Below are 72089 nucleotides of genomic sequence, written 5' to 3' on the forward strand. Positions count from 1 at the left end.
ACAGTGCAGAGAATGGGATTTTGTGCATCATAGTGATGTTTCATGCAAGGAGTCCCTTCTTCCCAGCAAAACAGCAGTACATACATTGTACAGATTATGATTGTCAAAAAAATAGAATCCTATCCATGAAATCTGTCCAATACACGGTCCATGATTAATGGACCAGCGGTGGTTGTGTGCTGCTGACCTGAGCCCAGTTTGCTATACTTTATACTTTCCAGGCTTTCTATCATAGAGCCTTCTGGACTGCAGTTCACTTGACATTGAGCTCCAATTCAGCACTGATGCACATCAACAGAATGGTAGTCTTACGCTTTTTTTAATTTAATAATTTAAAAATGAACTTACAACCACACATATTGCAATTTTACATAAGATATCTTTATTGTGCATAACAGAGCCTTTATAAATGTATAACACAGACAATCACACTCTAAAGAAATTTGATGCACAAGTAAAAGTACAAGGAAAAAACAAGAGCAAATCTGGCATTTGTTTATGTATAGTTCACTATGAAGTAAATTAAAGTGATGCCAAATATACATATTCTTTTTGTTTTATAACTCATGCTTAATAAACATTTGGAGAAAATAAAAGTTTTTTATGTCATTATATTTTAAGAGCCATAACTTTGTATTACTGTAAAAGAGATGGTTTGCAGCATTATGCAGTATAAATGAAATTTCAGAATTATATGTCCAGTCAGTACAAATATACCAAATTTATATTAAAGAGGTTTTCCCAGAGGTTTTCCCTCTGCCTGTACAGAGGGGGTCAGTGCTGAGACCCCCCCCCCCCCAGATTGCGAGAACGAGGGGTCCAACGGACTTCAGACTAATGGAGCAGATGGCCGCACATGACCGTACTGCTCCATTAATCTCTATGGAGCTGATGGAAATTGCCGGGACCCCCACTGATCAGCAAGTTAGGCCCTATCCCGTGGATATGGCCTAACTTTAGTTCGTGGGAAAACCCCTTTAATTGTAATAAACATTATATTTTGTGTAGCCATGTGGGACAACATGTTTTTTTTGTAACAGTTTTAATTTTTTATCTTATTTAAAGGACACCAGTCATCAGGTCTGTGTCACTAGTCCTGTCACTACTACCTGTTGGAGCAGCTCACAAGGATCCCATCCCAGCCTTTATCTAGTTATTTCATACATTATTCATTGTAAAATCATCTATTCTTTATCATGTAAATGAGGCTGGTCACATGGTCACAGGCAGTGATGTCACTCCCGTTCCCCCTCCCCTCTCCCCCCCTGCTCATGTCTGTGTGTAATGCATAATAAAGCATGGCTAATGTGTTTGCTGCATCTGCTGACATGCTGCATCCTCCTAATATACAGGTGAGAGACACAGACATCAGCTACACATGAATCTGACATGTTCTGCTGTAACATGGCTGCCTGGAGCTGCTGTATTTCTCCTAAACACACACACATGCACACACAGGCTGCAGGGGGTGTGGCCACCAGCACCAGGAATCACATCATTATACAGCCTCACATCATTATACAGGCTGTCAGTCATGCACTGGGGGTGTGGCTTTGCCTCCCACTCATGAATAGAGTGGACAGCTTGAATATGCTAATGCTTCATTGGACATTTCACAGGTCATTTGCATACAGCTTTAGGACCTCATTGCTTAGGTTTACAGGCATGTAGAGGGACAATGAAGGGATAGAGGCAATGCTCTCTAATGGCAGTTTATGAAAATATATTTAGTTTAGGGGGGTTATTTTGCATGACGGGTTCTCTTTAATTAGAGAAGGGATGAACAAAAACAGCAATTATCTCAGTTATATATTTTTTTTACAACATTTATCCCTGCACGGAAATAAGTGACAGTTTCCTTTTTCTGGTCCTTATGATGTAAGTATCTATAGCTACATTATACCCTTACACCACACAGTTATATACTTTCTATTTGCACATACCCCGTGCAGATATCACATATATAAATGTATATAAATAAATATATCTTTTTTTTTTTTAAAAAGACAGTGTACTATAAAAACCCTTACCAATGTGTAAACTATTTTTTATGAGGACATGGGGGGGGGGGGGCAGAAAAAGGGTTTCCTTTAAGGGGATATGACTGTTTAAAGTGAGCCACCCTCCATCCTGTCAGCTGAAGGCAGAAAGCATAAGTGCATGCACCCATCTCTGGAAAATGTTGATGGATTGACATTGTATATATTTATAAGATATTTTGTTAAGGGTCTATAAAATTTTACTGCTTATTACAAACATTTTTAATGAAAAATAAAAAGCATATAATTTTATAAGTAGCTGCTTATTCTATTGCGAAAGTGTTATTCGATTCTAATTTACTAACTTACATGTCATGAAGAAAATAGCGATTCCATAGATATCATTTAAAGAAGAGCAAAGTAGAATTTCAAAAATTGACCTGGCACCAATGACCCTCGGTCACGAAGGGGTTAAGGAAGGCGGTTGTCCTGTTATTTGAATGTGTATATTAAGAAAATTGTTTTCCTTCTCAAGTTTTTGTGATATATCTATAGGACATGTACAAAGTACCTTGAGAACCTTGGTCTATTGACATAAGGGTTAACCATAGGCCACTGTTCTCAAGATGGCGGGACCCACATGTCTCAAGCATTTATGTTATGGACATGTCAGAACAACCTCTTTAATGTTTTAATAATCATGGTTTAATTCATCAGTAAGGAGGATGGCAATGAATTGGAGTGTACATTCATAATCATATATGAAGTAACAAGTGGTTTGTCGTAAGTAATCCGAGATTTATATGAATGTATGGATTCACGGATTTTATTGCTGATCCAGGAAATTAAATCCACCATAGGACCAACAACGTATCCTGCAAAAAATCTTACAGGAACTCCGACCAAGACACTCAAACCTGGTAAGTATTGTGTAAAAACTTGATCAATGGCAAAATCAACTGTTAAACGAACATATACTTTAATATTGTCTTTCAAAGACAATCCTAAGGTATGGTTTTCTATCTGATCTATTGCCCTTTTAATCACAAAAAATAGGGCGGCTTCACCCAACTTTTTTATTGATTCCCAGGGATGGCAGAAAATATTTACTATTTTTTGCGGGAGAGATTTTATAAAATCGACAAACCTTTTTTTCATGGGCTTTTTGCCAGGTTCTCCTAGTTTGTAAATATCTTGATTAATTGGTTGATTGAATAATTCAGATCTTGGGAGGTCTCTGTAGCTGGAACGTTCATATGTGTTCATATTGGTCATCGTCATAAGTATTTGAGGTTTCATATAACTTGGAGTTGTAAAACAGAGCAATACTACAAAATACATAAAAATTGTGCTTGATTAAAATAATAAATAAAATCAGGAAAAATTAAATGAACACAATTTAAAGGGGTTGTCCGAGAGTTGTGAAAAAAAACTAAAGGTGGCCGTAGGGGGCTGCTTAAAAAAATAAAGTCCTACTTACCTTCCGGCGCCCCCCGGTGTCCCGCGCTGCTTTCGCTCCAGTCCGGGTGCCATGTAAACAAACATGTCCGCCGGAGCAGTGCTGGATTCAGCTTCTGGCCAGCCGTGGCCGGCCACTCCTATCCGTTCCTATTCACAGCATTGTGTATGGGGGCCAGAAGGTTGTCGGGTCCGGCCGGAAGCTTAATACTGCACTGCTCCGCTGGCCATGTTTGTTTACATGGCGCCCGGCCCGGAGCGACTGTAGCGCGGGACATCGGGGGGCGCCGGAAGGTAAGTAGATCTTTATTTTTTTAAGCAGCCGCCTCCAGCCACTTTTAGTTTATTTTTCACAACTCTCGGACAACCCCTTTAATGGTAGCAATTAGAGATAAGCAAAACTAATTTTGGTTTATAGATTTAGAACGAGTTAGGCGTTTCTCAGGCATCAAATCGAATTTGGATGTTTTTGTTTTGCTGTGGATGAATCTTTGTAAATGGTGCCTCACCAATTCTGTCATTCCTCCAAGAAATTGGGGGGGAAATTTAAAAAATCATAAAAGATTAAAGGGGTTGTCCACTCTTAGAAAATAATTGATATTGTTTGTGTAAGGAAAAGTTAGACAATTTTCCACAATACTTTCTGTATCAACTCTAGAACTTTTCTAGAATTCTGCTTTTTGTCCTTCTATAGAAAGATATTTACCTCCAGTGAATAGAAATCAGTCCATGGTGATGTGACAGACAAGCAGGTGCCTTAGCTGTTCTTATCACACGGCATTGATTCTTCTCTGTGATAATAACCGCTCGTGCACCAGGGTGTCCATCACATGACATGACAGATTTCTATCCACTGGAAGTAAACTTAGAAGCTTTCTATAGAGGGACAGCAAGCAGAGATCTAGAAAACCGTGAGGAATTGATACAGGACGTATATTGGAAAACTGCATAAATTTTCATTACACAAACAATATCAATTATTTGTTGAAAGGGGACAACCCCTTTAACTAAATAAGATAAGGGTGTTTTATGAAAAATCACTGTTTTTGAGAACTAGTGGGGTATTTTTCAATTGAGGCAATATCGGTTTGAACTGATTTGATTCAGACCAAAACTAAATCTTTTAAAGAATTCAACAAAGCTTCTGCAGATCAATTTTGGATAATTTGCTCATCTCCAGTACCAACCAAGGCCAGTCATACTCCTGTCACTCTGGTCACACAACTTAATCATGTTATTACAAAGACTAAGACTATAACAGTTCTAATAGTCAATGCTGTGGCATCTGTGAGAGCGAAAGCTAAAGCAGTGTTCCAAGAGGTGCCCATACCTAGAATTACTCTGGGAGAGACCCAATAGTGATTTGCAGAGAAAAAGTGACATTATGTCCAGTGTTTTTGTCTGCAGTTTGGGAAAATACAACCAATACATTTCCTGATTTGAACCTAGGCTTAAAAGGAATCTGTCAGCACATTTTTTACAAATACAGCTAGTGGCAGGTTACCATTGAACCCTACTATTTAACTGCTACTCTTCTTTTAGCTAAAAATGGTTTCTCTCATATCCCCATAAAATCAACTTTGTAATCTTGCCGTTCATATAGCCAGATCTATAGCGAGTCGAGGGAGGCGTGGCCTTCTCAGGCTGAATCCAGCAGCTCCTCCTCATGCCTTCTCAGCAGTCTGTAATTAATGTCATGTGACATTATCTAAGGTCCTTTTACCTAACATTTGCAAACTGTACCACATAAATATATCACATGAAATCACAGCATACCTTCATGAACTTCTACTCCTCCCCATGCCTCTATGGAGGCTGCTGTGATTGCATGTGATCAAATACATTCTTGGGATTTGGTTTTAAATGTTAGGAGGCAAAAGGTCGCATGACATTAATTGCTGAATATGAAGGCTTCGGGAGGAGATACTGGATTCAGCCTAAAGAGGTCACGCCCTCATGGTCCCCTTAAAAGATAATAAAGTTGATTTTATGGGGGTTCGAGGGAAACAATTTTTAGCTAAAAGAAGGGTGGCACTTAGTTAATAGGGCTCTATTGGAACCTGACACTAACTGTATTTGTGAAAAATGTGGGGACAGGTTCCCTCTAATCCTAGTAGAAGAACATGGTCTATGTAATCAAATGAATTTATGTTGTTTATTTCTAGACAAATAGATTCACTGCAACATTCACAACCAACTTGGCAACAAATCCAACCACTTTGCCAAAATATTTTATATGTAATTTATCATAGGATATACAAATTATATTTCGTAAATATTTTACAAAAGAAATCTACTTCTGGTTTATGGCTGTATTCATCCTTAAAGGAAATATACAATCCAGAATCTAGTTACTAAGGCTCCGTGTACATGTCCATGTGAATAGATGTGTGCCATGAGCTGCAAGCCGGGGAGAGAAGGAGGGTGCTGCTCACCCCCCTCCCCTCTCCAGACGCAGAGCAAATACGGGCAGGAATAGGACCTGCCCTGTCTTTTGTGGGGTGGGCGCCCGACTCAGACATGCACAATTCATCTCTATGACGGGCGTGAACTAGCTGTTGTTTGTGTGGCTTGCTCATAGCCATCATTTGTGGACATGTGCATTGTGCCTTAGTGGATCCAGAAGTTAGATTCCCTAAATCTAAATCAGCAATACTCAGCATTTACTATTTTCGGAAATGAAGCCTAAATGTTTTAATACTTTATTTTATTTATATACCAATGAACTGCAGAGACATGGAGTAGCCTCTGTGACCACCCAGGGGTAAGGCTACTCCAGGGGCCAAGTAGCCTCGGCAGAGCTGCCCCCTGTCTGTCCATGCCACTTGTGAATGTACCATGTACACAGGCGACATGGATGCAGGAGGGGGGCTCTGCAGAGGTTACTTTGGCCATGGTGTAGTCTTAGCCCTTTACAGGGCCTGTAGATACAGCTATAATTTGTCTCAGTCTCCTCTCCTCCACACTTATCCATATTCCTCCCCCCTTCTTGTCATATTAGTTTAGCAGGCAGGGGAGGTAGTAGGGTGGTGTGATGTAGAGGAAGAATGCATGTAGAGACTGAGACACAGACACACAGGTTGCTGCCACTCCTCCACCGGGACCCAGTACTTTTGTAAAGTACTGAAATAATTCAGAATGCTGGTATTTTTAAAAGCATACAACAGGCTATTAGAACCTGTCACCAGCTAAAAATTACAATTCTGGTGACAGGTTCGCTTTATGGTGAATACAGCTATATACCAGCGGTAGATTTCCTTTAGTACTGTCTTTCAGAGACAATCATTCAGAATTGTAATTGTAAATTTTTGTCTTTGTCTCTTTGATACCTTGTGCAGCAGCAGTTAAAACATCAGGGTTAATGTCTTTCATCTTGCTGATCCTTTGTAGTTAGAACGATATAATGCTATAAAATATATAAAATATGTGCTTGGTTATAAAGATTTTATCTATATATCATAACATATTTAAAATACATCTTATCTTTAAAAGATCTTAACATAGGGTAATACACAGGTAGCATATACCCCTGTACAAGAATATTAGACGCTTGTACAGGCAATTTTACTCCTTTAAAAAAGGTTCATGTGAGTAAATTCACACAGGGTCTTTCTTTTCTTTCCCCTCAGACTTGGTCGCAAGCTGCAGACACTTTAATGTCCCTTTATTGCTGCAGCTCGTGGTCCCTGATGAAAAGTCATATGACCGAAGCCCAGTAATCCTGTACACACCACTGAGGCTCCGGTCACATGACCAAACTCCATAGCTGCCAATCAGAAGGTATACACACTGCTGGAGAGGAAAGCTCCGCCTTTCCTGCAGCCATAGATATATACAGCCAGTAAACCCCCCCATAAATAGTATTTACAGCCAGTATACCCCCCACAGATACTATATACAGTCAGTACCTCCATAGGTAGTATATACAGCCCCCCCCCCCCTTCTTAGAGCTCATAGGTTTACAGGTATTCCTCCCCCTACATTCATATTATATACATCCCCCCCCCCCCTTAAATTTAAATAAAACACAATGTAAATCAAAGACACTAACATACTGGTGTGCTCCCCTTCTAACAGGATCATCTCTTCTTTTAGCTTCTTATGCCGTGGTTTTTACAAACAAGGCTTTTAAAATTACTCAAATGAGCCTAATGGGCCTTTTTTTTCTTAAAAACAAGGGCATAAGAAGCTTAAGGAAGAGCAGATCCTGCCAGAGGGGTCACACACCAGTATCTCAGTGTGCTGGGTTTACAAGCCTTCATCCTGGTGGTAAATGTCTTTTAAATGAGTTCAGTAGATGCCAGGACACACCACCTGTCACTTGAAACTACAGTGCAGCCAAATTAATCAGGGACAGTCTCTGTGGATCTGTTGGCATGTATGGTGTAGGTGTAACTAAAGCTGCAGGACCCCAATGAGAAATCTGTACCAGGCCCCCAATGATAAGAATGGGGCACGTTTACTTACCCGTCCCATTGACGCTGCCGATCCGGAATGTCCAACGAGGATTCAGAGCTGCCGCGATTCACTAAGGTCGTGTGTCCAATTTCCTGCATGTGTCGCTTCCCTCGCTGAGGTCTGCCGGAGTTCACCTTCTTCTTCCCAGTGCATGTGAGTGCTGATCTTGCGACACAATTTGATTTTTAAATTCCGCAGTTTGTCCGAATCAGTCGGGTTGTCAGACGGCCACGCCCCCTGATTTGTGTAACATGAAAGCTGGCGCCGAGGCGCCACAGTCGATCGCGTGCACCAAAAAACCGGGGCAATTCAGGGCAAAACTGAAAAATTCGGGAAACCCGACGGAAATGCGTCCGACGGACCCTTGTGCCCCATTGTATTTTTTTTCAGTCCTGGTATAATCTTGTCACATACAGAATAGGAACTTTATGTATTCCCCTGCAGAGCCTTTATCCCCATCTATTGATGATAATTGTCTTCATGAGACAATTTTGCTTTGAATGTCTAGTTTTTCTTACAGTTATACAAGGTTTAGAACCCAACTTGGGCTGTGTAGTTTGAATTGGATTTATATAATTGAGATTTGTCATCAGTGTCAGATATGAAAAAATGGCAACATTAAAGGACATCTATTATCAGATCTAGGATTGTGAAGCAAGCACACCAACATACTGGTATGTGCGCCCTCTGGCAGGATCTGTTCTTCTTTTAGCTTCTTAGGTTCTTTTTTATAAGAAAAAATGGGCTTTAGAAATTATGCAAATAAGCCCAGGGCCAGGTTCTATTAACTCCAATGGGGCGCACACCAGTATGTCATTGTGCTTGCTTTACAATCCTTCATCCTGGTGGTAGATTACCTTTAACTCCATACTTTTACAACACAATGCAAACTCTTTAGTTCTCTGTATTAGAAGCATCTTTAATAGAGACAAATCTTATTTTTTTTTATTTATATGCAAATATGCATTTTAGTGCAACATGGGTGTGGCCACAAGGTCTATTGCTCCTTCTTGTGACCAATTTCAGAAACCAAAGCTGAGTAGGAGACGCACCTGGAGCACCAAAATGATCATTGCATATAAATATAAATAAAATTAAAATGTTTACTATAATAAAGATATATAAATGCTTTCATTTCTATGAAAACTTTTTTGGTTACCTTCAAAAGTAACGTTATTTCAAGACGATTCCAGCTTTCTGAATGGAAATCCTGAAATCCAAAACAGAAAAAACAAATGAATCAATACTATATAATTTAAGCTTTGTATCCCCATCTGGGTCATGATACTTACGTTCCACTCAAATTTTCTGCTAATTGCGAGTTGTCACTGATAGATGCAGCTCTTCTCCTGTTCAGCCTTGGATACAGTAACAATGATCACAAAACTGAGGATTTTGACTGCAATGCCCTGCCTTCTGTAAACAGATTTGGGAGAGTTTCACTTTCACTTGTTTTTATAGATGATGGGAAAATCCACGGAGGTGGTTTTATAAGAATACAATGGGCACCGCTCTATTGAGAAATATGTTTATCCTTATGTCTGTAATTCACAAAACATTGTGTGAGTCAGCCCTAATCTCAAATAGGGAACAATTTGTGCTCTGTAGAAAATGGGGCAGATTTATCACGCTGTCTGAAAGTCAGAATATTCTAAGTTGCCCATGGCAACCAATTACAGCTCAGCTTTCATTTTACCAGTTAAAGGGGAACTGTGATTGGTTGCCATGGGAAACTTAGAATATTCTGACTTTCAGACAGCTTGATAAATCTGCCCCAATATCTCAAAACTAGCACGAGCGTAATACAGCAGACACCTCCCTGCATAGAGGCAGAAACTGAAGAAGAGGGAAGTTATTTGCATTCTTCCTCACGACGTAGAGGAAACCAACCATCAGGAATATACTAAAGTAGGAATTCCTGATGGTAAATTCCTCTCTTCTAAGTTCAGGCTTAGGAGGAGATGGTGGCTAACAGGCAGAGGCCAGAAATTGCTGAAAGTGCTGAAGAGCTTTAAACATGTGTGGCCCCCAGACATAACTTCACTTGAGGCCCCAGAAATTCTGAATCCTCCCCAGATAATGTCCATGAAGCAACTGTAAAAGATATCTGTACAAGCTACTAAGGCAAGATGGTTCCCCACTAGTACAGACAATTATATAGTAGAGATGTGTCATAATTAAATAAAAATAAATAAATAATAATCGTCACTACTGACTTAAAGCACATCTACCATCAGGCTCAAGGATTGTAAACCAAGTACATTGACATACTGGTGTGTGCCCCCTCTGGCAGGATCTGCTCTTCTTTTAGCTTCTAATGTCCTGTTTTTTTACACAGATGTTAATGGATGCTGGAACCCCCAGACTCATTTGCATAATTTTAAGTTTCCTTGCATAATTTTAAGATTACTTGCATAATTCCTAAAGCCTTTTTTTCTTACAAACAAGGCCCTTAGTGACCACCCATATGGATTTCTCCGTCTGTCACTAATGGGCCTTAGGCTAGGCCGACGGGTTTCTCCTTCAGCCTAACCTAAGATCTGCACGCATGGCCAGCTCCAGGTTTAAGTAGGCCCCTGGGCGACAGAGCCTTAGTGGGCCTCCCCCCAGTAGAAAGACTGTCCCTCCCCGCCACCCCCCCCCCCAATAGCCACACAGTCCCCCTTACATAGCCACACTGTCTCCCCTACGTGGCCACACTTTTCTCCCCATATATAGTCGCACTGTCCCCCCACACGGCCACACTGTCAACCCCTACGTAGCCACACTTTACCCCATAAGCCCCATTCCATAAGCCACACTGCCCCCTCCAAATAGCCACACTGTCCCCCCTAGGTAGTCATACTGTCCCCCTACATAGCCACACTGTCTCCCCCTACACTGTCTTCCCCCACACTGCCCTTTCCTCTCTCGTAGCCCCACTCCGACCCCCCCCCCCACTATGGGAAAGAAAAAACTCTTTCTTTGGCATGTGCCCCCTGTACCCACTAGCTCTGAAGCGGGCTTCAGAGCTGTCGCATACAGTGCAGAGCGCCGCTTTGTGGGATACAAGCTTTTTATTTGGAGCCCGACGAGTGAGCCCCAGCACTTGCCCAGGTAAGCCAGGTGCTGGCGCCAGGACTGTCTGCATGGGCTGGGAAGAGTAGGGCCCGGCAGTCTTAACCCATTTGATCCCGCGGTCAATGTTGTGACCGTGGAGATCTGTGTACCTTCAGAGTGGTACAGAGTGGTGGTAGATATCCTATAACCTATTTAAGACATAAAACCATGTCAACAGGTTAAAGGGCACCTGTTAGCACCAAGGTCAGATGCATTAGTGGATTATAATACAGGTGGTTTGGTAGCCTGATGCCTATGGGTGATTGTGGCCGCTCAAACCACTCACCAAATTTTATACTCAGAAGGGCCTTCACCCATGAAATCCTTACATCTGTTCCTGGTCTCAATACGAACCCACAAATTAAAAGCGGGCAGTAGGGACACATCCTCCATTCCCCAAGAAGCTGATTCTCGTACCACAAGTAGGAAGTAATTCCAGAGCTGTAGGGGCTATAGTGTTCATACAGCCCAGGGCCCATGGCACTCTTAATCTGCCCTGATCACATATAATGAAATATTCTGGCTGGAAAGCTTCAGCCTCCTCATATATCTCATAAGTCTGCACTGTTGTACGACTCTACACCAGGCCCTGCCCTGGCTTAACGGGTGGCTGCTATAGCTAGTGTGCAGAAACCTGGTGTGCCACCCCTGATCTCCCCAAGTGATTTCTTTTAAAGCTTTATTGGTTACCTTCAAAAGTGATGTTATTTCCAGACTATTCCAGTTTCTTGGTTTTCTCCTGTAAAAATCTAGGACAAAAGAGACTCAAAATAAACGACATAATTTAAGCTTTATCCCCCTATCTGGGGTATAATGCTTACTTTCCCCGTTAGATGCCGCTCTGCCCTTGTTTAGCCTTGGACACGGGGACAATGATCACACAATTGCTGTTATATGAGGATTTTGACTGCAGTGCCCTGCCTCCGCTACACAGATTTTGGATAGTTTCACTTTTACATAGCAAATCTTTTAGATGATGGGAAATTCCAGGGAGGTGGATTTATAAATATACAATGGGCAGTGATCAAATAAGAGCTACATTACAAACCATGTCAATAATTCACCAAGCATTGTAGAAATCAGCCTTAACATCAAATAGGGGGTCATTTTTGATATGTGGAAAACATCTTAAAATTAGTATCAAAAAGCTATGATTAAAGTGCAGCTTCTGTCACAGATTTGCAGGGGGTTTTAGTACTTTTTATCATCTGTAAGTAGTAAACAGTGTCCTCCATTCACAATAAATGATGTTCATAGAAAGACCACACACAGTAATCTGTACATAGAGAAAACTGTTCCATAGACCACAATACACAAGTTTCTGTGTAACTTGAACAGGTCCGGTGTTGCTGATCTACAGAACATATTTACAGTGCAGGTTGTGCTGGGGTAAACCTAAACTCTCTGCTGCCTGAGGCATCCTATAGAACGGTGCGCTCCCCTCTGGCCCATCCTGTAGTAATATATTAGGTTATTTTTTTAGTGGGGTCTCCATGCAGTGTCTCACACCCATGCTGGCATTAGGTGTGAAGAGAAAATAAGTAGTAGGTCTCTCTTTGAAGCAAATAACTCTGCCCCTGAAGTTGCTCCCCATCTTGCTGCAGGTGGTGCTGCCTGAGGCAAGAGGCTCAACTCGCATCATGGCCGGTACACCCCTGGGGTTGTGTCATCTTCTTGTGCTTATCAAACTGGTAGGGGAGCTGAGGATAAGGGTAGCTAATTTACGTGCCACTGTTAAATCCTTTGCCCCAATAATATCAAATCCAAACAGTAAAAATGGTCACTACATTCAAAACATTTCTTATAAATCAAATAAATTTAGTTAAAAATAGTGCACAACCACATAGTAGAAAGGCAGAATACCGAGGAAAAGGAAACTCAGTATGGGATCCATGATAGAGTCACTTGGACTAGAGAGCAATAGAATACAAGCCTCAGCTTTAGAGGAAGCAGTCTCAGTGAATACTAAAGGTCATTACCATACCGGGATAAGTGGTGTGCACTGTACAGCCCCGACACGTGTTTCGCCAACTGGCTTTCTCAAGGGGAGTGTCAGGTGAAAGTGAGTTGTGGGTAATATATCGCTATCGACCAATAAGAATTGAGGAATGATTGAGAAGGGGAGTACCTAATGGGGTGACGACAACGGAAGGAAAATTAAGATACCTGACAGCTGGTTACGCCTATGTGGCGGTCGCGACTGTGGATGCATGCAGATACATTGAGTGCGAACTCCCGGGTATCGCGAGAGTGAAAGGCAATCGCGCATGCGCAGGTAAAATAGAAAAAAGGTGCACAAGGTAACTGAAAAGGGAAACTATATAGGGACCGCTGCTGTGAATAATAAACCGTTCTGCAGAGCCTCTCATAAATTAGCCACATGAATATAAATTAAAGCATATCAATTTCATATATATACACAAGCATAAAATATATATTTATATATATATGTATATATATATATATATATATATATATATATATATATAAATATAGAAAATATGAATCCCTGTGAATAAGAATTAATATATACAAAAGCCTTAAAAATACATCTATATCTAACCGAAATATCCGATGTGATATGAAGTACAATCATAATAGATATAGGTAACCTACATAATAAATGTTGGATAATATCACAAGAGCAATGGAGTGACATAGAGCCACCGTTGGGTGGTCCAACATTTCTGTGCAAAATATGCAAATAAGTGTCAGTCTATACAAAAGGACCATAGAGATACATGTGTAAATATCAAAGGCGTGATCAGGGGCGTCGCTAGGTCAAAAGGCACGAGCACCGGATCTTTTGGCCAGTGCCCCGAATCTCCTCGGTTCAGAAGATCATCTGCCCCGCTGCCCGGGAGATTCCTTCCCTCTCGTTCTCATCACGATCTGTGTCCTCAGATCGTAATGAGAAGGAGTGCAGGCGCTGCTTTGCCCTGCAAGGACCTAGCCTCCGGGAGTTCCAGAGGCTGAAAGACCTGTGATGATGTCATGATCACATGACCTGCAGGGGAAAGCAGCGCACAGAAAGAGAGAGAGAGCTGCATCTGTGAGGTGAGAAACATGATAGGGACTAGGGAAGGGGGAGAACATTGTGGGGCACATTGTTTCCTGGGGGGCTGTGTGAGGCACATTATTTCCTGGGTGGCTGTGTGAGGCACATTACTTACTGGGGGTCTGTGTGAGGCACATTATTTCCTGGGGGGCTGTGTGAGGCACATTATTTACTGGGGGGCTGTGTGAGGTACATTATTTCCTGGGGAGCTGTGTGAGGCACATTATTTACTGGGGGGCTGTGTGAGGTACATTATTTCCTGGGGGGCTGTGTGAGGCACATTATTTCCTGGGGAGCTGTGTGAGGCACATTATTTACTGGGGGGCTGTGTGAGGCACATTATTTACTGGGGGGACTGTGTGAGGCGCATTATTTCCTGGGGGGACTGTGTGAGGCACATTATTTCCTGGGGGGCTGTGTGAGGCACATTATTTACTGGGGGGCTGTGTGAGGCACATTATTTACTGGGGGGCTGTGTGTGAGGCACATTATTTACTGGGGAGCTGTGTGTGAGGCACTTTATTTACTGGGGGGACTGTGTGAGGCACATTATTTCCTGGGGAGCTGTGTGAGGCACATTATTTACTGGGGAGCTGTGTGAGGCACATTATTTCCTGGGGAGCTGTGTGAGGCACATTATTTACTGGGGGGCTGTGTGAGGCACATTATTTACTGGGGGGACTGTGTGAGGCGCATTATTTCCTGGGGGGACTGTGTGAGGCACATTATTTCCTGGGGGGCTGTGTGAGGCACATTATTTACTGGGGGGCTGTGTGAGGCACATTATTTACTGGGGGGCTGTGTGTGAGGCACATTATTTACTGGGGAGCTGTGTGTGAGGCACTTTATTTACTGGGGGGACTGTGTGAGGCACATTATTTCCTGGGAAGCTGTGTGAGGCACATTATTTACTGGGGGGACTGTGTGAGGCACATTATTTCCTGGGGAGCTGTGTGAGGCACATTATTTACTGGGGAGCTGTATGAGGCACATTATTTACTGGGGAGCTGTGTGAGGCACATTATTTCCTGGGGGGCTGTGTGGGGCACATTATTTACTGGGGGGCTGTGTGAGGCACATTATTTACTGGGGGGCTGTGTGAGGCACATTATTTACTGGGGGGCTGTGTGGGGCACATTACTTAGTGGGGGGCTGTGTGTGAGGCACATTATTTACTGGGGGACTGTGTGAGGCACATTACTTACTGGGGGACTGTGTGAGGCACATTACTTACTGGGGGACTGTGTGAGGCACATTATTTACTGGGGGGCTGTGTGAGGCACATTACTTACTGGGGGGACTGTGTAAGGCACATTATTTACTGGGAAGACTGTGTGAGGCACATTACTTACTGGGGGGCTGTGTGAGGCACATTATTTACTGGGAAGACTGTGTGAGGCACATTATTTCCTGGGTAGCTGTGTGAGGCACATTATTTCCTGGGGGTCTGTGTGAGGCACATTATTTACTGGGGGGACTGTGTGAGGCACATTATTTACTGGGGGGACTGTGTGAGGCACATTATTTACTGGGAAGACTGTGTGAGGCACATTATTTCCTGGGGGGGCTGTGTGAGGCACATTATTTCCTGGGGGACTGTGTGAGGCACATTATTTACTGGGAAGACTGTGTGAGGCACATTATTTCCTGGGGGGGCTGTGTGAGGCACATTATTTCCTGGGGGGCTGTGTGAGGCACATTACTTCCTGGGGGGCTGTGTGAGGCACATTATTTACTGGGAAGACTGTGTGAGGCACATTATTTCCTGGGGGGGCTGGTGAGGCACATTATTTCCTGGGGGGCTGTGTGAGGCACATTACTTCCTGGGGGGCTGTGTGAGGCACATTATTTACTGGGGGGCTGTGTGAGGCACATTATTTACTGGGGGGCTGTGTGTGAGGCACATTATTTCCTGGGGAGCTGTGTGAGGCACATTATTTACTGGGGAGCTGTGTGAGGCACATTATTTCCTGGGGAGCTGTGTGAGGCACATTATTTACTGGGGGGCTGTGTGAGGCACATTATTTACTGGGGGGACTGTGTGAGGCGCATTATTTCCTGGGGGGACTGTGTGAGGCACATTATTTCCTGGGGGGCTGTGTGAGGCACATTATTTACTGGGGGGCTGTGTGAGGCACATTATTTACTGGGGGGCTGTGTGTGAGGCACATTATTTACTGGGGAGCTGTGTGTGAGGCACTTTATTTACTGGGGGGACTGTGTGAGGCACATTATTTCCTGGGAAGCTGTGTGAGGCACATTATTTACTGGGGGGACTGTGTGAGGCACATTATTTCCTGGGGAGCTGTGTGAGGCACATTATTTACTGGGGAGCTGTATGAGGCACATTATTTACTGGGGAGCTGTGTGAGGCACATTATTTCCTGGGGGGCTGTGTGGGGCACATTATTTACTGGGGGGCTGTGTGAGGCACATTATTTACTGGGGGGCTGTGTGAGGCACATTATTTACTGGGGGGCTGTGTGGGGCACATTACTTAGTGGGGGGCTGTGTGTGAGGCACATTATTTACTGGGGGACTGTGTGAGGCACATTACTTACTGGGGGACTGTGTGAGGCACATTACTTACTGGGGGACTGTGTGAGGCACATTATTTACTGGGGGGCTGTGTGAGGCACATTACTTACTGGGGGGACTGTGTAAGGCACATTATTTACTGGGAAGACTGTGTGAGGCACATTACTTACTGGGGGGCTGTGTGAGGCACATTATTTACTGGGAAGACTGTGTGAGGCACATTATTTCCTGGGTAGCTGTGTGAGGCACATTATTTCCTGGGGGTCTGTGTGAGGCACATTATTTACTGGGGGGACTGTGTGAGGCACATTATTTACTGGGGGGACTGTGTGAGGCACATTATTTACTGGGAAGACTGTGTGAGGCACATTATTTCCTGGGGGGGCTGTGTGAGGCACATTATTTCCTGGGGGACTGTGTGAGGCACATTATTTACTGGGAAGACTGTGTGAGGCACATTATTTCCTGGGGGGGCTGTGTGAGGCACATTATTTCCTGGGGGGCTGTGTGAGGCACATTACTTCCTGGGGGGCTGTGTGAGGCACATTATTTACTGGGAAGACTGTGTGAGGCACATTATTTCCTGGGGGGGCTGGTGAGGCACATTATTTCCTGGGGGGCTGTGTGAGGCACATTACTTCCTGGGGGGCTGTGTGAGGCACATTATTTACTGGGGGGACTGTGTGAGGCGCATTATTTACTGGGGGGGCTGTGTGGGGCACATTACTTAGTGGGGGCTGTGTGTGAGGCACATTATTTACTGGGGGACTGTGTGAGGCACATTACTTACTGGGGGACTGTGTGAGGCACATTACTTACTGGGGGACTGTGTGAGGCGCATTATTTACTGGGGAGCTGTGTGTGAGGCACTTTATTTACTGGGGGGACTGTGTGAGGCACATTATTTCCTGGGGAGCTGTGTGAGGCACATTATTTACTGGGGAGCTGTGTGAGGCACATTATTTCCTGGGGAGCTGTGTGAGGCACATTATTTACTGGGGGGCTGTGTGAGGCACATTATTTACTGGGGGGACTGTGTGAGGCGCATTATTTCCTGGGGGGACTGTGTGAGGCACATTATTTACTGGGGGGCTGTGTGAGGCACATTATTTACTGGGGGGCTGTGTGTGAGGCACATTATTTACTGGGGAGCTGTGTGTGAGGCACTTTATTTACTGGGGGGACTGTGTGAGGCACATTATTTCCTGGGGAGCTGTGTGAGGCACATTATTTACTGGGGGGACTGTGTGAGGCACATTATTTCCTGGGGAGCTGTGTGAGGCACATTATTTACTGGGGAGCTGTATGAGGCACATTATTTACTGGGGAGCTGTGTGAGGCACATTATTTCCTGGGGGGCTGTGTGGGGCACATTATTTACTGGGGGGCTGTGTGAGGCACATTATTTACTGGGGGGCTGTGTGAGGCACATTATTTACTGGGGGGCTGTGTGGGGCACATTACTTAGTGGGGGGCTGTGTGTGAGGCACATTATTTACTGGGGGACTGTGTGAGGCACATTACTTACTGGGGGACTGTGTGAGGCACATTACTTACTGGGGGACTGTGTGAGGCACATTATTTACTGGGGGGCTGTGTGAGGCACATTACTTACTGGGGGGACTGTGTAAGGCACATTATTTACTGGGAAGACTGTGTGAGGCACATTACTTACTGGGGGGCTGTGTGAGGCACATTATTTACTGGGAAGACTGTGTGAGGCACATTATTTCCTGGGTAGCTGTGTGAGGCACATTATTTCCTGGGGGTCTGTGTGAGGCACATTATTTACTGGGGGGACTGTGTGAGGCACATTATTTACTGGGGGGACTGTGTGAGGCACATTATTTACTGGGAAGACTGTGTGAGGCACATTATTTCCTGGGGGGGCTGTGTGAGGCACATTATTTCCTGGGGGACTGTGTGAGGCACATTATTTACTGGGAAGACTGTGTGAGGCACATTATTTCCTGGGGGGGCTGTGTGAGGCACATTATTTCCTGGGGGGCTGTGTGAGGCACATTACTTCCTGGGGGGCTGTGTGAGGCACATTATTTACTGGGAAGACTGTGTGAGGCACATTATTTCCTGGGGGGGCTGGTGAGGCACATTATTTCCTGGGGGGCTGTGTGAGGCACATTACTTCCTGGGGGGCTGTGTGAGGCACATTATTTACTGGGGGGACTGTGTGAGGCGCATTATTTACTGGGGGGCTGTGTGGGGCACATTACTTAGTGGGGGCTGTGTGTGAGGCACATTATTTACTGGGGGACTGTGTGAGGCACATTACTTACTGGGGGACTGTGTGAGGCACATTACTTACTGGGGGACTGTGTGAGGCACATTATTTACTAGGGGGCTGTGTAAGGCACATTATTTACTGGGGGGACTGTGTGAGGCGCATTATTTCCTGGGGGGACTGTGTGAGGCACATTATTTCCTGGGGGGCTGTGTGAGGCACATTATTTACTGGGGAGACTGTGTGAGGCACATTATTTCCTGGGGAGCTGTGTGAGGCACATTATTTACTGGGGGGCTGTGTGAGGCACATTATTTACTGGGGGGACTGTGTGAGGCGCATTATTTCCTGGGGGGACTGTGTGAGGCACATTATTTCCTGGGGGGCTGTGTGAGGCACATTATTTACTGGGGGGACTGTGTGAGGCACATTATTTCCTGGGGAGCTGTGTGAGGCACATTATTTCCTGGGGAGCTGTGTGAGGCACATTATTTCCTGGGGGGCTGTGTGAGGCACATTACTTACTGGGTAGCTGTGTGAGGCACATTATTTACTGGGAAGACTGTGTGAGGCACATTATTTCCTGGGTAGCTGTGTGAGGCACATTATTTCCTGGGGGTCTGTGTGAGGCACATTATTTACTTGGGGGACTGTGTGAGGCACATTATTTCCTGGGGGGCTGTGTGGGGCACATTATTTCCTGGGGGGCTGTGTGAGGCACATTACTTCCTGGGGGGCTGTGTGAGGCACATTATTTACTGGGGGGACTGTGTGAGGCACATTATTTACTGGGGGGCTGTGTGGGGCACATTATTTCCTGGGGGCTGTGTGAGGCACATTACTTACTGGGGGGCTGTGTGAGGCACATTATTGCCTGGGGGGCTGTGTGAGGCACATTATTTCCTGGGGGGCTGTGTGAGGCACATTATTTCCTGGGGGGCTGTGTGAGGCACATTATTTCCTGGGGGGCTGTGTGAGGCACATTATTTCCTGGGGAGCTGTGTGAGGCACATTATTGCCTGGGGGGCTGTGTGAGGCACATTATTTCCTGGGGGGCTGTGTGAGGCACATTACTTACTGGGGGGCTGTGTGAGGCACATTATTGCCTGGGGGGCTGTGTGAGGCACATTATTTCCTGGGGGGCTGTGTGAGGCACATTACTTACTGGGGGGCTGTGTGAGGCACATTATTTCCTGGGGAGCTGTGTGAGGCACATTATTGCCTGGGGGGCTGTGTGAGGCACATTATTTCCTGGGGGGCTGTGTGAGGCACATTACTTACTGGGGGGCTGTGTGAGGCACATTACTTACTTGGTGGCTGTGTGAGGCACATTACTTACTGGGGGGCTGTGTGAGGCACATTACTTACTGGGGGGCTGTGTGAGGCACATTACTTACTGGGGGGCTGTGTGGGGCTCATTACTTACTGGGGGGCTGTGTGAGGCACATTACTTACTGGGGATCTGTGTGAGGCACATTACTTCCTGGGGGGCTGTGTGAGGCACATTATTTACTGGGGGGACTGTGTGAGGCACATTACTTCCTGGGGGGCTGTGTGAGGCACATTACTTACTGGGGGGCTGTGTGAGGCACATTATTTACTGGGGGGCTGTGTGAGGCACATTACTTACTGGGGGGACTGTGTGGGGCACATTATTTACTGGGGGGCTGTGTGGGGCACATTATTTCCTGGGGGCTGTGTGAGGCACATTATTTACTGGGGAGCTGTGTGAGGCACATTATTTCCTGGGGGGCTGTGTGAGGCACATTATTTCCTGGGGGGCTGTGTGAGGCACATTATTTCCTGGGGAGCTGTGTGAGGCACATTATTGCCTGGGGGGCTGTGTGAGGCACATTATTTCCTGGGGGGCTGTGTGAGGCACATTATTTCCTGGGGAGCTGTGTGAGGCACATTATTTCCTGGGGAGCTGTGTGAGGCACATTACTTACTGGGGGGCTGTGTGTGAGGCACATTACTTACTGGGGGGCTGTGTGAGGCACATTACTTACTGGGGGGCTGTGTGAGGCACATTATTTACTGGGGGGCTGTGTGAGGCACATTACTTACTGGGGGGCTGTGTGAGGCACATTACTTACTTGGTGGCTGTGTGAGGCACATTATTTACTGGGGGCTGTGTGGGGCACATTACTTACTGGGGGGCTGTGTGAGGCACATTATTTACTGGGGGGCTGTGTGGGGCACATTACTTACTGGGGGGCTGTGTGAGGCACATTACTTACTTGGTGGCTGTGTGAGGCACATTACTTACTGGGGGGCTGTGTGAGGCACATAACTTAAGGCTGTGTGGGTGCATTACTTACTGGGGGGCTGTGTGAGGCACATTACTTACTGGGGGGCTGTGTGAGGCACATTACTTACTGCGGGGCTGTGTGGGGCTCATTACTTACTGGGGGTCTGTGTGAGGCACATTATTTACTGGGGGGCTGTCTGAGGCACATTATTTACTGGGAGGCTGTGTGGGGCACATTATTTACTGGGGGGCTGTGTGAGGCACATTACTTACTGGGGGTCTGTGTGAGGCACCTTACTTACTGGGGGGCTGTGTGAGGCACATTACTGGGGAGCTGTGTGAGGCACATTACTTACTGGGGGGTTGTGTGGGCACATTACTTACTGGGGGTCTGTGTGAGGCACATTACTTACTGGGGGGCTGTGTGAGGCACATTACTTACTTGGTGGCTGTGTGAGGCACATTACTTACTGGGGGGCTGTGTGAGGCACATAACTTAAGGCTGTGTGGGTGCATTACTTACTGGGGGGCTGTGTGAGGCACATTACTTACTGGGGGGCTGTGTGAGGCACATTACTTACTGCGGGGCTGTGTGGGGCTCATTACTTACTGGGGGTCTGTGTGAGGCACATTATTTACTGGGGGGCTGTCTGAGGCACATTATTTACTGGGGGGCTGTGTGGGGCACATTACTTACTGGGGGGCTGTGTGTGGCACATTACTTACTGGGGGGCTGTGTGAGGCACATTACTTACTGCAGGGCTGTGTGGGGCTCATTACTTACTGGGGGTCTGTGTGAGGCACATTATTTACTGGGGGACTGTGTGAGGACATTATTTACTGGGGGGCTGTGTGAGGCACATTACTTACTGGGGGTCTGTGTGAGGCACCTTACTTACTGGGGGGCTGTGTGAGGCACATTACTGGGGAGCTGTGTGAGGCACATTACTTACTGGGGGTCTGTGTGAGGCACATTACTTACTGGGGGGCTGTGTGAGGCACATTACTTACTGGGGGGCTGTGTGAGGCACATTACTTACTGGGGGGCTGTGTGAGGCACATTATTTAATGGGGAGGGGGGACTGTGTGGTCACATTACATACTGGGGGGGCTGTGTGGGGCACATTACTTACTGGGGGGCTGTGTGTGGCACATTACTTACTGGGGGGCTGTGTGTGGCACATTACTTACTGGGGGGACTGTGTGGGGCACATTACTTACTGGGGGGCTGTGTGAGGCACATTACTTACTGGGGGGGCTGTGTGAGGACATTTCTTGGAGCGTGTTCACACATGGCACTAGGACTGGCCTCGGTTTGATCTCATATATTTTCCAGTAATACACATGTGATGGGTAACACGCACCTGGTTTTGTTTAAATGCAAGACAAAGTGTGAGCGCAGCCTTACAGTATTTGGGGAGATTGTTAGGGGCGGCAGCAGGATAACACTGCCCGGGAACCAAGATGTAGGGACAATGAGGAACATAAGATGTGGTGATGGGGATTTCTCCTTTGTTCTCTGTAGCTGTATATACCAGAAGTAACCTTGTTATTGGCACAACCACATGTGAGGGGGTTATGTACAGGAGGGAGCATTACTGGAAGTGCAATACAAATGCATTGGGGCCCGTGCCCTGGATCTTTTACCACCCTAGCAACGCCCCTGGGCGTGATAGTATAAAATACACTGATATAAAGTACATGGAACCTACAAATTAAAAGCGGGCAGTAGGGACACATCCTCCATTCCCCAAGAAGCTGATTCTCGTACCACAAGTAGGAAGTGATTCCAGACCTGTAGGGGCTATAGTGTTCATACAGCCCAGGGCCCATGGCACTCTTAATCTGCCCTGATCACATATAATGAAATATTCTGGCTGGAAAGCTTCAGCCTCCTCATATATCTCATCCGGCTCCACTGTTGTACGACTCTACACCAGGCCCTGCCCTGGCTTAACGGGTGGCTGCTATAGCTAGTGTGCAGAAACCTGGTGTGCCACCCCTGATCTCCCCAAGTGATTTCTTTTAAAGCTTTATTGGTTACCTTCAAAAGTGATGTTATTTCCAGACTATTCCAGTTTCTTGGTTTTCTCCTGTAAAAATCTAGGACAAAAGAGACTCAAAATAAACAACATAATTTAAGCTTTATCCCCCTATCTGGGGTATAATACTTACTTTCCCCGTTAGATGGCGCTCTGCCCTTGTTTAGCCTTGGACACGGGGACAATGATCACACAATTGCTGTTATATGAGGATTTTGACTGCAGTGCCCTGCCTCCGCTACACAGATTTTGGATAGTTTCACTTTTACATAGCAAATCTTTTAGATGATGGGAAATTCCAGGGAGGTGGATTTATAAATATACAATGGGCAGTGATCAAATAAGAGCTACATTACAAACCAGGTCAATAATTCACCAAGCATTGTAGAAATCAGCCTTAACATCAAATAGGGGGTCATTTTTGATATGTGGAAAACATCTTAAAATTAGTATCAAAAAACTATGATTAAAGTGCAGCTTCTGTCACAGATTTGCAGGGGGTTTTATTACTTTTTATGATCTGTAAGTAGTAAACAGTGTCCTCCATTCACAATAAATGATGTTCATAGAAAGACCACAGTAATCTGTACATAGAGAAAACTGTTCCATAGACCACAATACACAAGTTTCTGTGTAACTTGAACAGGTCCGGTGTTGCTGATGTACAGAATATATTTACAGTGCAGGTTGTGCTGGGGTAAACCTAAACTCTCTGCTGCCTGAGGCATCCTGTAGAACGGTGCGCTCCCCTCTGGCCCATCCTGTAGTAATATATTAGGTTATTTATTTAGTGGGTTCTACATGCAGTGTCTCACACCCATGTTGGCATTAGGTGTGAAGAGAAAATAAGTACCGGTAGTAGGTCCCTCTTTGAAGCAAATAACTCTGCCCCTGAAGTTGCTCCCCATCTTGCTGCAGGTGGTGCTGCCTGAGGCAAGAGGCTCAACTCGCCTCATGGCCGGTGCACACCTGGGGTTGTGTCATCTTCTTGTGCTTATCAAACTGGTAGGGGAGCTGAGGATAAGGGCAGCTAATTTACGTGCCACTGTTAAATCCTTTGCCCCAATAATATCAAATCCAAACAGTAAAAATGGTCACTACATTCAAAACATTTCTTATAAATCAAATACATTTTATTAATAAATTAATTTCTTCCAAAAAAGATAATCATAAACATACAAGAAAGGGTAGTTATACGGTGGGAACATTTAGTTAAAAATAGTGCACAACCACATAGTAGAAAGGCAGAATACCGTGGAAATTGAAACTCAGTATGGGATCCATGATAGAGTCACTTGGACTAGAGAGCAATAGAATACAAGCCTCAGCTTTAGAGGACACGTGTTTCGCCAACTGGCTTTCTCAAGGGGAGTGTCAGGTGAAAGTGAGTTGTGGGTAATATATCGCTATCGACCAATAAGAATTGAGGAATGATTGAGAAGGGGAGTACCTAATGGGGTGACGACAACGAAAGGAAAATTAAGATACCTGAAAGCTGGTTACGCGTATGTGGCGGTCGTGACCGTGGATGCATGCAGATACATTGCGCATGCGCGCGACTAAGAGTGCGAACTCCCGGGTATCGCGAGAGTACGGAACACGTTTGTACTGCGCGTGCGCGGACCACAGTAGGCGGCAGCACCACGCATGCGCGAGATGCCGGAGAAAGTACCGGCTATCGCGAGAAAGCATCTACATTATTGAAAGTGAGAGGCAATCGCGCATGAGCAGGTAAAATAGAAAAAAGGTGCACAAGGTAACTGAAAAGGGAAACTATATAGGGACCGCTGCTGTGAATAATAAACCGTTCTGGAGAGCCTCTCATAAATTAGCCATATGAATATAAATTAAAGCATATCAATTTCATATATATACACAAGCATAATATATATATATATATATATATATATATATATATAATATGAATCCCTGTGAATAAGAATTAATATATACAAAAGCCTTAAAAATACATCTATATCTAACCAAAATATCCGATGTGATATGAAGTACAATCATAATAGATATAGGTAACCTACATAATAAATGTAGGATAATATCACAAGAGCAATGGAGTGACATAATGCAATAGAGCCAACATTTCTGTGCAAAATATGCAAATAAGTGTCAGTCTATACAAAAGGACCATAGAGATACTTGTGTAAATATCAAAGGCGTGATAGTATAAAATACACTGATATAAAGTACATGGAACCTACAAATTAAAAGCAGGCAGTAGGGACACATCCTCCATTCCCCAAGAAGCTGATTCTCGTACCACAAGTAGGAAGTGATTCCAGGCCTGTAGGGGCTATAATATTCATACAGCCCAGGGCCCATGGCACTCTTAATCTGCCCTGATCACATATAATGAAATATTCTGGCTGGAAAGCTTCAGCCTCCTCATATATCTCATAAGTCTGCACTGTTGTACGACTCTACACCAGGCCCTGCCCTGGCTTAACGGGTGGCTGCTATAGCTAGTGTGCAGAAACCTGGTGTGCCACCCCTGATCTCCCCAAGTGATTTCCTTTTAAGCTTTATTGGTTACCTTCAAAAGTGATGTTTGTGCTGCCCACTGGCAAATGTTATGCAGGTTAAATGATGTTCATAATTTGTCCATTATGTAACAGATGCTTATTGCTGGCGCCATCTAATGGCCAAAGTTAATAACTACTTACATTCTGTTTTCCCCACCCACTAGCAGCTACAAAGGATTGTGGGTAGGAGAAGGGCAGTTCCCTTCATGTCTACACAGAGAGAAGACCTATATTCATTCATCTTAACCCTTGTTGTAGTATAGCCGGTAAGGAGACTGTCTATAAGAATCTATAGCTACTAGCAGTTATAGGACCACTCTGTATAAAGTCTCTTATATGATGTAATGTATAGATCTGTAATTGCACTGTAATTGCACAGATAGGCCCAACCTCATGGTCGGCCATGTTTGGTCCCAGACTGTATATGTATCCGCTTGTTTCCTGTTATATGCTAATGTAATGTATGTAACCTGCTCCTGTTATATTATTGTACTATTCTAATAGACTGTACATTCCTGTTTTTCTTCAGTTTCACCCTAATCCTACATCAGTTTAATAAAGCTACGGACTTTGAACCAGTCTCATTTGTTGAACTGTAGGAAGGCGTTTAACTGCCTGTCGAGCTCCGCATAGACCCCGGGGGTACGTGAAGTGGGGGCAGGACAGTGAAACGGCTGCTTGAAACAAGCGGGAAAGATTTAGACTACACAGAGGTCTGCTACTGTCTACGCAGTCACCTGCAAACAGTCAACACAGCAATCTCTAAACGGTCAAAGCATGTCACAAAGCCAAGCGTCTTCTATCAAGACAAGATCACGGGCCAGTTCCTCAAAAGCATCTACCACGAGCAATGCAGCCGCCATCGCCCGCGCAAAAGCGGAAGCAGCGAGGACACGGGCTACCTTTGCTGAACAAGAGATGCAGTTGAAGTTACAACAAGCCTCCTTAGAAGCAGAGAGGGCACGACAACAAGCCTCCTTAGAAGCAGAGAGGGCACGACAACAAGCCTCCTTAGAAGCAGAGAGGGCACGACAACAAGCCTCCTTAGAAGCAGAGAGGGCACGACAACAGGCTTCCTTAGAAGCAGAGAGGGCACAAGAACAGGCTTCTCTAGACTTAGAAAGAGCACGCCTGGAAGCAACACTTGAGAAGCTGACAATTGAGAGGGAAGCAGCAGCTGCCATGGCGGAAGCAGAAATCTTAGAGGCAGCCGCGTTCTCTCACAGCGAGCCCAGCAGACACAGTAGCATGCCTGATCTGGAACAAGAACCCCAGGATACACTAGAACGCACTTCAGAATATGTCCTTCAACATCCTGTGTGTAATCCTCAGACTACACATGAAACAAAGGTTACCAACTGCGAGTCAAGTCCAAGGCATCATATTTTATGTCAAGAAGCGGACCTCAGACCACAGTTCTGCAAGCAAGAGAATGCTACGGCTCAAGTCAACTTCCTTGCCTACCAGAGAACCCAAGCTTCATCCCAGCGTCCAGGAAGTTACTACACTCCCAGACAGTGTGGCACTGTGAAACCTAAAGAAGAGACTTCTGACAGGTATGGCTACACACCACACTCTCACCAAGGCAACCATTTGCCAACCTGTCTCAGCACAAACCAAGCCACAATAGACTTTGCTAAGTTCTTTGCTCGACGTGAGCTTGTCACCAAAGGACTTGTAAAGTTCAATGATCGCCCTGAGAACTATAGGGCTTGGCGATCCTCATTCCAGAGTCTTATAAGAGACTTAGACTTGTCTTCTAGGGAAGAGCTAGATCTACTGGTGAAATGGCTTGGAGATGAATCTTCTGAGCATGCCAAGAGGATCAGAGCCATTAACATAAACTATCCAGAAACAGGCTTAAAGATGATAATGTGTGAGGCACATTACTTACTTGGTGGCTGTGTGAGGCACATTACTTACTGGGGGGCTGTGTGAGGCACATTACTTACTGGGGGGCTGTGTGAGGCACATTACTTACTGGGGGGCTGTGTGGGGCTCATTACTTACTGGGGGGCTGTGTGAGGCACATTACTTACTGGGGATCTGTGTGAGGCACATTACTTCCTGGGGGGCTGTGTGAGGCACATTATTTACTGGGGGGACTGTGTGAGGCACATTACTTCCTGGGGGGCTGTGTGAGGCACATTACTTACTGGGGGGCTGTGTGAGGCACATTATTTACTGGGGGGCTGTGTGAGGCACATTACTTACTGGGGGGACTGTGTGGGGCACATTATTTACTGGGGGGCTGTGTGGGGCACATTATTTCCTGGGGGCTGTGTGAGGCACATTATTTACTGGGGAGCTGTGTGAGGCACATTATTTCCTGGGGGGCTGTGTGAGGCACATTATTTCCTGGGGGGCTGTGTGAGGCACATTATTTCCTGGGGAGCTGTGTGAGGCACATTATTGCCTGGGGGGCTGTGTGAGGCACATTATTTCCTGGGGGGCTGTGTGAGGCACATTATTTCCTGGGGAGCTGTGTGAGGCACATTATTGCCTGGGGGGCTGTGTGAGGCACATTATTTCCTGGGGAGCTGTGTGAGGCACATTATTTCCTAGGGAGATGTGTGAGGCACATTACTTACTGGGGGGCTGTGTGTGAGGCACATTACTTACTGGGGGGCTGTGTGAGCCACATTACTTACTGGGGGGCTGTGTGAGGCACATTATTTACTGGGGGGCTGTGTGAGGCACATTACTTACTGGGGGGCTGTGTGAGGCACATTACTTACTTGGTGGCTGTGTGAGGCACATTATTTACTGGGGGCTGTGTGGGGCACATTACTTACTGGGGGGCTGTGTGAGGCACATTATTTACTGGGGGGCTGTGTGGGGCACATTACTTACTGGGGGCTGTGTGAGGCACATTACTTACTTGGTTGCTGTGTGAGGCACATTACTTACTGGGGGGCTGTGTGAGGCACATAACTTAAGGCTGTGTGGGTGCATTACTTACTGGGGGGCTGTGTGAGGCACATTACTTACTGGGGGGCTGTGTGAGGCACATTACTTACTGCGGGGCTGTGTGGGGCTCATTACTTACTGGGGGTCTGTGTGAGGCACATTATTTACTGGGGGGCTGTCTGAGGCACATTATTTACTGGGAGGCTGTGTGGGGCACATTATTTACTGGGGGGCTGTGTGAGGCACATTACTTACTGGGGGTCTGTGTGAGGCACCTTACTTACTGGGGGGCTGTGTGAGGCACATTACTGGGGAGCTGTGTGAGGCACATTACTTACTGGGGGGTTGTGTGGGCACATTACTTACTGGGGGTCTGTGTGAGGCACATTACTTACTGGGGGGCTGTGTGAGGCACATTACTTACTTGGTGGCTGTGTGAGGCACATTACTTACTGGGGGGCTGTGTGAGGCACATAACTTAAGGCTGTGTGGGTGCATTACTTACTGGGGGGCTGTGTGAGGCACATTACTTACTGGGGGGCTGTGTGAGGCACATTACTTACTGCGGGGCTGTGTGGGGCTCATTACTTACTGGGGGTCTGTGTGAGGCACATTATTTACTGGGGGGCTGTCTGAGGCACATTATTTACTGGGGGGCTGTGTGGGGCACATTACTTACTGGGGGGCTGTGTGTGGCACATTACTTACTGGGGGGCTGTGTGAGGCACATTACTTACTGCAGGGCTGTGTGGGGCTCATTACTTACTGGGGGACTGTGTGAGGCACATTATTTACTGGGGGACTGTGTGAGGACATTATTTACTGGGGGGCTGTGTGAGGCACATTACTTACTGGGGGTCTGTGTGAGGCACCTTACTTACTGGGGGGCTGTGTGAGGCACATTACTGGGGAGCTGTGTGAGGCACATTACTTACTGGGGGTCTGTGTGAGGCACATTACTTACTGGGGGGCTGTGTGAGGCACATTACTTACTGGGGGGCTGTGTGAGGCACATTACTTACTGGGGGGCTGTGTGAGGCACATTACTTACTGGGGGGCTGTGTGAGGCACATTACTTACTGGGGGGCTGTGTGAGGCACATTATTTAATGGGGAGGGGGGACTGTGTGGTCACATTACATACTGGGGGGGCTGTGTGGGGCACATTACTTACTGGGGGGCTGTGTGGGGCACATTACTTACTGGGGGGCTGTGTGGGGCACATTACTTACTGGGGGGGCTGTGTGAGGACATTTCTTGGGGCATGTTCACACGTGGCACCAGGACTGGCCTCGGTTTGATCTCATATATTTTCCAGTAATACACATGTGATGGGTAACACGCACCTGGTTTTGTTTAAATGCAAGACAAAGTGTGAGCGCAGCCTTACAGTATTTGGGGAGATTGTTAGGGGCAGCAGCAGGATAACACTGCCCGGGAACCAAGATGTAGGGACAATGAGGAACATAAGATGTGGTGATGGGGATTTCTCCTTTGTTCTCTGTAGCTGTATATACCAGAAGTATCCTTGTTATTGGCACAACCACATGTGAGGGGGTTATGTACAGGAGGGAGCATTACTGGAAGTGCAATACAAATGCATTGGGGCCCGTGCCCTGGATCTTTTACCACCCTAGCAACGCCCCTGGGCGTGATAGTATAAAATACACTGATATAAAGTACATGGAACCTACAAATTAAAAGCGGGCAGTAGGGACACATCCTCCATTCCCCAAGAAGCTGATTCTCGTACCACAAGTAGGAAGTGATTCCAGACCTGTAGGGGCTATAATATTCATACAGCCCAGGGCCCATGGCACTCTTAATCTGCCCTGATCACATATAATGAAATATTCTGGCTGGAAAGCTTCAGCCTCCTCATATATCTCATCCGGCTCCACTGTTGTACGACTCTACACCAGGCCCTGCCCTGGCTTAACGGGTGGCTGCTATAGCTAGTGTGCAGAAACCTGGTGTGCCACCCCTGATCTCCCCAAGTGATTTCTTTTAAAGCTTTATTGGTTACCTTCAAAAGTGATGTTATTTCCAGACTATTCCAGTTTCTTGGTTTTCTCCTGTAAAAATCTAGGACAAAAGAGACTCAAAATAAACAACATAATTTAAGCTTTATCCCCCTATCTGGGGTATAATACTTACTTTCCCCGTTAGATGGCGCTCTGCCCTTGTTTAGCCTTGGACACGGGGACAATGATCACACAATTGCTGTTATATGAGGATTTTGACTGCAGTGCCCTGCCTCCGCTACACAGATTTTGGATAGTTTCACTTTTACATAGCAAATCTTTTAGATGATGGGAAATTCCAGGGAGGTGGATTTATAAATATACAATGGGCAGTGATCAAATAAGAGCTACATTACAAACCAGGTCAATAATTCACCAAGCATTGTAGAAATCAGCCTTAACATCAAATAGGGGGTCATTTTTGATATGTGGAAAACATCTTAAAATTAGTATCAAAAAACTATGATTAAAGTGCAGCTTCTGTCACAGATTTGCAGGGGGTTTTATTACTTTTTATGATCTGTAAGTAGTAAACAGTGTCCTCCATTCACAATAAATGATGTTCATAGAAAGACCACAGTAATCTGTACATAGAGAAAACTGTTCCATAGACCACAATACACAAGTTTCTGTGTAACTTGAACAGGTCCGGTGTTGCTGATGTACAGAATATATTTACAGTGCAGGTTGTGCTGGGGTAAACCTAAACTCTCTGCTGCCTGAGGCATCCTGTAGAACGGTGCGCTCCCCTCTGGCCCATCCTGTAGTAATATATTAGGTTATTTATTTAGTGGGTTCTACATGCAGTGTCTCACACCCATGTTGGCATTAGGTGTGAAGAGAAAATAAGTACCGGTAGTAGGTCCCTCTTTGAAGCAAATAACTCTGCCCCTGAAGTTGCTCCCCATCTTGCTGCAGGTGGTGCTGCCTGAGGCAAGAGGCTCAACTCGCCTCATGGCCGGTGCACACCTGGGGTTGTGTCATCTTCTTGTGCTTATCAAACTGGTAGGGGAGCTGAGGATAAGGGCAGCTAATTTACGTGCCACTGTTAAATCCTTTGCCCCAATAATATCAAATCCAAACAGTAAAAATGGTCACTACATTCAAAACATTTCTTATAAATCAAATACATTTTATTAATAAATTAATTTCTTCCAAAAAAGATAATCATAAACATACAAGAAAGGGTAGTTATACGGTGGGAACATTTAGTTAAAAATAGTGCACAACCACATAGTAGAAAGGCAGAATACCGTGGAAATTGAAACTCAGTATGGGATCCATGATAGAGTCACTTGGACTAGAGAGCAATAGAATACAAGCCTCAGCTTTAGAGGACACGTGTTTCGCCAACTGGCTTTCTCAAGGGGAGTGTCAGGTGAAAGTGAGTTGTGGGTAATATATCGCTATCGACCAATAAGAATTGAGGAATGATTGAGAAGGGGAGTACCTAATGGGGTGACGACAACGAAAGGAAAATTAAGATACCTGAAAGCTGGTTACGCGTATGTGGCGGTCGTGACCGTGGATGCATGCAGATACATTGCGCATGCGCGCGACTAAGAGTGCGAACTCCCGGGTATCGCGAGAGTACGGAACACGTTTGTACTGCGCGTGCGCGGACCACAGTAGGCGGCAGCACCACGCATGCGCGAGATGCCGGAGAAAGTACCGGCTATCGCGAGAAAGCATCTACATTATTGAAAGTGAGAGGCAATCGCGCATGAGCAGGTAAAATAGAAAAAAGGTGCACAAGGTAACTGAAAAGGGAAACTATATAGGGACCGCTGCTGTGAATAATAAACCGTTCTGGAGAGCCTCTCATAAATTAGCCATATGAATATAAATTAAAGCATATCAATTTCATATATATACACAAGCATAATATATATATATATATATATATATATAGAAAATATGAATCCCTGTGAATAAGAATTAATATATACAAAAGCCTTAAAAATACATCTATATCTAACCGAAATATCCGATGTGATATGAAGTACAATCATAATAGATATAGGTAACCTACATAATAAATGTAGGATAATATCACAAGAGCAATGGAGTGACATAATGCAATAGAGCCAACATTTCTGTGCAAAATATGCAAATAAGTGTCAGTCTATACAAAAGGACCATAGAGATACTTGTGTAAATATCAAAGGCGTGATAGTATAAAATACACTGATATAAAGTACATGGAACCTACAAATTAAAAGCAGGCAGTAGGGACACATCCTCCATTCCCCAAGAAGCTGATTCTCGTACCACAAGTAGGAAGTGATTCCAGGCCTGTAGGGGCTATAATATTCATACAGCCCAGGGCCCATGGCACTCTTAATCTGCCCTGATCACATATAATGAAATATTCTGGCTGGAAAGCTTCAGCCTCCTCATATATCTCATAAGTCTGCACTGTTGTACGACTCTACACCAGGCCCTGCCCTGGCTTAATGGGTGGCTGCTATAGCTAGTGTGCAGAAACCTGGTGTGCCACCCCTGATCTCCCCAAGTGATTTCCTTTTAAGCTTTATTGGTTACCTTCAAAAGTGATGTTTGTGCTGCCCACTGGCAAATGTTATGCAGGTTAAATGATGTTCATAATTTGTCCATTATGTAACAGATGTTTATTGCTGGCGCCATCTAATGGCCAAAGTTAATAACTACTTACATTCTGTTTTCCCCACTCACTAGCAGATACAAAGGATTGTGGGTAGGAGAAGGGCAGTTCCCTTCATGTCTACACAGAGAGAAGACCTATATTCATTCATCTTAACCCTTGTTGTAGTATAGCCGGTAAGGAGACTGTCTATAAGAATCTATAGCTACTAGCAGTTATAGGACCACTCTGTATAAAGTCTCTTATATGATGTAATGTATAGATCTGTAATTGCACTGTAATTGCACAGATAGGCCCAACCTCATGGTCGGCCATGTTTGGTCCCAGACTGTATATGTATCCGCTTGTTTCCTGTTATATGCTAATGTAATGTATGTAACCTGCTCCTGTTATATTATTGTACTATTCTAATAGACTGTACATTCCTGTTTTTCTTCAGTTTCACCCTAATCCTACATCAGTTTAATAAAGCTACGGACTTTGAACCAGTCTCATTTGTTGAACTGTAGGAAGGCGTTTAACTGCCTGTCGAGCTCCGCATAGACCCCGGGGGTACGTGAAGTGGGGGCAGGACAATGTTATTTCCAGACTATTCCAGTTTCTTGGTTTTCTCCTGTAAAAATCTAGAACAAAAGAGACTCAAAATCAAAATAAACTGCATAATTTAAGCTTTATCCCCCTATCTGGGGTATAATACTTACTTTCCCCGTTAGATGCCGCTCTGCCCCTGTTTAGCCTTGGACACGGGGACAATGATCACACAATTGCTGTTATATGAGGATTTTGACTGCAGTGCCCTGCCTCCGCTACACAGATTTTGGATAGTTTCACTTTTACATAGCAAATCTTTTAGATGATGGGAAATTCCAGGGAGGTGGATTTATAAATATACAATGGGCAGTGATCAAATAAGAGCTACATTACAAACCAGGTCAATAATTCACCAAGCATTGTAGAAATCAGCCTTAACATCAAATAGGGGGTCATTTTTGATATGTGGAAAACATCTTAAAATTAGTATCAAAAAGCTATGATTAAAGTGCAGCTTCTGTCACAGATTTGCAGGAGGTTTTATTACTTTTTATCATCTGTAAGTAGTAAACAGTGTCCTCCATTCACAATAAATGATGTTCATAGAAAGACCACAGTAATCTGTACATAGAGAAAACTGTTCCATAGACCACAATACGCAAGTTTCTGTGTAACTTGAACAGGTCCGGTCTTGCTGATGTACAGAACAAATTTACAGTGCAGGTTGTGCTGGGGTAAACCTAAACTCTCTGCTGCCTGAGGCATCCTGTAGAACGGTGCGCTCCCCTCTGGCCCATCCTGTAGTAATATATTAGGTTATTTATTTAGTGGGTTCCCCATGCAGTGTCTTACACCCATGTTGGCATTAGGTGTGAAGAGAAAATAAGTAGTAGGTCCCTCTTTGAAGCAAATAACTCTGCCCCTGAAGTTGCTCCCCATCTTGCTGCAGGTGGTGCTGCCTGAGGCAAGAGGCTCAACTCGCCTCATGGCCGGTACACCCCTGGGGTTGTGTCATCTTCTTGTGCTTATAAAGCCCTAGACAGCAGGAGATAGCACAGCTGCCCTTGTAATCGGCATAGTGCACGCAGCGTGAGGTCTTGTTGCCTTCTTTACCCCTCCCTTCTCTAGAGATCTTCTATGTAGCTTCAGGCGCATAGAAGTGTGTGCGGTAGTGATGGCAAGGTCGGCGCTTTATAGTGAGCTGGATCATTTGGCTCAGCTCACGAAAATAAGCCGGCTCTTCTTGCTCCTGAACGACTCCCTATGTAACTACAACCACCAATCCACACTCCACTTGTAACCCACAATATTTGGGGTGAAAGGGGGCGTGGTCACAAGGTAGGCATGGGGTTAGGTGTGCCTTTGGCTCTCAGGAAGAGCCGGCTTCTGTTGTTCACCTGAAAGAACTGGATCTTAGAGCCGTCTTTTTCGTGAATGACCCATTACTAGTGTGCAGCTCTGGAGTCGGGAATGGCTGGGGAATGTGTCTGTCAGTCTCCAGTTTTCCACCATTCACCTACCAGTACAAGAGGATGAGCAACTATGTTTTGTGTGATGCCACCTGCAGTGTACAATACTACATCCATAATTTTTTATGCCTTTTACACTAAAGCTATGATAGCGTAATATATGCTTAGCCAAGGTCATTACAGATACAAATTTTGTGTTTTTGAATATTCTATTTTTTTAACACACTATTTACTTACAGGGAAAGGGTGATTTTTGGGGTTCCTGTTTATTTTTATTTTTTTTAAAACTTTATTTTACTGTCCCAGTAGAGGACTTATACTTGTGATTCCTTGGAAATGCTAAATCTGCAAGATTGTTTCCCATACTGACATACACAGAGAATTAAAGCACTCTTTAGGAAGACAGACTTAAAGGAATAATGGAAATGGAATGAGAGCACAATGGTGACTTCACAGTCTACATACAGTACACAGTGATGTACATTGTAAAGTGGCTGTTCGTATTGCAGCTCTGCTGCTACAGATAGCTCTGATTTTTCGACATTGGCTTTTAATTCTCGACTATTCTTCCGTGCATTCGATTTTGTACTTTACTTGCTATCATGTTGTGACCCAGATTCCCTCAATAGATTTCTCTGAAATATATGTGTTTGTTTGTCTACCATGTTACATGTCTACACTTTGGTGCAAGGAGGGACCAACACCCAGTTACTGGACCCTGTTTAGGGTATACCCAGTAAGCAGACAGGGACTGTTTGGGCGGCTCCAAACTAGGACTCATCATTCTTGTCCAGGTCCTGCACGTACACCATCCTAAGAATACCTGATTGTAAAATGTCCTAGAACAGCTCTTTAAAAAAATGAAGCAATCCTGAACCATAAAGGAACAATTAAAAGTAAACTTATTGAAGAAAATGTTCATGTTGTAACAAGCAGTGGGTTGTGAACCCACTGTGCTATCTAACGGGTTTGACTTTGGGCCACACACTAAGGGCGTTATGCCTGGACTTCTCCAGTATTCACCCTTTTACCCCAATACAGTGATCTGGACTTCACTGTGGAGAGATTGCAAGGTACCTACCTCTTGTGGTGGTCCCAGTGCGGATAGCAGATGTCCAGTGGGCACAGGGACACCAGTATGTGGTACCAAGGGGTCAGACAGAGTCGGTACTCAAAGTCAGTCCTGAGTCGAGGCAGGCGGCGTACAATCAGAGTCAGTAACAGACAGGCAGCACAGGATCAGGAAACAAGCTGGGGGTTGGATACCAGGGAGCACAGAACAGGTCGGGGTCACACACAGGAAGACAAATCAAAACAAGCACTATACAGCAGGACTAGCAAGCTAGGAACCTTTATCAGGGGTGGAGAACAGGGCATGCCGGCTATATGGCTGAGACGCACAGCCTAGTTAACAGACGCCCTGGTGCTTTAAAAAGGAGAGAGGGGCAGCAGCCGCGCCCTAAGGAAGCTGGAGCATGGCCAGACACAGCGGCTCAAGGTAAGCCTGTCACGGGGAACAAAGAAAGGCGGGGAACCCATCGCCAGCGTTACACACGTGTCCCATTTTTACCTCTACCTTTCCTTTTTGCATTATCAGTGTGTCTAAATGTGCTTTCCATCCTCTGCTCAAAGTGACAGCTGAAAGAAAAGGACTAGCTGATAAAGTTTATAAAAAAATTAACTCTTTACAGACAGTCACTGGATAGTCTAATTTTCCTACTAAGCTGAATCATGAAATGAAATATGCTCTAGGTATGGAAAGAGTTAATTGTTAGCCTTCTAACTTCATCTGTCTGAGGTGTACCCACCTCAGTTTTTGAACCACAGACAAATATGATGCAATTATTCTCCACAGGCATATTTAAAACTCCCAACAACTGTGCCATCTCCTATACCAGTGGTGGCGAACCTATGGCACGGGTGTCAGAGGTGGCACTCAGATCCCTATCTGTTGGCACTCAGGCCATCACTGCAGGACAGAGTTCACTAAACAGGACCAAATCCACCAAATCTTTCTGCAGTCGCAGGCAACTTATGAGATGCTGCTCTCAGCGCTATTTTAAAGTGACACTTCATTGGCTGTTTGGAACTGCGGGAAAAGTAAGAAGGTGATTACAGAACTGCATTATCTTTGGAGGTCATCCTGCTGGACCCACCTTTCTTCCTGTACAGAGAGACCCTGGAGAGAAGCTATTTGCCCTCTTTCTTTCAACTGTATTAGTGGCATAAGGCGGCTGATACAATTGAAAGATGTGGAAGAACAGGTAGCAATAAGTTACTGCTTAAAATGCCACGTTGGCACTTCACGGTAAATAAGTGGATTTTGGTTGTAGTTTGGGCACTCAGACTCTAAAAGGTTCACCATCACTGTCCTATACACATACATGAGAGAGAGAAGACAAAAAAGACAACCAAAGAGGACGGCGCCTCGTGTGATAACGTTTGGGAGGTTTGTTTTTTAGGTAAGTAATAGGAGGTGCTCACCTGGTGGCCACTTGGCCAATCGCAGAAATAAATGTGGGGGCCTTAGTTGCCCTTGGTAATGAGTCCTTCGTGGGGTTACCTCAGCAGCTTCCCATGCGCACACAAGAACCGGTATCCAATGGAACCGTAGGCAAGGAGTATCCACAGAAGAGAAAAATGTGGCGCTACAGATGGGTGCGCTTGTAACCCAGAAATTTTTACCAACACACGGTTTGGTATAAAAGCTAATTAGTATTTATTACGAATGATTAAAATTGGATTTCAAACATTGGTTACGCGTTTCGGGGTGACCCTTCATCAGACCAATTAAACATACAGCAAGACGAAAGATGAGTAGATGCTGTAGGAGAAATGACTTTTCTCCTACAGCATTTACTCATCTTTCATCTTGCTGTATGTTTAATTGGTCTGATGAAGGGTCACCCCGAAACGCGTAACCAATGTTTGAAATCCAATTTTAATCATTCGTAATAAATACTAATTAGCTTTTATACCAAACCGTGTGTTGGTAAAAATTTCTGGGTTACAAGCGCACCTATCTGTAGCGCCACATTTTTCTCTTCTGTGGATACTCCTATACACATACAATGAGGGATAAGGGAGGGATGCGATCTTTCCACTGCATTATTTGTTGTTTCCATGGAACCACTTGCAATCGCCATTAGAAACAACGTGGTATAACGTAGGTTCAGATATAATAACAACTTGTTCGCTGATGATTTGCTGCTTACCCTTGCTCGCCCTCTCACCACCTTCACAAATCTGTTCCGAGTCGTGGAGCTGTTCTCTTCTGCCTCTGGACTAATCTATATGGATGCAGTTACCCTGCCATATTCAAATTGATCTGCTCTGACCTAAAAAAAAGTGGGATTTTCTGCAACTCTCCTAGGTAGGGAGAATTAACATAATTAAAATGGTAGTATTTCCCAGAATTTTATACCGTTTTCATTCTCTCCCCATTCCGGTGAGGACTAACGACTTATTGGCCCTTCAGCAGAATGTCTTTAGGTTTATCTAGAGGACAAAGAGGCCTAGAATATTGTGTATGTTCATAGGTCCCAGAGGTCTATCAGTGCCTAGTTTTATAAAATATTATAGGGCTTCTAGAATTTCTCTGCCGCCATGGGTTGCTTAGGAGTCGGTGTTGATAGCGCCTTATTCAGTAAAATCTTAGATGTGGGCTACAACTCTAGTTATTGCTCTGCTCCCTAAATCGGCATTATTTACACTTTATGCATTGCAACTGTGGTGGGCGGTATGATTCAATCTCAATTCCAATCTCCTATTTCCCCTGCCCTGCCTATTTAGGCTAACCCTGATGTTTGGCCCGCAACTTTCAGTAACCTCCTTAAAACGGTGGCTGGGCAATAAGCTTTTACGTGTATATGACTTTACTTTTTGGAAGGGAAGAAATTAATGACAGTCCGACTGATTCAGACTGAGCGAAATGAGCGTAAGCCAAAGCACTTAGATGCACCACTTAAAAGATGGTGAACTCTGTCGGACCTGAGCGGGGGTAGCGACCCATTCATAACTTTGGGCGCACAATTTAAGCGAATCGCAGCACAGTGCATTATAGTCAGACAATGCACTTTTTTTTTTTTTTACTTCGGTGACCCTGTAAGTAAATGTGCCCCAATGTCATCAGAAAGGATACCATGGACAGGTTCAAGAAGGTGTAGCTGCCTTGGCTATCCTCCTCCCATTGTCCTGATAATATGACATATATTACATCTTGCTTTGAGTGGAGGTCTATTGTTTGTTTCCTTCTCCCCCCCCCCCACTACCTCATTCTATCTTTTGCCCAGTATTTTAAATGTAAACTGTTGGGCGCCAAGTCAAATATACTGTTACATCCCTGTAACCATGTGGAATATTTTGCACTGTTAGAAAATGATTATTACTTAAAGGGGTATTCCAGGAAACAGCATAATTCATATACAAATGGGTCATTAAAATATAAGCTAATATGTAATTTGTTGTTATTTAAAATTTATCTTCCCTTAGCAGAAAATACTGTGACATACACTATAATGAAGAATTAAAATGCTACTGGCCCTTTAATCAGTCCGTTCATTTCCTCCGCGCGGAGCAGAAACAGGACAGAAGATGGCCGCTGGTCACATGTTTTGCACATGTCTGGGCAGGTCATGTGATCACCACTAAGTTTGGCTGTAGTCGGATGGTTGCAGTGCATCCAGTATGGCCGGTGTTTTGGTGATGTGCAGAGATGGCAGTTACACATCATTACTATGGTAAAAGAGCAAGACAGTCTGTTACATCATCACTGGGGGCAGAAAATAAGAGGAAGGAGGAGTTACTGAGGACTAAAGGATCTTGGGATTTGTAGTTTCCAGTGGCAGCCATCTTGGTGATGACTCTTCATTCTTTAGAGAGGCCATAAAATTTTGTGAATCATAAAATCAAACTATTTCAGCTCCATTTTGTGACTAATGACATTGAGTTTTGTTATATTCATTTATTTATAGCATCATGGGTTTTTGTATCAGACGTTCATATTCCCGGAATACCCCTTTAAATTGTACTTGTTTATTACGTCAACATATATGTGCTGACATCTTGAAATAGCAACATTTGATCTTTTTGATACCAACATATGATGATAGGAGTCCAGTGCACTGTACTCAGTCTGTGGGATCTGACCAGCACACTGTTCCACAATGCAAACACATTTGTGTGCAGGGAGGCAAAGACTGTCCTTCTAACTTTGCATTGGCTTTTGATTAATCTGCCCCAATGAGTTTTATCATATGTGCCAAAATCTACAAGTACAGGCAGTTTACTGTAATGGGACCAAGGATTATGAATAAAGCTTAATTGCCGACACTTTACAGCTGATTATTGCAGTGTGGGAGCATCCGAAGAGCTTCACCAGAGGGCACAGGGGGCAGAGAGGTCCGTCTTTAACTAGGAGTTGTCAGTAAGTTGGCTACAGGGGACCACCTGTACTGTTCACATTATGCAGTTGATTGACCCCACTTTTTATTCAGCCCACTGAGGTCCATATTACACATTTGTATATCACTACAGGGAGCACACAGGGGGTCATTTACTAAAGGCCAGAATCGCGTTTTACCGGCGGGTTACGCAAATTTTTCCGTTTTGCGCCGTTTTTCCCTGTATTGCCCCGGGATTTTGGTGCACGCGATCGGATTGTGCCGCATCGGCGCCGGCATGCACGCGACGGAAATCGGGGGGCATGGCCGAACGAAAACCCGACGGATTCGGAAAAACCGCCGCATTAAAAAAAAAAGTGTCGCGGGACACCAGCGGGCCTTGGGGGAACTTCAGTGCAGCAGGGACACCTGGTGGACGTCGGAGGAATTGCCTTAGTGAATCGCCGGAAGACCCGAATCCACCGCAGAGAACGCGCCGCTGGATCGCCAATGGACCGGGTAAGTAAATCTGCCCCATTGTCTTACTGATATTTTCAATCTAGTTGTGAGCAAAGAATCCATTTTTACTTTACATACAGAGTGCCAGAAAAGTTATTTTTTTTTGTTAGTGTAGGGTCCAAACTAATTGTGGGGGACTCTCACATCATAGATCATAGGTTTCTATGTCCAGTAGCTACATTCACATCATAAATCCAACCTCTGGAGGCGTAGGGTTGAGAAAAATGTGTATTTTTTAAATGAGTAGGGTCTCCCAATGGCATTTTAATAAACTTTAACCCATGACTTCACCCTTTACCGACGTGTGGCGCATCTGTACATCACACTTCAGCTCCCGCTGTATGGAGAGGGCTCACAGGCATGTAGTAATACACTATAATACAGGATATGCAAATACTGTACATACATGTACAAGAAAGGTGCATACCACGTTGAAGATGATGATAGTAAACCTGGGATGTGGTGTTAACCGCAAAGTTCTTGCGTGTTAAAACACCGGGGGGACAAGCACAAAAGAAGGGCGCTACCCTAGTGTGATATCTTACGATGACAATATAAACATGGTAAAATACTGACTCTCACCTGGTTTCAGATGAGATGTGAGCCTTAAGTATTGAAGGTGATAATGGCAGCCCGTCCAGCCTTTAGACTCCTGTCGAGTGTACCCAGGGAGCCACTTCGTCGAGTGAATATAGAATACGGTATCCCGTGGAGTGAGTGATGGACGGACAGGCGCTCGTTCGGTGAATGATACCGGACAATCTGGTTCCAATTGAAGAGCTTTATTCTTGCGATGCGTTTCAGCCCCGTACTGGGGCTTTCATCAGGCATCCTGATGAAAGCCCCAGTACGGGGCTGAAACGCGTCGCAAGAATAAAGCTCTTCATTTGGAACCAGATTGTCCGGTATCATTCACCGAACCAACGTTGAAGATGAACATCTGCAACATCCCCAACCAGGGCCAGGCCCAGAACACAGGAGTGGCTGGCTGATGCTGCCTTGGGCACGCTATGGACATGGTGCTTGGTATTGGGACTGGAGGACGGGTCTACAGACTTGCAGGTCTCCAGCAGGTCGTGTGTGCAAGAAAAGTAGAGGGAGAGGCTGATGAAGGAAGTTTCTCTCTGGGGCAACCCCTGCGGTGCATATGGGAATCCCTGGGTGATGAAGGCTGGAGAGCCCGCGATGGTGAAGCATCCAGATGCAGAAATCACCCATGAGGCACAGTAAGTTGTGCAAAACAACTTACAGTTCTTTATTCATCTTAAAACCAGCAGGGAATGGCCAAACTTAAGCAGCAGGCTCAGAAGGCTGGAAAGCTTATAGGAGATAGCTGGTCTGCAAGAAGGGTTTCTCGCAGCCTGGTAGTAACTTCAGGCTGGGCTGGTAAAGATGGAGCCGAGCCCAGACGGTGGACCTTTGCTCTGGGGCTTAGTCTCCTGACTTGCCCTAGGTGTCAGGCAATGGCCTGAGACATCTCTGCTTCCTGGTATTATGACACTGGCTAGTGCAGCAAAGGAAGGTGCTGCACACTCCTCAGCTTACTTTGCTGACATATGCTAAAGACCATGTGCTCCCATCCACCAGGGGTTTTTATACTCCCCTGATTAGGTTGCAGCACCTGTCTCATATTTACAGATTGCCAATTACGGACTGTAACACACTGGTATGCAACACAGAAGCAGCGCACAGGGAGCTTCTGACCATCAGGCACCGTCTCCCAGCGCCCTACAATGCTGAGAGATAGGGATGGATGGGAGTGGCTGGCCACCTCGGCCGGCTGGAAGCTCCCTGTGCATATATGCCTTTGTAAACAAGCGGGGCACGGATCAGACGGACCATGGCGCAGGACATCAGCAGCGCTGGAGGAGGTGAGTACACATTTATTATTTTTAAAAAGCCCGCCACAGCCCAGCCCTAAATTATTTATTAATTTCGGATAACCCCTTTAACCCCTTCCCGACATTGGACGTAATACTACTGCATGTCGGGAGGTGAGTTCCCGCAATATGCAGTAATATTACGTCATGCATTCAAATGATCATTGTGTCTACAGACACAATGATCAAGAGGAGATGGCTGCTGTCCCTGACAGCAGACCATCTCCGCTCACGGACCGGGGGGGTCACTCCCCCCCCCCATGCATACGATCGCTGCAATCAGCTGGTCAATTCAGACCAGCCGATTGCAGCAATGCATGGGTTAAAAATAGTATTCGGCGCGTCGGCGCCTCAAATCAGGAGGTGATCGGTGCAGTCCTAATAAGCACCGATCACCTCCTTCTGTTTGATGTTGGAGGTGGCACTCTGCCAACCTCCTAAATGATCCGATCTGTCTGTCTGACAGATCGGATCAAAGCTGTCACAAAACTTCCACTTACCAGCTCCGCTGGTAGGCTGGGCTGCCGGGTGAAGGGAGGAAATGATGACACATGTCATCATTGAGGAGTGACAGCCTCCTCTGTCGCTCCTCCCTCCCTGCCCGCCCCCCTCCCACTCTGCCCGCCCCGATCCTATTGAGCAATGTAATGCAGGGACAGCGCACCGAGCGCTCAGTCCCTGCATAGTGTGCCCACAATATAAATGGTGATCGGGGCTGTACTAGACAGCACCCGATCACCAGTACTTACACACATGCAGACCGATAGGGATCCGATCGGTCGGTCAGTAGTGACCGACCGATCGGATCAATGGAGATCGGTCAAGATGGCTGACAGCAAGATGGCTGCCAGCTATCTTTCCACGTGGTCCTCATCACCCCCCCCCAACCTCCTCCACCCCTCCCCTTTCCTGATGACAAGGTGGCATCATGCCACTTCCCTAATTGATCTGATTGGTTGGTCTGTCCTGACCAACCAATCAGATCTGTGGAGGGAGGTTCAAACTACTGCACACTGATCTGCACGTTTCATTCTAGTCCTGAACAGCGTGCAGATCAGTGTGTGATACCAGTCTGTGCTCCGTCTGGCTAGAAATTGCTGCAGTTGGCATCTTTGGTGGCATCTGTTGCGTTTGTGAGTGCGTTCAATAGTGATTGCTGAGCTGCTGTTTGTGATTTTTTTTTGCATACAGCAGTCGCAGCGTCTTGATCCCTGTCCCAATCCCTGTTCCAGACCCTTCCCTCCCCTCCCTGTGTCCGTGCGGCGACTTTGAGCCTCTGTGCTCTTTTTTTTTGTCGCTTTTTTTTTTTGTGGTCTTTTTACTGTCCGCCAACACCGCTGTGTGTGCACCCTGTAACCACTGAACAGTTGATTGTATCTCTGTTCATTTTTTGGTACAGGAGCGGTTTTTTTTTCTTCTTTTAGTCATTTTTGTAGCAGTCGCATCTCCCTGTGTGTGTTCTGCGAACTGCCAGCCGCTGATCAGTGGTAAACTTTACTGGTCAGTGTCTGTGCTATTTTTTGTGCTCTGACAACTGAGCGCTGATCAGCGACATTTTGCTGATCAGTATCTGCTCATTTTTTTGTTGTATCTTTTTTGGTACTTTTTTTTTACTGCAGTAACTTTTTATACTGCAATTTTTTTGTAGGAGCTGCGACATCTGAGCGCTGATCAGTAACCTTTTGCTGATCAGGTCTGCGCTCATTTTTTGTCATAGTTCATTTTGCTATAACAGAATAAGAGTTACTTTTTTTTTACTGCAGTAACTTTTTATACTGCAATTTTTTTGTAGGAGCTGCGACATCTGAGCGCTGATCAGTAACCTTTTGCTGATCAGGTCTGCGCTCATTTTTTGTCATAGTTCATTTTGCTATAATAGAATAAGAGTTACTTTTTTTTACTGCAGTAACTTTTTATACTGCAATTTTTTTGTAGGAGCTGCGACATCTGAGCGCTGATCAGTAACCTTTTGCTGATCAGGTCTGCGCTCATTTTTTGTCATAGTTCATTTTGCTATAATAGAATAAGAGTTACTTTTTTTTTACTGCAGTAACTTTTTATACTGCAATTTTTTTGTAGGAGCTGCGACATCTGAGCGCTGATCAGTAACCTTTTGCTGATCAGGTCTGCGCTCATTTTTTGTCATAGTTCATTTTGCTATAACAGAATAAGAGTTACTTTTTTTTTACTGCAGTAACTTTTTATACTGCAATTTTTTTGTAGGAGCTGCGACATCTGAGCGCTGATCAGTAACCTTTTGCTGATCAGGTCTGCGCTCATTTTTTGTCATAGTTCATTTTGCTATAACAGAATAAGAGTTACTTTTTTTTTACTGCAGTAACTTTTTATACTGCAATTTTTTTGTAGGAGCTGCGACATCTGAGCGCTGATCAGTAACCTTTTGCTGATCAGGTCTGCGCTCATTTTTTGTCATAGTTCATTTTGCTATAACAGAATAAGAGTTACTTTTTTTTTACTGCAGTAACTTTTTATACTGCAATTTTTTTGTAGGAGCTGCGACATCTGAGCGCTGATCAGTAACCTTTTGCTGATCAGGTCTGCGCTCATTTTTTGTCATAGTTCAGTTTTTTTTTGGTATAATATAAAAACTATAGTGTAATTCGCTCCCATACACGTGTTGAATCACAACATACACACTCCCTTGAATAAAGTTTATACACAATATATACACTACCCCTCCCAATAAAATATGGCCCATTCATCCCAAAGATCATATTCAGCAGAGGAGGCATATGCCTTCCTTGCTTCCGACACTGACTCAGAAGGAGAGGATGCCACGTTTCTCTATTTCTCATCCTCCTCTTCCTCCTCATCCAGTGATGAGGGGCCCTCCAGAAGGCGCCCCAGGAGAACGGTTGAGGATGTCCCCCAGCCCCCAAGTGACCCTGAATGGATACCACCCCCTGATAATTATGAGCCTCAAATTCCTGAATTTGTGGGAAGTTCAGGAATTAATTTTGAGACAGAAGGCCTCACAGAAATTGATTTTTTCAAAATCTTTTTCTCTGAGGATCTTGTGAATTTGATGGTGGTGCAAACAAATTTGTATGCCCAACAGTTTTTGGCACAAAACCCAAGATCATCATTTTCTAGGTGGACCCCTGTAGATGCGGTAGAAATTATGAAGTTTTGGGGTCTTGTGCTACATATGGGCATTGTAAAAAAACCTGAGATAAGGCAGTATTGGAGTACTGATGTTTTCTACAGTACTCCTATATACCGCACAGTAATGACTCGCCCGCGCTTTGAGGCCATTCTAAAATTTTTACACTACAGCGACAATTCGCTGTGCCCTCCTCAAAGCGACCCGTCATTTGACCGTCTTCACAAAATTAGGCCAGTTATTGATCACTTTAGCACCAAGTTTTTTGAGGCCTATACCCCTGAAAAATTCATTTGTGTAGACGAGTCACTTGTACATTTTAAAGGAAGACTCCGGATACGCCAGTACCTGCCCAGCAAGAGGGCAAGGTATGGAATTAAAATGTACAAGTTGTGCGAGAGTACCACAGGGTACACCCACAGATTTAGGGTTTATGAGGGAAAAGATAAACAAATTAGCCCCCCAGAATGCCCCCCTGTTCTAGGAGTCACTGGGAAGCTTGTCTGGGATCTGATACACCCGCTGCTGGATAAGGGTTACCACTTGTATGTGGATAACTTTTATACCAGCATTCCACTCTTCAAGTCCCTCATTTCCAGGGGTACTGTAGCATGCGGCACTGTACGCAAAAACCAGAGAGGCCTCCCTAGGACCCTGATAACTCAACCACTAAGAAAGGGAGACATCAAGGCTCTCTGTTGCGAGAACATGCTGTTGGTCAAATATAAGGACAAGAGGGATGTCCTTATTTTGACCACAATTCATAAAGACACCAGCACCCCCACTCATGTACGAGGTACCACTACCACTGCCCCCAAGCCAGACTGCATCCTGGCTTATAATAAGTACATGGGTGGGGTAGATCTTTCAGATCAGGTGCTGAAGCCATACACCGCCACCAGAAAAACAAAGATCTGGTACAAAAAGCTGGCCGTGCACATTGTACAGATGGCACTGTATAATTCCTATGTGCTATACCAATCTGCAGGTCATGTTGTATCATTTCTTAACTTTCAAGAGGTGGTGATCAAGGCCCTCTTATTTGGTCATCAAGAAGGACCCAGTACTTCTGATGTACCCCGCATTGTCCCAGGTCAACATTTCCCCGGCGAGGTACCCCAAACTGGAGGACGAGGAAGGACTCAAAAAAGATGCAGAGTCTGTTACAAAATGGGGAAAAGGAAGGACACAACTTATCAATGTGACACCTGTCCTGAAAAACCTGGCCTCTGCATGAAAGAATGCTTTAGAATCTATCATTCACCTGCATTTCAGTTATAATTTATTTACCGTGGTTACCATCTCCTTATACCCATCTGCCCTGGTGCATATCACCATTCCTCCCTTCCAAGTCCTGCTGTGTATCCCCACAGATGTTTATATCCACATGTGGGGTATTACCGTGTTCAGGAGAAATTGTTGAACAATTTCTGTGGAGCAATTTTTCCTTTTGCCCCTTGTGGATAACAGAAAAATGGGGAAAAAGTGAATTTTTGAGGAAAAAATATTCATTTTTTCAGGTTTCAGCCCAAATTTTTGTACACCTGTGGGGTCCAAATACTCATTTTACACTTTGACAAAATCTGTGAAGGGTGTAGTTTCCAAAATGGGGTCCTTTATGGGGGTTTTCACTGCTATGGTACTTCAGGGGTTCTCCAAATGTATCATGGCCACTGAAAACTTTTTCTGTCCAAATTAGCTTCAAAAAGCCAAACGGCGCTTCTTCCCTTCCACGTCCTGCTGTGTGTCCCCACAGAAGTTTATATCCACATGTGGGGTATTACCGCGTTCAGGAGAAATTGTTGAACAATTTCTGTGGAGCAATTTTTCCTTTTGCCCCTTGTGGATAACAGAAAAATGGGGAAAAAGTGAATTTTTGAGGAAAAAATATTCATTTTTTCAGGTTTCAGCCCAAATTTTTGTACACCTGTGGGGTCCAAATACTCATTTTACACTTTGACAAAATCTGTGAAGGGTGTAGTTTCCAAAATGGGGTCCTTTATGGGGGTTTTCACTGCTATGGTACTTCAGGGGTTCTCCAAATGTATCATGGCCACTGAAAACTTTTTCTGTCCAAATTAGCTTCAAAAAGCCAAACGGCGCTTCTTCCCTTCCACGTCCTGCTGTGTGTCCCCACAGAAGTTTATATCCACATGTGGGGTATTACCGCGTTCAGGAGAAATTGTTGAACAATTTCTGTGGAGCAATTTTTCCTTTTGCCCCTTGTGGATAACAGAAAAATGGGGAAAAAGTGAATTTTTGAGGAAAAAATATTCATTTTTTCAGGTTTCAGCCCAAATTTTTGTACACCTGTGGGTCCAAATACTCATTTTACACTTTGACAAAATCTGTGAAGGGTGTAGTTTCCAAAATGGGGTCCTTTATGGGGGTTTTCACTGCTATGGTACTTCAGGGGTTCTCCAAATGTATCATGGCCACTGAAAACTTTTTCTGTCCAAATTAGCTTCAAAAAGCCAAACGGCGCTTCTTCCCTTCCACGTCCTGCTGTGTGTCCCCACAGAAGTTTATATCCACATGTGGGGTATTACCGCGTTCAGGAGAAATTGTTGAACAATTTCTGTGGAGCAATTTTTCCTTTTGCCCCTTGTGGATAACAGAAAAATGGGGAAAAAGTGAATTTTTGAGGAAAAAATATTCATTTTTTCAGGTTTCAGCCCAAATTTTTGTACACCTGTGGGGTCCAAATACTCATTTTACACCTTGAAAAAAATCTGTGAAGGGTGTAGTTTCCAAAATGGGGTCCTTTATGGGGGTTTTCACTGTTCAGCTATCTCTGGAGCTCTTGAAATGTATCATGGTAACAGAAAGGTATTCCAGCTAAATTTACTCTGCAAAAATCCAGTGGTGCTCCTTCCTTTCTATACCCTGCTGTGTGCCGGTACAGCAGTTTGCCAACACATGTGGGGTATTGCTAAACTCGGAATGAATTGAGTATCAAAATTTATGGAGCATTTTAGTATTTTATCCAATGAGAATGTGTAAATTTTTGGAAAAAATCATTAATTTTGCCAAAAAAATTCTAATTTCAAAATTTTACCTGATTTTGTTTCAACTCCTATGAAACAATTAAAGGGTTAACAAATTTCATAAAAGTTGTTTTACATTCTTTAAGGGATACATTTTCTAAAATGGGGTCATTATAGTGATTTTTCTCTCATATAGGCCTCTCAAAATCACATCAAACTTATCTAGGCCCTCAAAACATAGATTTTGGTGATTTTCTCCAAAATCTGAGAATTCACTTGTAGAGTTATAAGCCTCCTATCTTCCTAAAAGTAGTAGAAAATGTTTAAAAACTCATGCTAACATTAAGAAGACTTATGGCAAATGTTAGTTAGTAAGTTATTTGGGGGGTATGGCAATCTGCCTGCAAAGCAGAAATTTTTGAAATTTGAAAACAGCGTTTTTTTCAAAATTTTCACCAATTTTTCATTTTTTTCATAACTAAACTCAAAAGATAACACCCAAATTTTTCAACTAATATAAAGTACAAAGTGTCACAAGAAAACAATTTCAAAATCACTTGGATATGTTATAGCGTTCCAAAGTTATAACCACTTATAGTGACACAGGGCAGATTTGAAAAATAGGGCCGTGTCAGGAAGGTGAAAAGTGGCTTCAGCGGTAAGGGGTTAAGGATGTGGTACTCATCCGTCCAGATCTCAATCAGCCTGTAGTTATAATAAACAGCCTCTAGGGGGTCAACATAACGTCCTAGGGACAAAACAACGTTACATTTGACATGAGAACTGCATTACATATAAATACACTACATCACATTAATTATAACAATTTAGTAATGCCCTCATGGTATGTAATGCCATAGTAAAGGAATGATGCACAAAATGATGTCAAAATAGAGTTAATACACGCATTCATGTCACAGTAAAGGGTATTACACACAGAAGTTCAGAGATAACGCAAACAGTGATGTCGCAGTACAGGGATGATACACAGAGTTATGGTGCAATACGAGTATAGTAGGCACAGTGATGTCACGGTGCAGGGGTAATGAAGATATTGATATAGTACAGGAATAATGCACACAGTGATGTCATGGTACTATGATAATAAAGATAATGATGTCTCAGTATAGAGATAATAAACATTGATGTCTCAGAATAGGCATAATAAAGACACTAATATACATCTTCTGACAGTACTAACATTAAAGACAAAAATGTCACAGGAAAATACACTACTGCATTGAAGGGTTGATACTTTTGCTTGCCACCTTCCTCACTGACTCCTTGGTAAATAGTCCCCATAGTGGCTGCTATGCCTGCTATCCCTGTAGTTACATCCATGCACAATATGTGTTTGAACAGGGATACATAGAAAAAAATATCAGCTTACAATTCTGGAAACTAGCTTCTTCTTATTTCCGGAGGGTAAAAAAGTATTTCAGATCCAGTTTTAAAACAGTTTATATTACCACCATTGGACATAAGAGTACGGCATGGGCGGCAGTGATTTGCCGACCTGTGCCACTGTCAGAGTTCGAAATCTGCCGACACCTGGGACTGGAATCTAAGTGGCACCTGGACTTCACCAGAGCCCGCCGCAAAGCGGGATGGTCTTCCTGCGGTGGGGTGCCACCAGGTCGTTCCACAGGTGCGACCAGCCCGTGTCGGCTGCCAAGGTCGAGGTATCTTTGCATGAGACAGTCTCATGGTAAAGTTCAGGCACAGGGTCAGGGCAGGCGGCAGAGATGCAAGGTCATGTCCAATCTGGGGTCAGCAACGGGAGGTCCAGGCAGAAGGGAACAGGAATACAGGAACGGACAGGAACACACAGGAGCATGGGAACAGGAAAACGGGAACACAGGAACTTAGGAACAAGAACACATAGGAACGTAGGAACAGGAACAACCAGGAATGCAGGAATACTCAGGGATAATGCATGGGAGCTTTCTCTATGGCATAGGCTCAAAGATCTGGCGGGGAATGATTGGAGCCGCCCGTCTTTATAGATGCCCGGAAATGGCCAGCGCCAATTAGCGGGGTGCTGGCCCTTTAAATTTCCGAGTGCACCCACCCTCCCCTTTGGCATCCCCCTCTTCTTTTTGGTCCCAAGAAACCTCTGGAAGAGGCTGCGAACCAGAATGTTCTCCTCTGGCTCCCATGATCTCTCTTCGGGCCCGAACCCCTTCCAGTCTACAGGGAAGAACTGCTTACCTCTCATGGTCTTCATGTCCAGCACCTCCTTAACTCCATAGATATCTGGAGAGTCAGCCTCAGGAGCAGGAGGAGGAGATTGCTGAGAGAAGCGGTTTAAGACGACAGGCTTCAAGAGGAAGACATGGAAGCAGTTCGGGATGCGCATCGATGGAGGGAGGCGGAGTTTGGAGGCTACAGGATTGATGCGTTTAATAACTTCAAAGGGACCAAGGAAGGGGGGGCAAGTTTGTAGCTTGGTATCTTCAGCCGTACATATCTGGAAGATAACCACACCTTGTCACCTGGAGAGAAGACAGGAGGAGGATGCCGCTTTTTGTCAGCTTGAGTCTTGGTGCGGTCAGTGGCTGACGGGTCTGGTCCCAGATTGATTTAAAGTCCTGTACCAGATCCTCTACCGCAGGGACATCGGAGGGAGTAAACAGCGGAAGTGGAGGACGAGGGATTTGTCCATAGACCACAAGAAATGTAGCTGCGCCAGCAGATTCTGATCCAGGGAATTGTAGGAGAAGTCAGCCCATGGAAGCAGATCAGCCCAGTTGTCTTGACAGACTGAGACAAAGTTCAGGCACAGGTCAGGGCAGGCGGCAAAGATGCAAGGTCAAGTCCAATCTGGGGTCAGCTACGGGAGGTCCAGGCAGTAGGGAACGGAAATACAGGAATGGACCGGAACACACAGTAACACGGGAACAAGAACACTCAGGAGCACTGGAGCAGGAACACGGGAACAGGAACGCAGGAACACACAGGAGCACGGGAACAGGAACCCAGGAAAATGAACACAGGAACACACAGGAATGTAGGAACATGAACAACCAGAAACGCAGGAATACTCAGGGATAACACATGGGATGACCTAGAAAAGAAAGTTATAAGCAGCACAGAGCATGTTGCCAAGATGTCCGGCGCTCCGGGCTGCTAATCATGCACGCCTCCTCACCACCATCTCTCATGTTTGGAGCAAAGGAGAAGGAGGTGAAGTGATGCAAGAGGGGTGGGGACGTACATAATTAGCAGCTCGGAGAACGGGACATCTTGTCCACATACTCTTACTATAACTTTCTTTTCTAGGTTATCCTGACGTGTCAAGCTTTGCGACGGACAGTGCCGGGATCAACATCAAGAGGAGCGGGGGTGAGTATTAATAGGTTTTTTATGTTTTTTAACTGGTTGATTTCTTTTAAGTACAGCCGTGTAACTACAGTGGTAACAGCCATAGCAGCTGCTATGGGGCCCACAGTGTCACGAGGGCCCATCATCCAACCTTGTACTAAAGAATGGATTATGTGCAACATTATATATATATTACCATAGTAGAGTTCATGCTTGGGCTATGGACCCACCTATCCCTGGGGTGCACTGGAGGATGCACCTGTACCTATAGTACAGTATATTTAAAATATCTTTTACGCAGGGAAGAAGATTATGGAGTGTTAAACTCAACGGCACCCGCATCTTCAGTGGAGAAAAATTATCTTCTGCATTTTACTATGTTTTTGCCTTCATAAGATACTGTAGTTTTCCCTTAATTAAAAAAAGGACGGTACAAACACCCATCTCCTTGTACTAACATTATAACTGGTAGCGAATAACAAATCTATTTCTTTTCCCTTTGTTTTTGTTCAGCAATATTTTCTTTCAATTCTTGTTGTTGTTACAACTTCCTACCACTGGATGGCAGAGCCGGACCAGGAATCATCTCCTCTTTGTACTCTGTAGCAGGAGGCATAATTGCTTGTCCTGATCCACAAAACATTCTCTAAATAACTATTGTTGTTTTGATGATTACATTACAACATAATAAAAACTTAATTTGCCTATCTGACTATTATGAAGCTCCTAAACGGGCCGTGTAATTTAACAATCATTTTCCAGATGCATTCACATTACAAGCTACATGTCTTTGTGTAAGTTATAATTGCATTTACATTAAATTCTGTGGAAAATGTTTTAAAACATACATGTGCGTCAGTAACAACAGGATCCTTTAACCCCAATTACGGTATTACACAATTTAAATTTAATTATGTAAATATTCTTATTTTTAATTTCTTTTCTATACACAGCAGGCCCTATAGCTGACCTCTTTAATACTTGTGCTCTTGTTTTTTGGAGAGCTGACTATACTCCACCATAATGTATTATTGAGAAAACTTGTAAATTCCCATCAATTTAAGGATCAGTTCACATTTCCGGAAAGATTCAGGTTTGGAGATACCAATTTTCATTTGAAGCCTTCTTCATACATCCTTCATACCATACAAGAGCACCCTTTACCACCTCCACCAATTCTAACACTATGCCTAACAGACACAATACCCCCATTTTGGGGGCAGTTGGAACATTTTTCCCTTGCCCCCATTATTTCTTGCAGTCGGTGCTGTTTCAGCATAGAATGGGGCAGATTTACTTACCTGGTCCATTTGCGATTCAGCGGCGCATTCTCTGTGGAGGATTCGGGTCTTCCGGCAATTCATTAAGGTAGTTCCCCCGATGTCCATTAGGTGTTGCTGCTGCGCTGAATTCCGTTGGAGTTCACTGAAGTTCACCAAGCCAGGCAGGGTGCAGGTAAGCGCGTGTCAAGCGACACATTCTTAAAAAAAAATACAGCAGTTTCTCCGAATCCGACAGGTTTTCCGAGGGCCACGCCCCCTATTTCCGTTGCGTGCATGCTGGCGCCGATGCACCACAATCCGATCGCGTGCGCCAAAATCCCGGGGGAAATTCCGAGAAAATCGGCGCAAAACGGTAACATTCGGGTAACCAGGCATAAAAACGCGATTCGGGCCCTTAGTAAATGACCCCCAATATGCTAGTTAGGCTCTCTATTGTCAGTTTATTTGTGTTTTACCACCCAATATGCTACCTAGGGCACATATGTATATACTCATATACACATATATATTTATACATGTACATATAGTTCTCCACTCATAAATATACATTATGCACACATTTATGCACATTTATGCACTTAAACATACAGTATATACACCATATAGACACATACAGCATATACACATATATACATCACATACACACATATATAGTATAGTGTACAGTGTAGTATAGTGTGGGGATTTGAGACCTGTTTGACATGGTCATATTACAGTACATAAGAATACATATTAATATACCATAGTGCATTATCCCTGTAACATGGCATTTATATTTTCATCATTGAATTGGTGACCCCTGTACTGTGACATCACTGTACACCTTATTGTAGTGACATTATCCCTGTATTGTGATGTTGCTAAAGGCATTGTTCTAAGATTATGGTAGCATTATGCCTTTTCTGTGATTATTATACCTGCACTATGACATCACTGTACAAAGTGCAGGTTTAATATAGTGCAGGTATAATATTGTGACATCATTATATGCTTTATCTGTATATTGTGACATCACTGCCTGCACAGTGTGCTTCAGGGAGAACAGATAATTGCTAACTTTTGCTACAGAAGATGTACAGTTAGACAGTTAGAATGAGTTACTGCAGCAAGTTAATATTTGCAGTGTTGATCCTTCTTCTTCAGGACCTCTGCAATTCTCCCCGGTAGCTCTCAATCACCTTCTGGACCAAATCCTGACTGATAGCCGTCCATTCCTGCACAATCAATGCTTGCATTTTGTCACAATTTGTTGGTTTTTGTTTGTCCACCTGTCTCTTGATGATTGACCACAAGTTCTCAATGGGATTAAGATCTGGGGAGTTTCCAGGCCATGGACCCAAAATCTCTATGTTTTGTTCCCTGAGCCATTTAGTTATCACTAGAGATGAGCGAGCACTAAAATGCTCGAGTGCTCGTTATTCGAGACGAACTTTTCCAGATGCTCGAGTGCTCGTCTCGAATAACGAGCCCCATTGAAGTCAATGGGAGACTCGAGCATTTTTCAAAGGGACCATGGTTCGGGAATAAAATGTGTTAATTAATTGAAAAAGAATGTCTTCTGATAAGTTAGCAGATGTATGCAAACATCTGCAATCTATTCTTCACTGTTCCGCGCGTATATTATCTCCCGACAAGTTAGCAGATGTGAAGAACAGTGAAGAATAGAATAAAAACAGTGACCACAGGATCATTTAAGTGAAAAACACAGTGAAGAATAGATTGCAGATGTTCGGCACATCTGCTTACTTGTCGGGAGATACGCTGTCTCCGTGCCCCGCTGTCTCCGTGCCCCGCTGTCTCCGTGCCCCGCTGTCTCCGTGCCCCGCTGTCTCCGTGCCCCGCTGTCTCCGTGCCCAGCTGTCTCCGTGCCCCGCTGTCTCCGTGCCCCGCTGTCTCCGTGCCCCGCTGTCTCCGTGCCCCGCTGTCTCCGTGCCCCGATGTCTCCGTGCCCCGCTGTCTCCGTGCCCCGATGTCTCCGTGCCCCGCTGTCTCCGTGCCCCGCTGTCTCCGTGCCCCGCTGTCTCCGTGCCCCGCTGTCTCCGTGCCCCGATGTCTCCGTGCCCCGCTGTCTCCGTGCCCCGCTGTCTCCGTGCCCCGCTCTCTCCGTGCCCCGATGTCTCCGTGCCCAGCTGTCTCCGTGCCCAGCTGTCTCCGTGCCCCGCTCTCTCCGTGCCCCGATGTCTCCGTGCCCCGATGTCTCCGTGCCCAGCTGTCTCCGTGCCCAGCTGTCTCCGTGCCCCGCTGTCTCCGTGCCCCGATGTCTCCGTGCCCCGATGTCTCCGTGCCCCGCTGTCTCCGTGCCCCGATGTCTCCGTGCCGCTCCGTGCCGCTGCCTGATGTCTTCGTGCTGCCGCTGCCCCATGTCTCCGTGCTGCTCCCCGGTGTCTCTGTGCTGCTCCCCGGTGTCTCTGTGCTGCTCCTCGTTGTCTCTGTCCTGCTCACCGTGTTCTGCAATGTGTTCTTCACACATATATATTGTTCTTCACATAGTATTTTGTTCGCACCGTTCCGCGCGTATCTCCCGACAAGTAAGCAGATGTGCCGAACATCTGTAATCTATTCTTCACTGTGTTTTTCACTGTGTTTTTCACTTAAATGATCCTGTGTTCACTGTGTTCACTGTTTTTATTCTATTCTTCATTGTTCTTCACTGTGTTTTTTTAATTAAATGCTCGATCTCGAGCAGGGGAAATACTCGTCCGAGCAACGAGCCGTTTCGAGTACCTTAATACTCGAACGAGCATCAAGCTCGGACGAGTATACTCGCTCATCTCTAGTTATCACCTTTGCTTTATGGCAAGGTGCTCCATCATGCTGGAAAAGGCATTGTTGATCACCAAACTGAGAGAGACAGAATTCTGCTTCATTGGTTGGTGATCAAATACTTATTTCATGCATTAAAAAGCTAATTACTGTATATATTCAAGTATAAGCCGAGTTTTTCAGCTCAAAAACTCAGCTTATACTCGAGTCTATAAAAAAATTAACACTGTACTCAGATTTCAGACGCTCCCCGCAGGTCCTCTTCTAGCTGTGGTTTTTCGGACCATTCTCTGTAAACCCTAGAGATGGTTGTGCGTGAAAATCCCAGTTGATCAGCAGTTTCTGAAATACTCAGACCAGCCCTTCTGGCACCAACAACCATGCCACGTTCAAAGGCACTCAAATCACCTTTCTTCCCCATACTGATGCTCGGTTTGAACTGCAGGAGATTGTCTTGACCATGTCTACATGCCTAAATGCACTGAGTTGACGCCATGTGATTGGCTGATTAGAAATTAAGTGTTAACGAGCAGTTGGACAGGTGTACCTAATAAAGTGGCCGGTGAGTGTATATAGTCATATGATACTCCTTATACTGGCAGTTAGATTTGATGGGGGTTTCTATATGGTTCCACATTATATAAATAAACTGACTATATTTTAGGATATATATAGAGTATATATATATATATATATATATATATATATATATATAACTGTGAGGGGGCTTCTGAATATAATAAAACTGGGGTGGGGGAATTTATATATGGGGCAAGTTAATAATTAATCTGGGGGGGACTATATAGCAGGCTGTATACAGTAAAACTGAGGGGGGATCCAAATATGGGGGGCAACATATTAATTAAACTTGGGGGTACTATATGGGAGGCTGTATATAATTAAACTAGAGGGGCTGGGCCACTGTATATTGAAGGAGAGGGTTTGTATATAATTTAATTGGAGGGGGTATATTAAAAACCTTTAAATATATTAGAGGGGGTGCTGTACATGCTGTTATTCTAGTAGAATATTTATATATATTGAAGGGATGTTTTATATGAGGGGGAGAGTGTGGTCAGTTGTGTTGTGAGGGGTATATATTATTTAGGAGCACAGTGTTGTTATCCAGGTGACTTTATAATGTAAGTGACTGTGGTATTTTTAGGGACGCCGGGTGGAGGTGTGCTGCACATCTGCCCGTGAATTCAGCATTGATACGTCATGGATGGGAAAGCTCGTAATAAAGTCTTCCTGATGGAAGAGAATGTCATCTATATGGTACTTGATGCCACTAATGCCTCTCAGATCCTGTAGTCAGTCACACATTGGAATAGGAGTAGGCCACTTCCAGTATTTTAGTTTTCGTCTCAGCCGAAACTAAAGTCTTACAAATCTATGATAATCACAGGTGGTTTTATAAGCCATAGATATGGAATCCCAGGGTCAACATCTGCAAAGAGTTTGTATATTCTCTCTGTGTTTGGGTGGGTTTCCTCCGGGTCCTCCGGTTTCCTCCCACAGTCCATAACATACTGGTAGGTTGATTCGATTTTAAGCCCCATTGGGGACAGGGACTGATTTGGCAAGTTCTGTGTAGTGCTGCGTAATCTGAGTGCATGTAAATAAAGGAATTATTATTATTGTGCCTTGATTTCTCATCATACTTGTAATATATACAGTATTTGTCATATCCCCTTGTACTAGACCCCTTGAACTAGTTTGGTAGCCCCCTTCCAGTTCTTACATAAAAATACTTCCTTTTAATGACTTTGCATACGTTTATCATACTTAAACAGAGACATTCTTCTTTCCACTAACAATGTGCTCTCTGTGTAATCTAGCCATATAGTACACGGTCATCAGCAGTACATGGAGGGGGAAGTGTCGGATACATCCTCCAAGCACCTGTGTTTATTTAACTCTTGGCAGGTCTTTCCTGCTTATTGAATTTATTTGACCCTGCCAACCCCAATGATAAGTGCAAAGAAAAAAAAATATACATTGAGATGTGCCCTCATAGTAGCCTGTATTCTGCTGGAATTATTATTATTATTATGATTATTATTATTAATTATTCATTACAGACCCTGGCCCATCATAACACAATAGAATTAAGAAATTCTGTGTAACAAATGTTTATATTTACTCCGTATTTATTCCGTACCGTTACAATGGTCACATATTCTACATTAATTATTTAGTTTAAGATTTTCATTAATTTGCAGTACATCTTTCTCTGGAGGACCATGCAGTCTGTGCAATAAATGAATACCTCATAGACATACATAGTCACAATTTAATGCTATGGTAACACTGTAGGAAGATTAGATTAAACATTCACAACTCCTACAGATTGTGATAGGATTTGATTGTGGATACATCGTGTAAAACTCTTCAAGCGCTTCTTCAGGATTTCACAGATTAGCCTTGGGTATCTTTGCAGCAAACAGGCCATGAGATGAATGTAAGTGACATCACTGGCCTATGAAGTGGTCCCCATACAAGTACAATGCACCTGATCCATGGGAGGTGTTTGGTGTTGGACCATTAACGATCTAATAATTAAATAAACCAAATCCTTTACAACCCCTTTGGCAGAAAAATCTTTAGAACTTAAGTTACTTAAAGGGGTCAAATAATTTGGGCCAGCATCAGAGGGTCTTGTTTCCCCTTCTGGTGGGTTGCACATGGCAATCAATCAGTGGAAGGGAACTCCATTCTCATGATCACCAGGTTATCTTGTGGATGAGATGACATTAAATCTTTGTCCAACCCCCTTTAAGTAGAATATGTGAAGCAAATAGATTTTTTTTTAATTTTGAAGCAATATGGGTCACTAAATTATAGAAGTTAATGGCACCATGTAAAGTTTTACTTTCTACGTGTTCCCTGTCGCTAAATACTAATTTGATTGAGAACTAAAACAGACATAGATAAAGACATAGAATTCCCCTATTCCAGTAATAATGAGGATTCTTAGTTAGGAACATTAGCTCTTCTAAATTGCTTGTTAACAAGATATTGTCCCTAAAGATTGCAAAGAACTAATGAGTTATATACTGCACACAGTGCGGTGTCTCAGGATGGAGTTCAAGATAATAATTCCTACAAGTTGCAGGGCACAACCTTCTAAATGTTACTATGGCAGGAGACAACTTAAACAAATTATTATTACAGGAAATATTTTGAATACTGTTTAATGTACATATACAATTTCTTGGTCTACTGGGCCCTCACCATCCAGAACATTCTGAAGCTTGGTTTTCCCAATAGTCATCCTCCTTTCAGAAACAGTTTGAAATTACTTTAATTTATCTCATAAACCCAGTAGAACAGTAAAGTTACCACAAACGTTGAGATAAGTGCAGGCATGGAAAAGCCTGTTCGGCATATACACTACCGTCTACTTCCTCAGCAGTATAAGCACTGATTAAAAAGGTAACTAAACCTTTAACCAAATTGCAATAGTGCAGATAAAATAATAAGCTTTATAACATACTTTATTGAGATGAAATGTTCCTGTGTTCCTTTTCCCTGCCTTTTCCTTATTTTACCAGTGTTTAAATTAGCTTTCTCTACCATACAAACACTGGCATCTGATAGATAAGGAGCAGCTGATAAAGTTTGTAATCCCTTAACTCCTTATAGACAGTCTCTGGGAAGTCTAATCTTATAGAGCTGAATTATCAGTAGACATATTCTCAAGGAATGGAAAGCTAATTTTTAGCCTCTCTTCCTTATTTATATGCTTTATATGAAGTTGTGAAGGCTTTCAGATACACTGGGAGAAGAGAAGGCCCAAAATATGAGACAGAGAATATATTGAAAAACCTACTTTTATCACAGAGAATATTCATTTCGGAAGTAAAAATAATTTTAGTTATGCTTTAAAGCATATATTTCATCCTGAACCTGAAGTTATAGTACCCAGTTCCATTTACAATTCTACACGGGAGCGAGGTGTGGAAAGCAGTTGGTTTAGTATTTGGAAATGAGCAGTAAAGAATTTCAAGCATAACCAGGATTTAAGATCATTTTTAATATTGCATGGGGGAGTGTTGTGGACATTTTTGTAACATACTTTATAAATAAATTCTGCATAGTTTAAAATATCAGGCTCCAGATTTCTCTCCCATTGAGATACGTATTCCAACCTGTATATTGTATGTCTATGGAGATGACCTTGAGCTTACATCTGATCTACCTGTTAAACACTTACTTACATGTGAAACCACATCACACATCAGTTACGGTTGTATGGCGAGGGTTATGGGGCTGAAGTGTTTGCTGCATATTGCTAGCACCGTTCTCGGGTGTTAACCCTTTGAGTACTGCCAGCAAAGCCTGCTTAGATAGTTGCTGCTTGTGATGTCATAGGGGAGTGATTATTTGTCGTCAAGACCCGAGGCTGTATAATTTCTGATCTGTAAGATGATGTCTAAAATCAGTCAGACAACCTAGGGTTAAAGTACCCTAGAGGGTCTGAAAATTGTAGAAAAACAAAAAAATTGTAAAAAATGTAAAAAAGAAAACAAACCTATTCAAAGTTCAAATCACCCCCTTTCCATACAACTTATATAAAAAATAAATATACAGTAAAACACGTCTGGTATCACCGCATCCCAATATGTCATATAAACATATAAAAATTTTATGTCAGCTTGTCACGCAAAAAAATAACACCTCACACTGAAGTATGAAAAAGTTAATAGTCGCAGAAGATGGCGAAATGAAGAAATATTTTTGGTTTTGTTTTTATACATGTATTTTTTTAACAATCAATCATAATACAAGAGAAGAACCCTATCCCCTATACATGCCAAAAATGTCTATCTTCTGTTCACAATACCAGTTCATATTGATATCTACGATCTAACAGTCTATGGTTGTATTAACAGTGGTATCTTCTCCCTTTTTTGGCCTTCTTTTATCTAAGCCTTTCCTTTTTCCTCCTGTCTCAGGTCAATCCCCTCCTCTTCTTTTCATATACTGAATTTTCCTTTCACAAATTACTTGTCCAGAGGTTCCAACCCGAAAATGGAAGTTTTTTTTTTTTTTTGCTTATGACCCCCCCTTCATAAATAGTTCATAATCTCTTAACTTGTTTATCCCCAAGATTATGTTCTCTATCTGAGGTATGCAGTTTTTTTTTTCATTTACCTTGAATCTCTAACCTGGCTGTTGAACATAGCCTTAAAATATATGCCTCTAATTTTTTCCTATAATATTAAGAAGAAATACCTGTGGGGAAGCTGGTATTTTAACCTTACACAATCCATAGAACAAGCTTGCCACTTGTACCCAAAAATCGGTGATGAGTGGACAATGCCACCACAGATGAAAAAGGATAGCCTGTTCGCCACATCCTCTCCAGCAAACATTAGTTGTATTGTTATAGATGTTTGCTAGTCTGGTTATGGATAAGTGAATATTTTTTAAAAGGCATTCACTATGGTTTAAACAGTTTAGATTGTTTGTAGTGTTGATTATTGATGAGAGCCAAACTTTTAGTGGGAAGGTCTTCCCAGATTCCATTTCCCATTTTAGAATATATGTTAATTTGATAGTTTAAAAGTGGTCATATCCCTGTATGCAATTGAAATTCCACCTTTCCGTTTATTTTTTTCCTTCAGAAATTTGATAAATATCGGGAAATTTATGTTGTTGGTATGTATTCTTCTTCGTACCTTTTCCGATTTTTTTTTAGAGTTAGCCCTTGGGGACATAATATGTTTTACAAATAGCCTCAAAGGACATTAATGTTTCTCCTTTATAGATGTCATCTGTGAAGGAAATGTTTGCACATTTCCAATTATTAACTGGGAAGTTTGTAATACACAAGCTTAATACCTTCAAGGCAACTTCCTGCCTACCAAAATATATACCAGACCTACTAGAGTGGTAAGAATGCCAGGCTGTTAGCATTGCCATAGTGGTGTCAAGCATTGACCCATCAGTGCGGTATCCAAGCCTCCTACAATTAGATTTTTCAGTGATGTCTGCCTTGCTACCTTTTCCTCTATGGTTATCCACTTTTCTCTCTCTAAATGTTGCCATCTTGGACCAACCCCACCTAGAAATATTGGGGCATTTAATGTTTCTTTAGGAGGTAACCGTGGGGGCTTACCCTTCCAAATATATCTGTCGATGTGTTTTTAGATCCTTTTTATCTCTTCTTTTGGGAACCTTAAGGGAATACATCTCATGTAATAGAATATTGTCAGTAGAATGTTTCTCTTGACTGCTGCAATTTTATTTAACCAAGTTAAGCGGCACTTAAACAAATATTTAATCATGTTGGTTATTTTATCATTTAGTTCTGTTAAGTTTTTTTCTATGATATCTTTAAGGGTCACCTGGATACCAAGATAACGGTATCCCTCTGGGGACCATAAATACGTAAATTTGTCCTTAATGTCTTTTTCTATGGCCAATGTACTGTTTATTAATAACAATTTGCTTTTACTTTCATTAACTTTATAATATGTATAATATGATACAAGAGAGTACATGTTGATTACCTTTTTAAAGGTGACCAATGAAGCAACACGGTCTTCGCATGAAATAATGATATCATCGGCATATAAGCCGACTGTATATTTATTTTCCCTTTTATATCCTTATTTGTTCTTAATGCATGTGCAAGGGGTTCTGCAAAAATGTTAAATAAGAGAGGGGAAAGCGGGCATCCTTGGCGGACACCATTGGTAATCTTAAATTTCTGCCCCAGGCCGCTTATGAAGGTCAGCTGTACAAGCACATTATCATTTCAATGAAAGCCGTTGAGAAACCAAATTTCGCCAGTGCCATTTTCAGAAAGCCCCAGTGCACTCTGCGGAACGCCTTCTCAGCATCAATGGACAGGAGTGCACACGCCCCCCTCCCCCACCCCGGCACTGGTTGCTTGAATCAAATAAATCACTCTATGGGTGGCATCTCTGGTTTGACCCCTTGGAATAAATCCAACTTGAGCTTTGGATACTATGCTTGGTATAACCTTAGCTAGTCTAGTGGACAAAATTGCAGAATATATTTTGATATCACTTTTGAGGAGCGATATTGGTCTATAATTTTGTACCCTTTAGTTGTCTTTCCCCATTTTTGGGATGTTTATAATTTTAACTATTAGCATTTCTTCCAGTACGTATTATTTTTGTTTAATCAACCAGATGTTGGGCCAGGATATCACTGAATTCTATATAATATTTGTTTGTCAATCCGTCCGAACCTGGAGCTTTGCCTTTCCTTGATTTATTTATTACTATCATGACCTCATTTAAAGTAAAATCTGCTTCTAGTGCTTCAGCTTGTCTTGGCCTTAACCCGGTAGGGTTAGCAGGTCTAAAAAAGTATTTATAAGCTTAAGATCGGGTTTAGCCACTTCTCATTATTCTTCCAAATTATTTAACCCGGAGTAGAAGGTTCGAAAAGTAGCTATTATTTTTTGAGGATCATAAGTAATTGTACCATTGAAATCAATAATCCTTTATATTTTATTGGTTATTGTTCCTTTTTTAAGCCTACATGTTAACAATTTAGTTCTGTTACTGCTTAATTCAAATTTATTAAGTTTGATGACTATACTCACTCAGTGACAGAACCTTTCTTTTTTCCGGTAAATTAATAATTATATCTTCAATTTCTTTGTGTGGTTTTAGTTTATGGCATTCTTCTAATAAATTGATATGTTGTAATAAGTTGTCACGTGTTTTATTTTCCTCCTTTCTCATATGAGTATTTAACATTTTAAGGTGGCCCCTAAAAAATGCTTTATGAGCACACCATAATTGAGTTGGAGATTGGCAGTCAGCAGAATTCTTATGGAAAAATTCCTTTGGAACCTTTAGATATTTACCTCTGTTGTCTTATTTACCAAGGTTCTACTTAGTAAAAATAAAATCTATCCTAGAGTAGCTAAGGTGTGGTTTGGAGAAGAAGGTATAACCTCTCTTCTCTCTCTTCTCTAGCGGTCGATTAACAATTGCGTTGAAATCCCCACCGATAACGATGTTACCATTATAACTATTGGTGATCTTACTAACTATATTTTTTATAAACTTGAACTGACCTTGATTAGGGGCATATACATTTAGGACGCTGTATGCTTGATTGTAAATAAGACAACGAAGTAAAATATATCTACCATGTATGTCTTGTTCAAGCTTAATTTGCGTGAGTGGGAGCGTATTTTTAATTGCAATCAACACACCAGCCTTTTTCCTTCCTTTATCAGAAGCAAAATATTTGCATGTATAGAGCTTATCACTAAATCTGTGATGATCTTTTTCTAAGAGGTGTGTTTCTTGCAATAAAATTATATCAGGAGATTTAAACGTAATATTTCTCCAAACCATAAATCTTTTAGCTGGCGAATTCAGGCCGCGCACTGTGCACATTTAGGCTTAATATCTCAACATACACCATTTATTAAGTTTATTCTTGAACATGATATATCCACCTTCTACCCTCCTCTTAAGTGGTGTTAAACTTTCACCATATATATATATTTGACAAACATGGGGCCGAAAGGGGAGAACATTTTGAGGAAAAATTGTAAAAGATTTTCTTAATCTGTGGGCTCTATCGATCTTTAGGTCTGAAACACCGGCTTCCGGAAGTATGAAGGACATAAAGTCCCATATGAAGTTCAATAAGTCCGCTTCTGTAACAGATGCCACGTATTCTTATATTGTGCCGCCGTAAACGGTCTTCTAACTCCATGATTTTTTTTCTTGTTGTTGTATGGTATCTCTGCAGGCTGACACGGCTCCTCTCAATGTATTACAGGTCTCCATTATCTCAGTTATTGACTCTTGTAAGTGAGATGTCTGGTCACCGAATTGGGAAATATCTTGTTTTATTTCTTGAGATATCCGTCATCCATTCAGTATGTGGTTAAAAGGACTGTGCTGTAGTTGAAATATTAAATGCTGTGCTTTCTTCACTGAAGGAGTCTTTAGGCTCATCTGAGGACTCTCTTCACGAGAACTCTCGGTCACGGTAACCTGATGTTGAGTATTTCTCCCTTTATTTCCCTCCATGTCCAAATTTTGCTTATTATTCCTTAGTGAGAAAAAGGAGGTGGCAGGCTTTGATTTATCAGGCTTGCGTCTAGGGTGCATTACCTGTTTGCTCCTCCCTTTTGTTTTATTTTTCTAGTCCAGTTCTGTTATACACAACTTTTGTTTGCTCAGTAGAGGTTAGTCAGTTAGTAAGTTGTTAGTTGCATAGGCGTACAGTTCAGTTAGCATATAGTAGAATGTTAATTTAAATAAAGATGAAGTGTTGCTTGTCACAACTCTTACCCAGGTTTCTGATGCCCTCAGGTCTCACACCGCCTCTGGATCGTAGTGGGAATATGAACAGCTGCTCACCGCTCTACCAGCTTTGGAGTTCCATCATAGGTGCACCGCATCCACCCCCAGTTTAGCAGCTGTGGTGTTCCGACCCGATATATCCATCTGTCTCGAGCTTCAATAACAACACTCTGGTCGGCAGCCGTATCTTAATCTTCGCCATTGTTTCAACTGCGTTGATGGCCCGTTACTACTCCTGCTGCTCTTGCTTTTCTTGGAAACCAAAAAGGGCCAAGCGGTTAAGGGGTTAAACAGCATCAAGAAGGGAAAAATCCTTCAAATTCTTTAGAAACAAGAGTCCATGGAATGGATTTACAGTTGCAGGAACTTCTGTAGCAAGTGTTGCATAAAGGACTGTGCAAAGGTTTTAGGCAGGGTTGGGAAAAATACTACCAAGTAATGATGCATTAAAAATTGAAGTGTTTATATAGTGGGTTGCAAAAGTATTCATACACCTTGAATATTCATCCTGATTTTCAAATGATAGAGCAACATAAAGTACAATGTATTTGTGAAGTGTAAATAAAATGATGCATTGTTTTGCAGATTTTTGCTAATTAAAAATGGAAAAGTGTGACGTGCTTATGTATTCAGCCCCTCTGTGCCAATATTTTGTAGGAATATTTTGTGGCTACAATGGCAGCTACAAGTTTGTTAGGTTATGTCTAAACCTTGGAAATCTAACGTCTGGAATTTTGGCCCGTTCTTCTTCAAAACCCATTGTAGGTTCCCCTCTAGGTACAATAGCACAGTTTTTGAAGGAATTTGACAGGGGTGTTGTTTCAAGCATCTTGGAGAACTAAGCACAGATATCAAATCTTTTCTCAGTTACATTTCATTACTTCCAGGACTACTTGTTCTTAAAACTAAAGAAAGACCATAAATCCTTTGTGAATGCACATTTATTTTTTACAGCGGTTTGGAAGATTTTTGTGCCAAAGGAGTCAATTCCCACATTGATACATAACATTATTTTACACAAATTTTTTTTTTTTACCGAAATATTTTTTGAGCTATGACAAGCAAGACTCTGCACATGTCCACTCAGTATATAGATAGGCCCTGCATGTGCCCACTCAGTGTATATATATAGCCCTTGCACATGCCCACTCAGTAAATAGATTGCCCCTGCACATTCCCACTCAGTAAATAGATATCCCCTGCACATGCCCACTAAGTATATAGATAGCCCCACCAGTCTATAGTCAGCCCCACCAGTCCACAGTCAGCCCCCCAGTTCACAGCAGATGAAATGTTCTGCCAGATGCCTCTTTAATGAAATGTCCTGCCACGTGCCCCCTTTAATAAAATGTCCTGCCAGATTCCCCCTTTAATGAAATGTCCTGCCCATGCCCCCTTTAATTAAATATCCAGTTAGACACTCCCCTTTAATGAAATGTCCACCCCAGATGACCCCCCTTTAATGAAATGTCCACCCTAGATCCCCCTTTATTGAAATCTCCTGCCAGATGCCCCTCTTTAATGAAATGTCCACCCCAGATGTCCCCCCTTTAATGAAAAGTCCTGCCAGATGCCCCTCTTTAATGAAATGTCCACCTCAGATGTCCTCTTTTTAATGAAATGTTCACCCCAGATGTCCCCCCACCTTTTGGCTTCTTCTCCCGACCTGTTGCTCAGTCTTCTCCTCGGCCCTGGTGCATCAATATGATGCAGCGGTGTTGTGATCGTGTGATTTCATATTGTAAGGGCCCGCGCAGCGCAAACAATACGATGTCAAGTGGGCGCGACGTTGCCGCGTCATAGTGATGCGCCCAGGTCGAAACAGCAAAAGACGGGGCCGTGGGACCAGGATGTGTATCATTTTTTATTTTCTCCTATAGGGCCCAGAAATGGGGAGTTTACTGGGTACTGTGAGCCCCTCGGGCTCTCCTTTTGATTGGAAAATGGGAGGCCCCTGGACACGGTCCCACAATACCACCCCCTTGATGGCGGCTCTGGCTGTATCTGCTGAATTTCATCTGGGCTGTTTAACCCATTATATCCTATGGTCAATGTGGACCACGGCATCTCAATTCTTTCTAAGGAAAGGGCTCCCTCTTTCATCTTTTAGCCCCCCCCCCTTAAAATGCAATCTGTGCCAACAATAGTTTCCATGGTGACTAGAAGTCATACAATAGGTCTGCTTTGGGTCTGCCATGTAGAAAAACCTATGATGCTTGTGTTCACAATCCATTGTTCACAATCCATTCCCATCACACCCTGGAGTCTTATTAGTAATCGACTATATTCTTGAACTCTCTACCAAAATGTCAGACTGTCCCCCACTTTCCAAATCTTCAAACGTAACCTGAAAACCTACCTGTTCAAGATCACTTACAACTGCTCTGCTCCCTCGCCGTTTCCATCTTCCCTCCCATATAGATTGTGAGTCCTCACGGGCAGGGTCCTCCTTCCACTTTTCTCCCGATCATTGTAGTTTTGTATTTGTACTTGCATTTGTTCTTGTCTTCATATAATGTATCTGATTGTACAGCATCATGGGAATAATGGTGCTCTATAAATAATGATATAATCATAACTCCTCACTCAGTGGGCACTGGCTATGACATGTGACATGAACTGGGGTAGAATAGCTCCGACAGCAGAGCCGCTATATATATTGGACACGTTAGGCTTTATATTACACTTTATTACATTGCATGTTACCGCATCAGTGACGTGAGCTACGTACATTGCTATTTAGAGAAGTTAAAAATAAGCTACTGCATTTCTCACCACATTCAGCTTCAGAGGACCTTAATGTCATTAGTGTCTTGGACACATTCACAATAAGCACTTACTAACAGACTAATAAATACACAACTACAGATTTGTTGGCTACATATTTACTTGTATTTGTGACGCTGTGTCATTGTGTTACCCAGGAGTCGCTATTAGTATTATGTAACTGTGAAAGTCAAACATGCTCAAAGAGAAGCCAAGGATTTGCTAATTACTTACCACTAAATACATAATTATTTACAGAGAAAGGATGCACGTGTCCCTGGTTATGTTCTGTGAATTGTAAAATGTAATCTCTCAATTCAACACTAAAGATTTGATGCTAAAATTGAAAACACAAGAATTTTTTATGATGTAACAGACCATCAACCTTAAAGAGGATTTCAGGGTGAAAAAATTCTTCATCAGATTATATATATCGTGCATCCAGTGCTCTGTTACTTTAGCTATTTTTATTTCTAAATTTACAATCATTTTAGGGCTCTAACCAGATGCCAGTAGCTAAAAGAGTTCTAAACACATAAAATTAATTGCTAAACTGAGAAAGCATTTTTATGGCTTACTGTTTGTGGTAAAATTTTAATAATGGTTTTATTACAATCGGCGGCTCTGAAGACCAGGGGAGGAGGATGAGATAATGGTTTAACCCTATTTTTCACTATTTGCTTGGCAGAGATGTCTGGCTGTGCCTCATTCCCTCTCCCTGGCTGAACACATATCCGGCCCAAGTACAAAGATGCAGCTGTTGGCTGAACCAGCCTTAGACTAGCTTTTAGAAATAATTTATGAAGCAGTTTTGGCCAAAACTCTTAAACCACGTTTGATGGGAGTCTTAGTAATTCTGAGACCATCATTTCTTATAGGATCCATGGGGCAGAATTATAAAAAAGTGTCTAAAAATAAGATGGGCATACCCGGGCAGGTGCCGGGGCCCAGGGCTTCTGAGGGCCCAAATAAGGCTTTACATAAGGTATCTAATGACTCCATAGGGGTTGAGGGGAGCTTTATGTAAAATACCCATGAGGGGGCTGTATATAAAACAACCATGAGGGGACTATTTGGTATTATGAACTAGGGAATATTTTAGAGAACAGGAGACTGCTTTAGTTTCTGAATTTTTAATGCCTCCTTGTGAGTTAATTGCAAAGGAGCCCACTGAGGCTTTGTTGCCCAAGGGCCTACTGAAACCTGGAGCCAACACTGGGTACACATTTAAACTAGACAGTCGGATGCTGCATCAGAATTATGAAAGAGCTTTAAAATGAGCTTAACAACTTTTGATATGTTGTAGGGCAGGTAATTTTAAGACCTTTTGCAATTGGATTAGTCAACTGACTCTTGCTCCTTCCTTTTGTATTCTGCAGCCTTCCCCTGCTGTCAGTGACTCCTTATATAGCTGTTGCTGGGCACATTACATCTTCACTGAGGAGAAGACTATGGAGGGAGAGACACACCCCCTCTCTCTCCCTGCTCTCAGCTATTTACCTCACAGCTCAGTGCTCCAGCACTCAGTTGTGTGCTGCCAGAAGCCCTAATTAATGTAGTAAGCACAGAACTACACTTATCTCTCACTCAGATTTTACTACACTTGTATATAAACAAATAATCCACACAGACACAAGCTGCAAATTGTCCCCTTTCACCATCACCTCACACTCCACAGCAGGAAATGGCAGGAGAGACTCTCCAAGTCTTCAAGTCTTCAAGCTGTCCCCTCATGTGCTGTGCTGAAGGTATAGATATGGGATAGATAGATAGATGGATGGATAGATATGAAATAGATAGATAGATAAATAGATATGGTATAGATAGATATGGTCTCACCATGTGCTTGTGATGAGGTTACAAGAGGCAGGTCTCTCCCCTCCTTTTTGCTGATTGTAGTTTTGAGAGCTGGAAGTCGTGGTTGCTATGGGCCAAAAAAGGTAATAAATGCGGCAAAATACTTTGAGAAATGATTCCCAGGGACACATGGAGCAGAATTGTGTTTTTTAGGTTTATTTAGCTCAGAATGACGGTTGAACTCTAACATTGGTCACGCTGATTTAGAGGCACTGATTGTGGGGACTGTTTCATATGTATAAACATCGTGTTTTGGAGATGTAACATCTCCTTTTTCAGGTACAACCTTTGTTTATACAAATAAATAAGGATTAAAAAAAGTTCAGGTGAATCAGCGCAGTCATCAGGTCACAATTTCTTTTGTCACATTTGGATGTTCATGGCTCTAGAAGAGAAGGGGGTAGAAAGGGAACAAAATATTGGGGCAGATTTATAAAAAGTGTCCTCAGGTTAGACAGTGCAGAGTAAAACTGGACAGTTTTATTCTGCACCAGATTTACAAAAGTGTCTAATGCTGAATGATAAATCTGTCCTAGTATAAGACTGTCTAGTCGTACTCTGCATCTCCTATTAGTTGGTTTACTTTAAGCCAGAAAATTAGGACATAATTCAATAAACAAAGCAGCCACAGTGAATATATTCACAAAGGTATATTCACACAACTTGCTTCTTCCATTTAAAGCAAAACAAGCTGTTATACTGAGGCTTAGTTTTTCGTCAGAATTATGCAAATATTTTGGTTTCAGTACTTAGGCTTCATTTCTTTTCTGTGAAGACACCCCTCCCCCATTACCATTCCCCTATTCAGACTAGTCATAAAATTGCTAAAAAGTGTCTAGAACTCTTATGTGGCACAGTTCTGGCGCAGTTTGCTTAGTTTGTCTCCCTGATTGTAAATAGAGCTCTCTCTTGGAAGGGGCAGTGATGGGTGCAGGATACATCAAAGCTAGAGGATTTAAATCGCAGCAGTCTGTCCTTGTCTGACACCAGGAGTGTCTTTTTAAAAAAATAATTCATTATAGATATTTTTTACGCTTTATTTACATAAACCTATGAACAACCAGTCGCTCTTATAATATATGGAGGTAAAATGGCACCCACACAGGACACAGGCCATTGAACAGGATAGTATAGCGTATACTCAAGGCACACTTACCTGGTTAAACATTTCACTCTACTGAAAGTATTTCCATAACTGACTTAAGCAAATAAACTTAAAATGCATTTCATGTGTATCCACAAGGTTGGTCTAAGGTGTAGATCTATCTAATCTTAAAATGAGATAAATCTAATGTCAAGATGTTGAAAGGCTCCTTGTTTATTGGTAGCCATGTGCATAATGCCCAGATTCTATTGCCAGCTTGTATGTGTAAAGCAATGTTTCAAATCTTCTTTCAATGTCCCGGCAGTTCTGCTATTTTTGGCCTCACACACACAAGGTTATTGTTAGGTCTAAAGTTTTGCCAGGAGAAGCTGACGATGGAATGTCTGGATTATGTAAAATTTCAGAAATCATACCCTCAAAAAAATAAACCAAGTTTCACATGTACTTTAAGAAAGGTGGAAACCAGCAATTTTGCCTACTGAGCTTTTCCTACCTAATCTCTGTAGTAAATGTTTTATATGATGGCGGACACTCGCTGTACAGTGCTTCTATTTAATAAAGGTACTTA

At 43.4% G+C, this 72089-nt stretch overlaps 1 protein-coding gene and 1 long non-coding RNA gene across 4 annotated transcripts; one reads left to right on the top strand and one right to left on the bottom strand.

Moving 5' to 3' along the window:
* Positions 1-359: 359 nt before the first annotated feature.
* Positions 360-30847, bottom strand: LOC140132723 (uncharacterized). Of its 3 annotated transcripts, XR_011855702.1 has the most exons (8): positions 30726-30847; positions 30595-30653; positions 23125-23183; positions 11685-11743; positions 9188-9311; positions 9055-9105; positions 6767-6843; positions 360-3307 (listed from the first exon to the last, which is right to left on the bottom strand). It is a non-coding gene; the product is annotated as an uncharacterized lncRNA (long non-coding RNA). The 3 variants fall into 3 exon arrangements; XR_011855700.1 differs by lacking the exons at positions 30595-30653; positions 30726-30847 and adding an exon at positions 23256-23378; XR_011855701.1 differs by lacking the exons at positions 23125-23183; positions 30595-30653; positions 30726-30847 and adding an exon at positions 11816-11939.
* Positions 25781-27619, top strand: LOC140133998 (uncharacterized). The gene is made up of 2 exons (XM_072154665.1): positions 25781-25925; positions 26189-27619. The coding sequence occupies exon 2, from the start codon at positions 26437-26439 to the stop codon at positions 27595-27597; it is 1161 nt and encodes a 386-aa protein (XP_072010766.1). The 5' UTR covers positions 25781-25925; positions 26189-26436; the 3' UTR covers positions 27598-27619.
* Positions 30848-72089: the final 41242 nt, after the last annotated feature.

This window comes from Engystomops pustulosus, chromosome 5 (assembly GCF_040894005.1).
Source record: "Engystomops pustulosus chromosome 5, aEngPut4.maternal, whole genome shotgun sequence".
NCBI lineage: Eukaryota > Metazoa > Chordata > Amphibia > Anura > Leptodactylidae > Engystomops > Engystomops pustulosus.

Bases quoted from the DNA above. Each gene is read 5' to 3' on its own strand.
- LOC140133998 (XM_072154665.1), top strand. From the start codon at position 26,437: ATGTCACAAAGCCAAGCGTCTTCTATCAAGACAAGATCACGGGCCAGT.